At 38.7% G+C, this 72,089-nt stretch overlaps 1 protein-coding gene, 1 long non-coding RNA gene and 1 pseudogene across 3 annotated transcripts; 1 reads left to right on the top strand and 2 right to left on the bottom strand.

Moving 5' to 3' along the window:
- Nucleotides 1-12,536: 12,536 nt before the first annotated feature.
- LOC126606623 (late embryogenesis abundant protein D-34-like) lies at nt 12,537-52,658 on the top strand (annotated as a pseudogene).
- LOC126606624 (uncharacterized) lies at nt 25,791-45,778 on the bottom strand. Of its 2 annotated transcripts, XR_007617277.1 has the most exons (4): nt 45,599-45,778; nt 44,170-44,227; nt 26,536-27,101; nt 25,791-26,024 (listed from the first exon to the last, which is right to left on the bottom strand). It is a non-coding gene; the product is annotated as an uncharacterized LOC126606624 (long non-coding RNA). The 2 variants fall into 2 exon arrangements; XR_007617276.1 differs by lacking the exon at nt 25,791-26,024 and having other exon boundaries at nt 26,487-27,101.
- Nucleotides 52,659-54,810: 2,152 nt separating the features above from the next.
- Nucleotides 54,811-55,407, bottom strand: LOC126609157 (uncharacterized). Its single transcript, XM_050277153.1, has one exon. It carries the CDS (start codon nt 55,405-55,407, stop codon nt 54,811-54,813), a length of 597 nt encoding a protein of 198 aa, XP_050133110.1.
- Nucleotides 55,408-72,089: the final 16,682 nt, after the last annotated feature.

Below are 72,089 nucleotides of genomic sequence, written 5' to 3'. Positions count from 1 at the left end.
TGAAAGAGTTTTGATCGCCCACTGCCTCGCTAAAAGGAACCTAATGGATCGTACACCGTATAAGGTGGAGATGGATGAAACAAACTAAATGAGTAAGAATAATTGAATAGTTTAATTATTTATGGCAAGGATTAATTAATATGTTAATTAATCAAACGAATAAGTTCGTTAAAGACCTCGGGATAGGTTTTGGACCTTAAGGCCCAATGGGCTTCGAACGTCAAGCCCATTGACTTAAGTTGTATGACAACTTAATGAATAATGATTCACTAAGACCCAAAAGCCCAAACAACCCCCCATGGCCGGCCATATAGAGAAAGGGTAGTGAACTTGCTTTAATTACAAGTTTGCCACTCAAATGAATAAAGGTATAAATATGACTTTATAGCCTTTTATTCATTAAGGGTTTGTTTTGGGGAAAATTGGTGAGAATTGTCTCTCCATTTCTCTCTAGAAAGGCCGGCCACCATGGAAGTTGTAGCTAGCCATCTATTCTTCCATGGTCACTCATTTATCATCCATGCTCTCCTTGGTGTAGATCCATCCAAATCCATGGATCTTAGATGCAAGGAATGAAGGCCCTATCTCTTGGGTGATTAGCCTTTGTTTAAATACAAAGAGGAATCTACAAAGGTATATATTTCAACTCACTTTGTTTTGAGTTGATTAATGGTTCACCAATCTACTAGGCTTTGAATTTCTTGGTTAATGTTTTGTTTTAAGTGCATGCTAGCATGATTCCGCCTTTAATTGTTAATTGCATGCTTATTGATGTTGCTTAAAAGAACATGTTTTCACAAAATATTCCTTCACATGCTTGCTAGCCTAACCTATGAGTCTACTCCCGTGCCTCCAGAGCCTCCTGTCACCACTGAAATAAGAGGCAGCCTGCCGCAGCATGACGTTCCACCCCCAAGGATGGGACTCGCAAACAAAAGTCCTATAATTATGGCACTATTTGGTATTCTATTCCTCATGCCCTTTCCATTTCGCTTTCCACTGACGAACCAACTTATTTTACACAGGCCAATCGCTAACCCGAATGGCGTGTTGCCATGACGGAAGAGATTAATGCTCTTCTCAAAAATCAGACTTGGGTACTCGTTCCACCATCTCATTCACAAAACAAAGTTGGGTGCAAGTGGTTTTATCAAATTAAACGGAATTCTTACAGTAGCATTGAATGTTACAAAGCTCGCTTGGTCGTCAAAGGATTCCACCAACAACCGGGTATCGATTATGACGAAACCTTCAGCCCCGTTGTCAAACTGACGACTATCTGAACATTTCTCAGCTTGGCAATATCTAATGGTTGGTCTGTTCGTCAACTTGATGTGAAAAACGCTTTCCTACATGGCCACTCGCAAGAGGAGGTGTATATGTCTTAGCCCCCTGGATTCGTTGATCCTCAAAGACCTAATCATGTTTGTCGTCTTATCAAGGCTCTTTAGGGGGCGTTTGTTTGACCGGATTAGAGGGGACTGGACTAGACTAGACTGTAGTCCTGTGTTTGTTTCACGCCGGGACTACGTTTAATGGGACTCGCCTAGACTAAGTCGGACTAAAAGCTTCGTTGAAGGGTCTTCGCGAGGCCCCCCGAAATTGGCCTGATTGCTAAGCCAAATCTGCTCGCTTCACCCCTCCCTGTTTCGTTCCTCCCATCTGCTTCTATCTCGTGTCCCACAACCCTTTTCAAATCCAGACCTCGTAAAATTAAAAAAAAATACAAAAAATTTGCAGCGGGATGATCATGGTTGTTTCAATCACACATGCACCCAGAAAAATTCGAACCCAGATAACCCAGAAAATCCCAAAATTTGAACTTAGAAAACTCAAAAACCCAGGAAATCCAAAAAAAAAAAAAAATGTAGCGGGATGATCATGGTTGTTTCAATCACACATGCACCCATAAAAACCAAACTAGATCCAACCCTTATCCTCCACCCTTGAGCCAATCACACATGTAGCCCACCTCCTTCAATCTCTTTCTTGCTCTATGTTTTGATTTTAAGATCTGCAAGTGATTTTGTGAGAGGAAGTAAAGAGGCAGGAGGAAGAGGTGAAGTGTAGAGGAGGCGAAGAAGATGAAGTGAAGAGGTAGAGGATTTGCAATAAAAAAGGAGGAACAAAAATGGGAGAAAAGGGGAATGGGGAGGCAGAGGCGGAGAGAAAAAATGATGAAGAGAGATGGTTCTAGAAAATAGGGACGAAGATATAGTAATGAAAAAATATTAATTGATATATTAAATTAAAAATAAAATATTAATAAATATAGATTAAATAATATAATATTATAATCATGCTTCTTAGTCCGACACTGCACCAAACGCTTTACTAAGTCAGTCCAACTTAATCTAGTCTAAGCCAACCAGCTTAATCCTTGAAACTAGTTCAGTTCGAGACAGTCCGGTGAAACAAACGGACCCTTATGGTCTTAAACAAGCCCCTCGGGCATGGTTCCACCGCTTCAGTTCTTATTTATTTATTTACGGTTTCGTACAAAGCAAAGCCGACAACTCCTTATTCCTTTGTCGTCGTGGTTCGTCCCGTATGTGGTTGTTGTTATGCCGACAACTCCATTTTGCAGCACTTCATCGCATCCTTGGGTAAGGTTTTGACTTGAAGGATTTGGGAACTTTAAATTATTTCTTGGGGATACAAGTTCAAACCACCTCTAGCGGCATCCATCTTTCTCAAGTCAAGTATGCCTGTGATTTATTAAAAAAGGTGTGTATGCTAGAGTGCAAACCAAGTTCTACACCTATTGCTGCAAAGGTCTCCCTATCCGCTCATGATGGTCCTCTTCTGTCCTCTCCTACCGAGTTCCGTATGCTTGTGGGCTGCCTCCAATACCTAACGTTAACACGTCCCGACATTTCGTTTGCTGTTAACAGCATCGCACAGTACGTGAGTAACCCTCGATTGCCTCATCTCTTCGCTGTCAAGCGTATATTACGCTATATCAAAGGGACTATTGATCAAGGTTTGCTTCTTCGACCACAACCTCCTTCTGCCTTCATTTCAGCCTATTCTGACGCCGATTGGGTGGGGTGTGTCGATACCCGCCGCTCAACCACGGGTTATTTGATTTATCACGGCACAAATTTAGTCTCCTGGTCTTCTAAAAAGCAGCCCACGGTGTCGAAATCTAGCGCCGAATCTGAAAATCGGGCTTTATCCCATGCCTGCGCTGAAACTACGTGGATGACCTATTTGTTTTATGAACTTGGAGTCTGCACTCAGTTCCCTATTTACCCTTATTGTGATAATCTTAGCGCCACATACATGGCTGCCAACCCCGTATTCCATGCCCGCACGAGACACATCAAGTTGGACTACCATTTTGTACGCGAACGCGTGGCCTTCGGCAGCCACCAAGTTCGGTTTTTACCTTCAGTTGATCAGCCTGCAGACTTGTTGACAAAAGGCTTACTCAAGGCATGGCATTTCGTCCTTCGGTCCAAACTTGTTCATCCTCTGATGCAGTTTCCCCCGGGGGGGGGGGGGGGGGGGGGGTGGGGTGGGGTGTTAAAGTAGAGTCCTAACCAATCTTACCTTCCTTTGTTATGTGATAAACTCTAAGTATTAATGCTGCTGTATTATCAGGTTGTATTGGGAGAAATATAATCCCGTTAGGACACTTGTATAGCTGAACCATCTGTGTGTATTTATACAACAACTCAAACAACGAGTAAAAGAACTTTCACAAATATTCTAGACTTTTGTTATTGGTTTTATTCTTTACCGTGCCTCGCAGCTGTGTTTCTACAGAACTGCTACCAAGGCAACACAGCATATTTAAGATAAAAAAATTTTCTTTCACCACCTTCATGCAGTAAAACGGTGGTTTATAAAAGTCTTATAAACCAACATGCTAATGCTATGGTGGGAGCTGCATGCAGAAGGGGCTTGTGCCTATCCTGGTCCTTATGTGAATCTGCAACTGCTCAGCGGTGGCGGATCTAAAGCGCACACATAAATTTGGTTGTTTATCTTGCATGTTTCAAAGCTAGCATGCTTGTTTGTTCTCGTTTTATTTACTTATATTTTTCTTCCTCTATTTGACACGATCGCGATTTGTCTGAACAAATTTGGACTTGCAGGAGAAGGGAATTCAGACTTCTGAGAGGTGCCTCGATGATGGTACGCTTCTGCAGCAAGTCTTCCTCTTTGATATAGATGGTAAGATTTTTGTATCACAACTATTTTATATACACATACACAGAGTTTTATGATTATGAATTTCAATAAGTTTCCCCATTAATGATGAGTCGATATTATACTATATATTTTACCCTAATTTTAGTAATAATTTATTGGTTATTATGTGTGAATTTTGATACTTTGAATTATATTTCTAATGTAGGACATTCGACTTCCTCTGGAACAAAAAGTGATCAAATGGATGAATTTTGGAGTAATTCCAATGGAAGGATGTTCGTGAGTCTTTCAAGATGATTGTATCAAAGTTTCAGATTTTTCTACTTAGCCGTATGACCGTGGTGATGAAATAAAGGCCTAGTGCGCAGCTTTCTCATATTGACGTTTCTAGACGTTTTGGGTATTTTAGAGGTTAAGAGGGTATATTTTGAGGAAGATTTCTGCTAAGGATTTGTAGGGGACGACTTCAGCTTTCAAAAGAGATCTTTTGGGACCAAATCGGAGTTGATTTGGTCGGTCAAAAGTCTGATTTTATGAGAAGTTCGAATTTTAGTTCAAATAGGAAACCTTTTTATTTTCTGTGTTATTATTTAATTATGTTTCCTAGTTTTACTCTAAAACTTTTTAGGGTTTTATTTTGTATTAGTATAAATAAAATATTTAGCCATTAGGGTTAAGTAGGAGAAAATGGGGAGAAAACGCACGCACACTTTAGAGAGCTTTTGGATTCAAGGTGTTTTCTATCATTGTTTTTAATAATATTTCGTTGTATGATTGTTAGTAACTAAATTCCGTTTGCTAGGTCGAGGCCACGAGCCTTAGCAAGAATATGTAGTTTCTTTTCAATTTGCTTATGATATTATGCATGCAGGTTGAATTATAAATCATCAGTTTTTATTGTCTAATTGTCTTAATGCTTAGCTACCATTAGGATCTTTAGAAAAGTAATTTGATGCAATTTTGGTCGAAGGTTGGTCCTTGAAATTGACGAAGGCTTCTTGTGATTAATATGTGCAAGTTCACTTAGGATGGATACCACGTCTTAAGGGTTGTATGGGTTTTCAAAAGGTTTCACAAAGCTTAATGAGTCATGCATGTTTAGATTTGATCTGAATACCATAACGCTCTATGTTGGGGGTCCAAGTAGGCATATATTAGGAAAACCCAACTTTCAAAATATGCATGTGTAATTCATAAGTAATTGGAAGAATTACATATGATTGTTAAGGTGATGGCAGAACACTACTACAATACTAGCTTTAGGTGTCGGACGATCCTGGCGGTTAATAATTCATTCTAACAGATAAAAGATATCCGACACATAATTTATTTACTGTCGGATTATAGTTATTTTCTGTCGGATATATCCGACATAAATTCCTAGCGGATTTAATAGCCATAAAATTATTATAACCCTCAGTATTTTTGAATTCTTTTTTTTTTTTAAATATTTTTAACATATTCTGGCGGTTTCTAAGTTAATGGTGGCAGTTATAACCGACATAAATTGACTATTTTATTATTTTAAAATGTTACATTGATTATAAATAAATAAATAAATAAACAAATGGTTAAATTTTTTTTTTCACTCACGGTCCTGTTACCTAATCTCTGAATATTTTTTTTTTTGTAATTTTTTACACATGCTATCTCGGAGTATATACAAACATATTTGACAGTTGGATTGTTGAAACTAGTTTCGTAGAATGCATATCCTATCAAATTGATAGATTTATCAAACACTTAAGAGTTAATGTTATACTTCCATTAAGTATAAAAAATTATCCACTAGTGTAAATATTTTAAATTGAAGATTGAATTCGTTCAATGCTTTCTTATAGGGTCGAGGAGTGTAGTTGTAAAAAGTCATCAAAATTGGAGCTAAAACAACCGTTAAATTGTGATTTTTTATTTATAACCATTGAAATTTTTTGTTTCGTTACCTAATCTCTGAATGCTTATTTTTTACGATTTTTTACATATGCAATCTCGGAGTGTGTACAAATATGTTTGATGGTTGGATCGTTGAAAAAAGTTTAATAGAATGCATATTGCATCAAAACTGTAGATTAAACAAACACTTAGAGTTAATATTATACTTCTATTAAGTATAAAATAAGATTTTGTGGTATCCACTAGTGTAAATATTTTAAATTAAAGATCAAATTTATTCATTACATTCTTATAGGGTTGAGGAGTGTAGTTGTAAAAAATCATCAAAATCGGAGCTAAAATAACCGTTAAATTGTGATTTTTCTTTTATAACCATCGAAAACTTTTGTTCCATTACCTAATCTCTGAATGTTTGTTTTTTTACGATTTTTTACATATGCAATCTCAGAGTGTGTACAAATATGTTTGACGGTTGGATCGTTGAAAAAAGTTTCGTAGAATGCATATTGCGTCAAAACGGTAGATTAAACAAACGCTTAGAGTTAATATTATACTTCTATTAAGTATAAAATAAGATTTTGTGGTATGCACTAGTGTAAATATTTTAAATTAAAGATCGACTTTATTCATTACATTCTTATAGGATTGAGGAGTGTAGCTGTAAAAAAATCATCAAAATCGGAGCTAAAATAACCGTTAAATTGTGATTTTTTGTTTATAATCGTCGAAAACTTTTGTTCCGTTACGAAATCTCTGAATGTTTGTTTTTTACGATTTTTTACGTATGCAATCTCGGAGTGTGTATAAATAAATTTGACGGTTGGATCGTTGAAAAAAGTTTCGTAGAATGCATGTTGCGTCAAAACGGTAGATTAAACAAACACTTGAGTTAATATTATACTTCAATTAAGTATAAAATAAGATTTTGTGGTATCCACTAGTGTAAATATTTTAATTGAATATCAAATTTATTCATTACATTCTTATAGGGTTGAGGAGTGTAGCTGTAAAAAATCATCAAAATCAGAGCTAAAATAACCGTTAAATTGTGATTTTTCTTTTATTACCGTCGAAAACTTTTGTTCCGTTACCTAATCTCTAAATGTTTGTTTTTTACGATTTTTTACGTATGCAATCTCGGAGTGTGTACGAATAAGTTTGACGGTTGGATCGTTGAAAAAAGTTTCGTAGAATGCATATTGCGTCAAAACGGTAGATTATTCAAACACTTAGAATTAATATTATACTTCTATTAAGTATAAAATAAGATTTTGTGGTATCTACTAGTGTAAATATTTTAAACTAGTTTCGTAGAATGCATAAATTTGCCAAAATTTTGAAGTGGGAAAAATAACTTGTGCTAAATTTTTATTTATGTTTTTCAAGTATTGATTAGACAATATTTAGTTTGTGTGAAGACATTTTCATTGTACAATTCTCTTTTTGTTTCTTTATCGCATATTTTACATGGATTATTATCTATTAAACAAAAAATGTAAAAATTATCTATTAAACCATACAATTATTTATTTAATTTTTAAAAACATATTCTATTTAAATACATATTATTTATTTATTTATTAAACCAAACAATTATTATTTTTTAAAATCGTAACAAAATTTGGGGGAAAGTTTAAAATTTTTAGAGGGAATTTTGGGGGGATTTTTGCCGCCATTTTGTTTCTATCGGTTATAACCGACATTAATGAGAAGTTTCTATCGGTTTTTATTCTAAAAAAATATTTCTGTCGATTTTAACCGACAGTAATAAAACATTTCCACAATGTCATCCCTCCATCTCTTCCTTGTACCGGTGCTTCTCCCTTGCCCCTTTTCTCCTCTCCTCATTTCCTTTTCCTTCTTTTCTCTCCTCATTTACCTCAAATACGGGGCAGTCGGTGTACGTGCCCAAAACGAAGAACCTCATCACGCTCGCGGGTCTGGCTTCAGAGCTCACTGTGCTCACCTGGAACAACACCGCCACCAAAACTCGACGCCGAATGCTGCCATTGAGAAGCTGAGGACGGTTCTGAAAGAAAAAGGAGCTGACATTTCCAAGTGTGAACCTGTTTGTGAAGGGTTCGGGCCCGCACGCCATTGATTATGGCTGTGCTGCAGATGAGAAGCCTCCGAAAGAGGTTTTTGTAAGCCGGAAATGTGCCGAGGCAGTTCTTCGAGGTGCCCAGGTTAGCATTTTTCAATTTTCTTTCGAGAAATTATTTGCTTTGGTTACTCAGTGGTGGATGAAGGAGGTTGTTTTGGGGGGCGGGGGGGGGGGGGGTGGGTGGGTTTGATATGTAGGTGTATGTTCCTGGTGTACTGGGTTGCATTGCTCATGTCGAGAAAGGGGATATTGTGGCAGTTTCAGTTGCGGTTGAGCAGCCCGATGCTGATGGTGGATGGGTCGTTGGGATCACCCAAGGGACTGTGCTGCAACGTTCAGAGACAGGTGAGTAGTGTATTTGTTCATGTGTGTGGGATTGAAGACTGGATCACAAAGATTGTGACTTTGCTTAAACGACTGTAGGTGAGTAGTGTATTTGTTCATGTTGCATATAATATAATTTTACGTTGAAAATTTAGTGTAGATTTTTACTTTATAGAGTGGAAGATATTATCTTTAGTAGCTGACATGGGTCGTTAATAAGGGAACTTTGATTTTCTTTTGTCTGATGTCTATCTTTTTGTTTGTTACCTAATTGATGAATAGTTGCTTGTTCTTTCATGGTTTTTTTATTGTTTTTTTGTACATTGAGCATGGTGAAACTTGTAGTTTGAAGTTGAAATTTTGAACTTGTTGGTTTGTGTTGGTTTGGTTTGGTTTGGTTTTTTTCTATGGAGTGTTATGAATGTTGGACTTTCCTTTCACTCTTTGAACTTCATTCACTCTGAACATTGTGTCTAACTTTTTCTTCCCTTTGTTTTGTTGGTAGGGTTCAGGTCAAGCAATGGCAATTAGAGTAACAGCTGATTGATGTGCCTTCTATAACTGCAGGTTCCTTGGATGGCAGGTATACCCATTGCCCCAATTGGTGTCATTTTCTTAAATTTCTTGTTGGGTTCAAACTTTTACTGTTTTTACCGGGTAATCACGAGCTATTTGAGGATAAATGAGAGCAGTTATCAGTCTAATTGGTGGGTTCCTTCGAATATTAATGCAGGATACCTTGTACTTACATTATGGAAAACAGTATCTCAAAGATTGTTATGTTGAAGGAAGTGTGGACTTCATTTTTGGCAATAGCACGGCGCTTTTGGAGCATTGTCATATCCACTGCAAGTTAGCAAGTTTCATAAATAACTGCCCAAAGCAGGAAATCTCCCCAGGAGACAACAGGATATGGAAAATGCAGAATTTTTTTTTTATTATTAATATATTTGCTATCGGTTTTATCCGACAAGAATGATTTTATTTATTTTTACAATAAATTCTCTGTCGGCTATAACCGACAGAAATCCTGGCGGTTTTTGTACTTTCTGTCGGTTTTATCCGACATAAATTCTCTTATTTATTTATTATAAATATATATCCTGTTGGATATAACCAACAATATTTTTGTCTGTTTTAGAGTATTTTCTGTCGGAAAATTCATTTTCTGACATAGGCAATTCTGTCACTTATTATATCCGTCATTGCATCCATTTTTTGTCGGATTTTGCTTAAAATCCAACAGTAATATATGTTTTCTGTTGGTTTTTGAACCGCCAGTTATAGATAATTTTATAGTAGTGGAATCCTAGGCTTTTACAATTTAATTTTCAAAAATTATTTTCTTTTATCACTTTACTTAATTATTTTCTATTAAATTCCTTTTTATTATTTGAAATAAAAAAAATTAACTTTTTCTCTAACTTTGTTTTAAGTAATTAATTAAGATTTGATTTAACATAAATTATTCATTCAATCATTGTGGAGAACAACCTTGCTAGAGCCGTCTTTACTACAATTATCTTGTACTCTTGCAAGTATTTTAGTGTTTTTATTAGTGTTTTTATCTCTATTTTTGCAGGTGGTAAAAATACCTATCAATTATCATACTATGAGTCTTTGTAATTTCTTTCAGTCAAGATTTTTATTTTTTATTTTTCAACTGTTGGTTGTGGGATTCATGTATTCTTCGACGCTTTCCCTTCGTTTTCTGAATCAGTCTTTACTCGTGCAGGGAATGGGCTGGAGGTTGCAGCACCTCAATGAATTCCACAGCACCACCGAAGGCAGCTTTCGAATTGTCGAGTGGGATAGATATGAAGACGATCAATAAATTTTAATTACATATATATAATAAGTTGCAAACTTGCAACGTATGCAGTGTTAATGTTGAATAGCTAATTTCAGCTTTTGGTCTTTGTATTTCCAGAAATGTAAAGGAACAAAATGGAGACGATGAAAGCTTCAAAAGAACTATTTCATTTCTGTGTAAAATGATGATTTGATTCCAAACGGCTACATTCCTTGGAATTTGACAATGATGCAAAGATCCAAACCTAATGTAGAATTCCATGAGATTGTGACACATGGTAATCTAATGGCAGCATGTAAACCATAAGCTAGGAAAGAATCTAAGAGGTACACTTGTTATATGAGCTCAAGGAACTATCCAACACACTACCCCACTACTACAAAAAATACATTTTATGATACGAAAAAAGATTTGTCGCGCAAAGCATGATTACGTCGCTCAAAACCTTGCGTGACGAAATTTTTGTTGCGCAGGATTCGTCGCGCAAAGCTCATGAAGATAGAGTTTGCGCAACAAAAATTAGTCTTCATCATGCGAAGGTACTTTGCGCAATGAAATATTTCGTCGCGCAAAGTTTTTGGTTTTTTAATTTTAATTTGATTGTTTAATTTAATATTTTGCTTGACGAAATTAATTGTTTGTGCAACGAAATATTTTGTCGCGCAAGTCTTTGACTTTCTGTTTTATTATTTCTCTTATTTTAATTTAATTATATTAATTGTTTGAGCGACAAAATATTTGATAGAGCAAGATTTTTGGAATTTTTATTTTTTACTTTAATTTAATTATATGGCTTTATTTTTTAATTACTTTAATTTAAATTGACATATTCAAAACAAAATTACAAGTGAAAAATAATGATCAAATTATCCATAATATATATTATATTAAATTCCTATACAAGTCTATTGTGGTGGTGATGGGGGGGGGGGATATGGTCCAATAGCGTCTTAATCCTCAACTCCTTAACTTCCACCGTCAAAGTCCCAACGATTTGAAAAAACAAATATGGTCAAATAATGAAAAAACAACATAAAATTATACCAAAAAAATTGCTCCTCCCCAAAATCGGCATGCCCCAAATCCGACCCAAAACTCCACCCCTCACCCTATCCCTTACCCCAAACCCAAAATTAACTCCAAAAACACATATTTATGAAAAAAATAAAAAATTTAGGGAGAAAATATATTTTGGCAAGATTGAGAGTGAGTGAAAGATAAAGAGTGAGAAATGAGTATGAGAGAGTGAAAGGAGAGAACTCGGATTTAGATTATTTGAGTAAATGCTCTTAATAATTTGAACTGTAATTTATTTACTTTAAAATGGTAGCTTCATAGGGTAGGTAATCGGACACCCGTTCTTGGTTATATCAGGAACTAATAAAAACTTGAACTACAATCCTCTTAGATGTGAGAGGATACTAGGATAGGATAATTTAGTGTCCAATCCCGATTCCAAGCAACTTGAGCTACAATAAAATTAACTAATTTCTTTCATTGTTCAATGAACTGATGAGTGTCCTAAGCTGATAGATGAGAAATTTTTAGTTGTAACGAGAACATAAGTGGTATACTACGTGTTTTAATAGGAGTGGTGAAAATTTTTATTTTTTAAGTTATTAACTTTTTAGCACACATATCTCACCATTTGTATAGTGATACGTGATATACCATTCTATGTATCGATCATACTGAAAAATCTCGCTAAGGGCTGGCAATCTACCAAATTGCAAACGCAAGCACTACTGATTAATGTAGCGTTACAAGTCGAACTGTCCTGGCCTTTCTCTCGACACGTCTCCAAAAAACTCCACGTGTCAATAACAGTCCACAACTATATATCACCGATATAAAAATCTCATGTTGTTGTGCGTTTGGTACGTGGGACGGGACGGGACGGAACGGGACGAGACGTTCCGTCCCGCGTTTGGTGCGCCAAAAATGGGTGGAACGGGCTGTTCCACGAGACAGATTTTGGGTGTTTTTGCGTTCCACCTCCCCCCTGGAACGGGTTTGTTCCACGTCTGTGGAACACAATGTTTTACCATTTTAAGACAAATATACCCCATGTCTTTTTCAAAAATTACACATTCGTTCCGTCCCGTCCTGTCCCGTCCCGTCCCGTTCCGTTCCGTCCCGTCCCGTCTGCGTACCAAACGCACCCTTCACGTATGTATAGAACTAGTCAGAACCACCAAAACTGTTGAAAAAACGTTGTTTTATCACAAAATACTGATAAAAATGAGCCAGGAATAGCCACGGAGGCATCAGGAGGACAAGCCGGAACAGATCAAATACGGCGGTGTTTTCTCCATCTCAGGGCAACTAGCTGACAAGCCCGTTACACCGCAAGATGCTAACATGATGCAGACCGCCGAGACCATGATTTTCGGGCAGACCCAGAAGGGCGGTCCAGCTGCTGTCATGCCGTCAGCCGCCACCCGAAATGAAAAAGCCCGTCTCGTCCCCCATGACAAGGCTACTGATGTTGCTGGAAGTGAAGGTGTCACTGTTAGCAAAACTATGTCCTCGGCAGCGTTGTCGTCCCTGAATTAGTTGGTGGACAGGTTCCCAATCTGATCTCAATTTAACAATACTAATAAATATGTTAATTATAAAACTCACTTAGATACTAAAGCTTGATTCAATTAACAATAAAACTCACTTTTAACATGTTAATTATGTCTAATTAATATATACTTTTTGTTTCTTCATACATGTTACGTCTAATACTAACTTGCATATTTGTTTGGGCCTGAATAGAGGGTTTAGGCTGAGAAGGGATAACTCGAGTTGAAAAGTTATGGTTCTCGACCCAGTAATTATTCTTCAGGTCAGTTCGCGAAAACGTGGACTTGACCGAGTTTTAATAGGAATGAGAGTGTTAGAACTGCCAAGGATCATGATGAGTTTTAATAAGATTTGCATTATTCTAAGGATTATAACTTATGCTTGATCAGAAAAGAATGAATTAAGTACTAAAGGAATTAGGTTCAGAATTCTAGTTCAGGTCAAAAAAGTCGAATCCAGATAGGTTTGAGTTTCAGCCAAAGAAGGCAAGAGAAAGGATAGAGAGGATATCCAGGAAACTGTCAAGAAGGCAGAGTCCTATCATGACTTTACCTTGAGATACCTGTGGAGCTAAAAATAATTAAGAAAATTATGGAGGTGACACATGCACTTTTGGGTAAAAATGACAAAATTACATTCGAGGCATACCGGAATTCTCACGCGCATGCAATGGACAATAACGGTTCAATCAAGCAGGAGTCAAGGGTGATCAAAATTGTATTTATTCAAAATCCTGTCATCACTCCTCATCAAATCCTCACTAAAAAATGTAACTCTCATTTTTTCTATTCAATTTGTGATTAATTGCCAAGTTAATTGCAAGATATTATTTAACATAATATCTTGCAATTACACTCACAATTTGACCATATGTGGCCGACCCATATTCTCCAAATATGACTGATCACTCCCCTATAAATAGCCATGTTTTCCCACTAAAAGGCTAAGCCATTCTCTACCCAAAAATTCCCAAACACATTCTCTTTCAAATTCTAACTTTCGCATTGGAGATTCTTTGGTCAAAACCCTCCCCCCATTCATCGTGGCTCGTGAGGCTTTTGACCTTAATCGTAGGTGTTATTATTTTGCATGCAGGTGCATTTTCGTCAAAGGAGAAGATAGCGGAAATTTGCATCCACAAATTGGTGTTTTCATTGAGAGTCTTGATTCACATGCTAGAAGAAGACTTTCATATTCAAAGTTTCTCATTTCTTGCTCATTCGTAGATTTTTTTATGCGTTCTTATTCCTAGAATTTTTTATAAAGTTTTTTGAATAAATGTAAAAGAAAAGTATAATGACTAGAAATTCAGAAACCACTATGTTCAAAGATTTGGACAATGTGATGGAGATCGTGACGTAGCCCTACCACAACGATCCACGAGACTTAACACGACGGTTAGTGGAGCGGCACCACCGTGGCAGCCACCACATCAGCAACCATTGTAGCAGCCCTTGGCGAGCCCATGGCCCATGGTGAGCAGGGAACAACGAGGTAGCCATAAGGCCACGCCAATGTGTAGTAGTAAACCCAGGTGCCAAAGGCAGCCTAAGCCGCTGCCTTGGTAGCGTAGGCCTAAGCTTAACGCACTGCCTAAGTTGTCCAAGGCCAGCGCGAGCCCAAGCTTAGCGCCTAAGCGCGCCGCACTTAAGGTAGCATGTACACATGGCCCAACCTATTCTGTAGCCCTCCTAGCAGCTCAAATTGGTCCAAGATTGGTTCAACTGTCCCAACTTTAAATTTCTAGACTGACAATTGAACAAGGGGGTATTTTCACCCCATTTCTCCGTAGATTTGACATTTTCCAACTTAAATCTAGCACCTAAAGTCCATTACACTTCCACTACTCAGGTAGACGCATACCGTCCAAGCTCTTCCAACCCAAATGGCGAACAACACTTATCCCGAAGTGTAATAGAGTTGACAAGCACCCTCGTACAGCAGACGACCTTATTGAATCAGCTATTGCAGCATATCGAGATGCAGCACGCCCCAAACGAGGTGTCTCGAAGTAGGACAAGGGCAGGCGAACCTCTCCAACAATGTCCTGGCAAGCAGCCATTCGAACGTTTAGGCAATGTACACTCCTGACTAGGCCCCCAAGATAACATATATTCTAGTCTTAGTGCGCGAAGGAGCGTGCACTATTGGATAGGCCCATGGACGAGCATACACTCACAATTGGGGCCATATTCTGATAATCAACGTGAGCAACCTTCCAGGTGAAGTGTACATTCGCGAATAGGTTGGCAAGGAGCATCCTCCACCGCATATCGGAGTAGGCAACATAACGGATGGAGAGAAATAGTCACTCAATATGGCTTAAGTTAAACTAGCAGCTTAAGAGAAATTTGCTCAAATGCTAGGAACGTACCACATGCACCGCAACCGTGACATAGACAAGTCGAACACATGGAAGAGCAGATTAGACTAGCAGGTTAAGACCAGGGGCAGCCGAGAGCTCCGTTACCCCAACAAAAGAAAATTCAGGAAGAAGTAGAGAGGCTCTTGATGGGACGAGGTCACTGATGAGGCACTACAATGGGACATGTCCAACATAAGCAGGTCACCCTTCACAGACGAGATCAAGCAGGTAGAGCCTCCACACAAATTCAGCATGCAATATTTCACATCCTTCAAAAGAGATGGAGACCTAGAGGCACCTAAAGCATGATCGAAGCCCAATGATCTTCCATCGGAACAACGACGCTCTCATGTACAAAATATTTGCCACCACTTTATAAGGCAAGACGCAAGATTGGTTCCATACCTTGCCATCATAATCCATTTAGAGTTTTTATGAGCTTTCTTTGGTTTTCACCAAGGAGTATTCATCATATCGCTCGATTAAGAAGAAGTCCGACCACTTGTTCAACATGAAAAAGAACCCAAATGAGTCTCTCCGCGATTATGTGAAGAGGTTCAAAGTAGAGAAGGCAAAGACAGTTGGATGCAATGACTCGATAGCTAGTGCAGCTTTCCAAAAAGAACTTTCAGCAGATCTCTCACTGTTCAGAGAATTGATCATGAAAGAAGATCTAACTCTGACAGACTCTTTCGCTTTGGCAGAGAAACATGCACTTTGGGACAAGGCATTGCAACCAGACAAGGCACCCGAGCAGCCTAAAAAAGAATCAAAAGTAACTCAAAAGAAAGAGGACGAGAAACAGTACAACAACAAAAACAGGTAGGAGGCCAAACGCAGAGACCGATCCTCAATCAAATGGGTCCCGAAACCGAATAACTACTTTAAGTTCTTGATCCTGATCCCCCAAATCCTCCACGACATCAATAGCGAACCTTGGTTCAAGCTGCCGAAGCAATCAAAAGGAGCTACCTCAAAGTTAGACCATACTAAGTACTAGGCATTCCATTGAGGTCCCGATCTCACAACTGACGACTGCTATACTTGGAAGAACTACTTAGAGAAGCTAGTGAAAGAAGGTAAGGTCGACAGATACTTAGACAAGCCATCTGCGCATTGTAGAAGAAACACAGACGTCGACAAAGAACCACCAACCAAGGCAATATGGATCAATGACATCTTCGTCGAATTCGAGCATTTGGGAGCCACTAACAACTCTAAGAAGAGAAAGATCCAGCAAGCTCTACTAGTCTCATAGGTCCAAGCAGTCAACGCCCAACTTGGACCCATCGTTGGCTTTATCAAATAGGATGTCGATGGCGTCAACTTCCCACATAACCGTACTAGTGGTATATGTCCAACTAGCCCACGCTATAGTCGACAAAATGATGGTTGACAATGGAAGTGTAGTCAACCTACTTCAGCTCTCAATAATTCAGAAGATAGGCCTGGAAAACATAATCATACGCCGAATAGAGGTATTCACAGAATTCAACGAACATCTTGATTGCCATCGGCAACATTACACTTGAAGTGAGAACACTGCCAGTTGTCTCAAAGTAGATGTTCACGTTAATAAGTGACTCGTCTCCTTACAGTAGGATTCTAAGGCGACCTTGGCTGATAAAGCTGAATGCCATAACCTCCGTTAAGTGTCAAAAAATCTGATTCTGCATCCCCGAAGGAGGAGTCGAAAAAATCAAGTCTGACTAGGCCATATCTCGACAATGCACTGTGCAAGTACTGAAGAAGTAAAAAAAAGAAGACCTTTACCTCTAAAGAGGCTACCGAGGTCCAAAGGGACGACAAAGCTATCAAATAGCAATTACGGCAGACAGATCAAGAAGATGGTGTCTAAATCAACGTGCCAACAGACAAAATGGGATGGAAACCCAAAGAGAATGCCAAACACATCATTCTTAATCCTCAGCAGCTGGGGAAGACTGCTAGAATCGGCTCATGTCTGAGCCCTAAGGAAAAGGAGGAACTCATGGCTTTTATTAGGGAAAATCGTGATGTCTTTGCATGATCACTTTCTGACATGCTCGACATTGACCACAAGATAGCTTGCCACAAGCTGCACGTCGACCTCCCTGCTAAACCGATGAAACAAAAGAGGAGACATTTTGCACCCGAACGATGGCGATCATCGAAGCGGTAATTGACAAGCTATTTGAGGCTGGATTTATAGAACAGGTAGCACACTCAACATGGCTTGCCAACGTCGTGCTAGTAATGAAGAAATAGAAGGTCAAATGGAGGGTTTACGTAGACTACACTAACCTCAACAAAGCATGCCCAAATGATCCTTATCCAGTTCCTCAAATTGATCTACTAGTAGATTTAACTTCTGGGAACTAGCTGCTCAGTTTCTTGGACATATACTCTGGTTACAACAAAATAACCATGCACGAGCCCAACAAGGAGAAAAACGCGTTTATGATCGGGTGAGGCACCTATTACTACAAGGTCATGCCCTTTGGCCTCAAGAATGTGGGAGCCACTTACAAACGACTGGTAAACATAATGTTCAAGAAGAAAATTAGACTAATCATGGAGGTCTATGCGACGATATCATGATGAAGGGCAAGCAGCGATCATACTATATCGGTAACTTAACGGAAACTTTCAACATCCTTAGAAAGTACAAGATGAGGCTCAATCTCGCCAAATGCACATTTGAAGTATCTTCAGGTAGATTCTTAGGGTACCTAGTAACCCAAGGAGGAATCGAAGCACATCTTAAGAAGATCTGAGCAATCTTAGAGATGAAGTCTCCAACTTCTTTGAAAGAGATCCAAAGCTTAACCGGACGAGCAGCCAGCTCAACCGCTTTTTCTCATGGTCCACCGATTGATGTAAGCCTTTTTTTTTAAAGCTATCAAGAAGGCACAACGAGACAAATGGGATGAAGAGTGTGAAAGAGCTTTCCAATACCTGAAGAAGTATTTCACATCACCTCCCTTACTATCTAAGCCAGAAGCAGTGGAGGACTTATACATTTACTTGGCAGTCTCAGGAGTAGCAGTGAACTCTGCCCTCATACGAGAAGAGCTGGGGGCACAACTACCAATATTCTACACTTTTAAAGCTTTTCTCGATGTGGAAACTAGATATCTGAAGATCAAGAAATTAATTTTGTCACTAGTTGTTGTGGCTTGGAAGCTCAGACCATATTTTCAAGCTTATACAGTCATCGTCATGACTCAATATCCTCTACGATAAATCCTACATGGTACAGGTGCTTCTTAATGAGTAATGAAATAGGCGTTGGAACTTAGCCCATACGGTTTAGTTTTTTGACCCTGCACTATGATAAAGGCCTAAGCCTTAGAGGACTTAATAGGAGAATTCATGCCTAGCCTAGGCAACTCAACAAAGCTGCCCAACGGCCCTCGGAGGCAACCGAGCATGCCATAACAACGTCTGCTTCACTCGATGGAGACTTTTAGCATTTGCATGTTAATGGCGCATCTAACTACAAGGGTTCGGCAGCAGGCATGGTCCTTGTTACCCTAGACGGTTATATGGTCGAGTAGGCAATCACTCTAAGATTCAAGCATCTAACAACGAAGCAGAGTAAGAAGCCCTACAAGAAGGCCTTCAAATGGCAAAAGACTTGGCGGTGAACAAGCTTGCAATTCATTTTGATTCCCAGCTAATCACCAGCCAGACTACTAGGGAGTACACGGCAAAACATCCGAAGATGACGCAATACCTAGAGAAGATGCGAAAACAACTTGAGGTGTTTCAGACTTACATCCTCACTTAAGTTCAGCGGCCAAACAATGCCCACGTTGACGCGTTAGCCAGCCTAGGCTCCACCTTCGACCACCAACTCAAACGCTATTTTCCAGTAGAATATCTAGACAAGCCAAGCATAGAGGTGGAGCTAGTAGCCAAGATGTCACAGGTTAGTAAAACTCTAAACTGGCAAGTACGTAGTCAATGGCACACTCTCCATAGAATGATTGGAGTCTAGAAAGCTCCAAACGAAAACAGCACGCTACTACATGTGGAATGACATTCTTGTTTGAAAATCCTATAGTGGACCACATCTCTGTTACCTAGCACCTCCCGACGACCTAAATGTTTTAAGCTAAATCCATGAAGGCGTTCGTGGAAATCACTCTGAAGGCTGATCCTTAACACATAAGGCTCTTAACATAAGCTATTATTGGCCTATTATGCATTAAAATGCTGAAAAGTTAGTACAAAAGTGCGCTCGCTACCAACGCTACAAGCTTGTACTAGCATTGCCTACCAATGAACTACACCCACAGACGAGTCATTGGCCGTTCATGTAGTGGGCAATAGTTTTGGTAAGGCCAATGTCGCCCGTTATTAGGGGCAAAGGCATGATGATGAGACATAGAGCGCTTCATATGGAGGAACATCATTTGCCAATTTTGGAATCTCTTAATCTATCGCCATAAACAACGGCCCGCAATTTGTAGGCAAAGATTTGGCGAAGTTTTTCCAGAATTATGGCATCAAGTAGTACATGTCCATGCCAAGGTATTCCAAAGCCAATGGGTAGGCCGAAGCATCAAACAAGATGATTCTCAATTGCCTTAAGAAATCATTCTCCGACAAGAAAGGAAAATGGCCAGATGAACTTCCCGAATGTTTATAAGCGTATTGCACAACTAGTGAGACATTTTCTCTTTGGCATTTGGTTCAAAAGCAATCATTCATCCCTATGTTATCGTGCTAAGTATTAGCACTCTGGTGCTAAGTATCGAGCAAAACGGAAAGGAGATGGCCACAAATTTAGATTTGGTAGAGGAGGAATGTGAGAAGGTCATCACCTACATCGCAGCCTACCAGCAGCAGCTTCTCTCTAGCTACAACAAAAGGGCCAAGATCAGGCAGTTCCAACATGGAGATCTAGTCCTGAGAAAAGCCTTCATCATAGCCTGTAGAGAAGGCTTCAAAAAGATGGATCTCATTTGGGAAGGTTCGTACAAGATCAGCAGAGTGGGCGGCAAAGGTAGTTACGCCATCGCCACCATGAACGATAAAGAGATTGAAAAACAGTGGAATGCCTACAATTTGAGGAAGGACCATACGTGACCTCCAGCTGTATCAAAGCCCGAAGGCTCAAGCAGCTCGACGGGCACCATCTTGCAAGCCAAAGACTATCCAGTTATTATGCAGTTCCTACCTTACGGCTAAGTTTTCATTCATTTCACTCATTATTCAATGAGGAATTCAGAAGTAATTTACAACTTGGCTCAGCTGCATGTTTACAACAACTGATCACTCATGCACTTTAAAAGAAGACCGCGCCTTTGTTAAAGACTTATCGTAGGAATTGCACCCTCATGGGGACCAACCATGCTCTCTAGTGCGAAAGGGTAAACCAATTCCTTGACACCTACATGGGTTTACTCTCCAATGTGAGAGGATAAACTATACACTTCGAATATCCAGACATGGATGAGTCGGGTTACCCTGTTGTACACGATGGCTTGCGATAAGATTCCTAGAAGTAGCCATAATGATCTTTTTCAAGGATTAGCTAATTGAAGGATTTTGGGTCTCTTAGCCTAATCCATGAAGAACCGGGCATTTGAGACGGAGGAGGCACATTACTTAGTATGCCCTATGGACGGCTGCCCTGGAACCCTAAAGTTGCTACCGAGTGCACTAAGGTACCCTATGGTTTCCAGAAAACTGCCTACGGTGCAACCGCACATTTTTGTGAAAGGTTAAACAAGTTAACGTGCATATACAAAGCCTTATCCATTGTTGACATGCTACGCAGTCAATAAGCTTCACCTCTGCCAAATGAGGAATGATCGTTTAGATTTACACTAATTTCTAAAGTGTTGTCATACTGGCTATGCAACCCACAAAATTGGTAACATAAAAAAGCAAGGAGTTCTCTCGGACATTTGCTTATGAAATTCCATACAACCGCTTACTTTTGATACGAAAGGTTAGTGAATTTCATGACCCAAAAATCTTTAGTGTGTTGTGATGCAGGCCACACAGCTCAACAACTTTGCAAAAGTTCTACACAAACACCTACGGTTGCATAGGCTATGCGGGCCTGTCTGCTTATAGAAAGGTAGCACGTTTGTGACTAGTTTAAAGGTCAAAGGTTGGGCATAAACAAAAGAAGTGAATATGAAGAAAATCGAAGGAAGCAAGTTTATTAAATTTTTTAGAAAAATTGATAAACAAATAGCAAAGGTCAAAGGAGTTCAAGCAAAGTAAAAAGCAACAAGAAAAACAAAGAAAATCCTAAAGGCTACCTTGAAGACTACTCTTCAGCAGCTTGGATATCCCACGACTACTCGGTTACCACATCTTCAGCAGCTATGACGCTCTTAGCAGCGATATCATCCAGCTTCACCCTTCTTTAGCCTGGGCACTAACTTCTTTGACTACGTCACCAATGAAAGCCTCAAAAGTAAAGGCAAGCAAGTCTTCAGGAGAAATAGAGAAGGTCTCCAAGTCTTTCCTAGGAAACTCAAAGTGAAATAGCCTACCAAAGAAATGATCTACATAACCCAGGTTGTAGAAATCAGCCTGACTTTGAACGAGCCTAGCCTTTTTACCTTTTCTGCTTGTTCCCCTCAAGCAGACCAATGCGGACGTGCTGCAGCTCATCCACTTCTTTTTTTTCAGACTTTCGTTGATCTTCAATGCATATTGAAGTTCCAACACTTGAGGTTCCTATCGACGATCTTTTTGAATTGGATCACTTAATTATAAGCAACAATTAACTCTTTATCCATTGCGTAAGCAGCGAAATGAAGCTCCAAAACAGTACGCTCAAGATCCTGAATCTGAGATATGTAACATCTTATCTCTTTCTCTACACTTTCATACTTAACTTGGATTGCGTCAAGCCTAGTCTTCAAGTCAATGATCTCTTGGCAAGCAGTTTCAAGCTGCAAAAACGTGAGGGCATAGACTCTAACCTCTTAATCTTTTTGGCATAAGAATAAGCTTTGACTGCCATAGTCTTTACCACTTCCTTGGCAGCCTTGGTATCCTTTTGGTTAAGAAGCATAGACTCAGCTGCCAGAATGGTGATTTCTGCATCATAACAAGCAGAGCAGTCCTCATATATTCGATTGTATGCTTCACAAATGAACTTGGGCAAACAACCCCTTTAACACAATCGACAAGCTTGGCACACTTGTCCATGTCTTCAAGCAGATATGGTTTCAAGAGTGTATAAATCTCAGCAGCTTCCCTAGAAACAAGCTTGGTAGATTTCTCACAACTGCTCATGCGAGCAGTCTCCTATTTCTCAGCAGGAAGATGAGTGGGTGATGACACCACTTTACCAGCAAAATCTACTTTATCACAGTTTATAGTAGTAAGCCTCTCCAAAGGTGAACCAGACTTAGCTCCCAACGGGTGTTTTGGCACAAATTTTGGCACTAGGGGCACGACATAACCTCTATGCTGATCAATCCTATTAACAATCGTAATAGCCAGCTTTGGCATAGCAGGTGCCACCAGCTAGGCTCTAGCATCCATATCTTTCTTCTCCTTGGAAGAAGTCAAGTCAATCACAATCCTATTAGCAGTAGGCAGACCCTTACGAGCAGTGGATGAAGTTTTTGGCTTTTTCTCTGCCGGCAACTTTTGAGCAGGCGGGGAAGATCTCTTCTTTCCACCTTTATTCATAACAGGCTCCATAACAGCGATCAGATGAGCTAATGCCTCCACCTTGATATGTTTTATCTCATTTCTCGAAGGCAGCCCACATTTCTCTTAGCGAAGATGACTAAGTAGCCAACGCCATTCACAGTACTCAGCGGGGATACCTAAAGCAACATGCACCTTTTTCATATTTGGAGAAGTTTGAGGAGTTAAGCCGAATTCTGAATCTACATAAGTAAAGGAAGACAATCAACAAATCAGAGAGCAACTTAGCAAAAGCATAAAGCTGCCTAGAGACTAAGCAGTCTATTTATTGGTGATGACAATCGTTGGAATGTACAACTCAGGGGAAAAATTAGACTCGCACTCTCCATTTATCTTCAAAGTCTTATTGGCCTAGTCATGATCTCCCTTGCTTTAATGATCGAAGAGCCTATAACGGGATCGCAGCTGCCCAACTCCTTCAATGTGGCTATGTTAAAGAAGTATCGAAATTCGTTGACGGTCAAATCCAAGTCAAAGAATTGGCTTAGATTGAGGAATCCCACCATCACACAGACTGCATTGGGAAAACATTGAGCAGGGGCTTATTTTATGGAGTAAAGCACTTATTCGAAGAAACGCGGCATAGGAAAAGTAAATCCCAACATAAAGCAGTAAGGGTGAAACTTGATGGCTATTTGAGCCTAACTACATGGCTCGGGACTGTTACTTTCTTTTGCACCCTTCACACACACCCTCGACGAAATTGCATGCCTATACGCTTTGAGGAAGTTTTTGAACGAGTCATCAGAATTAGTTTTGAAGTAAGCAGCCTTGAAGTAGCCCACCTTACCCAAAGACCTTCCTTGACGATACAATGGCGGACACCAACATCACTCTTGTAGCTTGAAAAAGACATGCTCGAAGAAATTCTACAAGAACATGAGGAAGAATCATTAAAAAAAATAAGTCAGCGCATCAAGCCCCACGACCCAAGACCACAGGAGCCCAACAACTTCGCCAGGTAGCAAGGCCTGGTCTAACTCCCTCTCGTCCCATAGGCCTCATGGCCCAAATCAATAGGAAGGGGGTTGACGCCTTCGCGCTTGCATGGGCCGAAGCTCACCCATCCACAAAACTAGCCTTGGAATGAGGCTCGAGCCTTCTTTCCTCTTTCCAACATGGGCCCAGGCATAAGAGCCTAGACCTAGCGCTCTTTGCGCTTCAATCAGCTCGGCACAAGCTAAGCCGTACCTGGCCCAGCCAGCCGCAGCCGTACCAAGTCGACAATAGTAAGCCACCCACAATAGCAATGCCGTGGCCCTTTCCAACCATTTTTTCACACATCCTCAACCCTCTTAGAGTGAAATTTCAAGCCCCAAGGCTCCAAAAAATTAAGAAAACAAGGAAAATTAATTTTTTTCTTACTTTGGTACGGCATGAAGATGAAGAAAGCAACGAAAGATGGTCCTTTGCCCGAGAAAGTGTAGAAGAATGCTAGGGGGAACAAATATCCTCTAGCTTTCTCTCTCTTGAAGGGTAGAATAAATTGCTCTCTGAAGTTGATTTAATCATCTACTTAAGGTAGACTTAAATAGACTTTGGAAGTGACTTATTTCCCTTTCTTAGAAGGATCTAATTTCCAATTAATGTGGGAATCTACATTAAAATAGGAAACAATATTATGTTTTTTAAAGCAAGGGAAGATCTCTACACCTGTTTTCATTTCCTGCAAGCAGCCCAAATGGTGTGGGGGCATTTGTGGAGCAAAAAATAATCAAAAAAAATTATGGAGGTGACACGTGGACTTTTGAAAAGGACAAAATTACCCTCGAGGCCACCAGGTTTCCCATACGTATGCAACAGACAATAACAACTCAATCAATCCATTAGTCAAAGGTCATCAAAATGGTTTTTATTCAAAACCCTTTCATCACTCCTCATCAAATCCTCACTCAAAAGCTAACTCCCATTTTTCCTATTCAATTTGGGATTAATTGCCAAGTTAATTGCAAGATATTATGTAATATCTTGCAATTGCACTCACAATTTGATCATATGTGGCCGGCCCCTATTCTCTAAATAGGGCCGGTCACTCCCCTATAAATAGCCATGTTTTCCCACTAAAGGGCTAAGCCATTCTCTACCCAAAAATTCCCAAACATATTCTCTTTCAAATTCTAACTTTGGCATTGAAGATTCTTTGGCCAAAGCCCCCCCCCCCCAATTTCATCGTGGGCGTGTGAGACTTTTGGCCATAATCTTAGGTGTTATTATTTTGCAGGTGCATTTTCGTCAAAGGAGAAAATGGCGGAAATTTGCATCCACAATACCCATTTATCAAGAAGTCCACCTTTGTAAGTAGAGGAGATTAGCAACGTGAGAAACCCTTTCAACTCAACAAACAACTCTAAATGCTCTATGTGGAGAAACGTCGCTCTATGCGGAACTTTCTCACAACTCTGAGAAAAATATTAACTATTATAACCCTCTCGTCAACACATCTTCAGTTTGGATAAATAAACAACACTATGTTGACACTACAAGAAAACAGGGCTTATGTGACCACAAATATTCATGACAAAAAATAAAAATGTGTCACATTTGATAATATGTGACGCGTTTACAGCATCAATGCGAGTGTCACCTATGATGCGTCACGGAAAGTATAAGTGACGAATTTTAAAAGTGCCACATATTTTTAGTATATGTGACACTGCTTTCATCACTTAATATTGGTTTAAATTTGCGAAAATAGGAGATTGTGACGGATAAGGCGTCACAAAAGAATAAATTATGTGACCTATATAATTTGTCACGTATGAAATAGATAAGTGATGCCGAAAGTGTCACATTTTTCTTCCATTTGTGGATAGCCTGGGTCACTTATGTCAAAATAAAATATCTATTTTGGAAATATATGTGATAAACCAATACATATTCCCTGTTTATAATTTGATATGACAATTCGTTATGTATAAAAAAGAATAAATTATGTGACCTTTATAATTCGTCACGTATGAAATAGATAAGTGACACTGAAAGCGTCACATTTTTCTTCCATTTATGGCATAGCCTGGGTCCCTTATGTCAATCCTAGCATGTTGGATGAATGTCCTTGCCCCTCCCTTGTGATGATAGTTTTGTCTCTTTCGATTATCAACATTTTTCTTGGAAACATCCTACATTAGAATGCCATTATGAGGACTACTTGTAGCAACATTATACATAAGAAGAAAATGAAACACCTTGAATCCATGAGTGGTTCTAAAGTATTTATCATCACATCACACTTTTGGTCAGGTTCACGAATATATGGCATGATTTGCAATGTGTAAAATATTGATCTCAAATTGACATGGAGTTGAAAAGTCATTGAAATTACTGAAAAGGCTCATAATATTCATGGGTCACTTTCTAAGTACGTTAAAAGAATTTAATTACCACAGTGTGAATTTGAGGTAGTGGATTTCTTTTGTTTTTATTATTTTGTTTACATTTCTAAGAAGCTCATGTGTTGATCTTTTTTAATATAGTAAGAAATCATATTGTAGACTATGGTTTGTAGGAAAACAAATTAACAAAAAATAAAGAAAATGTTCTACATAAACATTCCAAAACGCATAAATAAGAAACATGGCAAAGTGCTACAGCAAGATAGCATAAATAAGAAAATGTTCTACAGAAACATACCAAAAATACTTCACTAGTGTAAATATTATCACACAGCCAGTGCCAATGACTCACTGGTCTCTCATTCCATAGTGACTTCTCAGGCAGCTTAGCTCGTCTTCTCGCAAGTGTTTCACATGATAAGTAGTGCTCATGCAACTGAAACCTAAACTGGGGGTACAACTTCCTCATCTTCTTATTCACATAAGAAAGAATCTTCAAATTGCACAAGTCTACCTTAAACAGTATTTAAAATCAAAATAAAATATATATAGATGAGTGGTTGAAATTATTGTGACTAAGTTGAAGTAAAGTCAAACTCTCTAGCAATGACTCCTGCAATTTTTCCTTAACCATAGTTGGAACCTTCATCAATCTCTTGTAATACACCGGTGCATCACTTCGAACAAGAATCCCTATTTCAGAAGTGAAAAAAGCTAACAGACCTGCATCAATTGGTACTTGCTGCTTCAAATCAAAGATGACAGGCATCTTCTTCCTGTTATTGGCCTCTAAAATATCAGGGAGACATTTCCCAGATGACTTTCCACGTGTCTTTTTTTTAGCAAAAAAATCAAACTCTGTTTCTGGAAACGAAAAACAAATATTTATAAAGTGTTGTCATGAAAAGTGTAGATTTTATGGTTTAAAGTTTCAATGTATATATCATGTATGTATTGTACAAGAGTGAGACCGGGTATATATGAGAAGAGAGAGGGAAAAGAGATGGGAAGGATGGCTACAACAAGCAGCTGACAAGAAAGAAGAAGACATGTTGCCTACCTAATCTAAACGTTACACAAAGACATTACCCCAATCAGTCTTCTCCCTTAAATCAAGGGAAAGGTGATTTACATACCCTTGCCCTAAAGATTACAATGAGCCTTACCCTAGAGATTTACCCTAGGGATCACCTTGGTAGAAGACTTGAAAGTCATGAGTGGGTATTCCATATGCAGCATCAGTCATATATGCAGTATCACAACAAAAAGACATAAGAATCATTGTACAGTTGTATATATCACGTACAACTGTACAATCAAATATAACTCATCTTGACTATTTTTCGCATATATAACTCATCTTGAGAAATAAAATTGGCCTTAATGCATTACGTATGCCTTACAACATTTGACCTATTCCTTTCTCTGAGACAGGTTAGAGTCTATATGGAGAAGGCAACTGGTCACGTATATGCAATGAAGAAGCTTAAGAAATCAGAGATGTTTCGGAGAGCCCAAGTATACATTTTTTCATACCTTTTTTTAATCTAATTTAATTTTTCTTCCCTAAGCTTCATACAATTGGTGTTTTTTCTGTTTAGGTGGAACATGTGAAAGCTGAGAGGAATCTACTTGTTGAGGTTGACAATAATTGTATCGACAAGCTCTATTGTTTATTCCAGGATGAAGAGTACTTGTATCTAATTACGGAATATCTTCTTGGTGGGGATATGATGACTTTATTAATGCACAAGGATACATTGACAGAAGATGAAGCTAGATTTTATATTGGGGAAACCGTCCTAGCTATTGAGTCCATTCATAAATATAATTACATCCATAGGTACAGTGATGTTAGTTTGATTATTTGATTGTATACTTGTGCATGATATATACATATGTAGATGCCCTGTTATCTAATTCTTATGTCTTATCATGATGAATAATTGTACAGTTGTACATGATATATACATATGTGGATGCCCTGTTATCTAATTCAAAGGAACATTACTTTGACCAGATTTACAACATTATTACTATAATAAATATTTATAAAGTGTTGTCATTTAGAATTTTAATACCTGGATTATTGTTTGCTAGTTCTTCAGGTGATTGTGATGGTGATGAGGGTCGTGGTGGTGGTGGTGGAGCTGGTGGTACATGTGTATTATTTGGAGGAGGAGGTGTACGATCCCTTACCATTTTACCCTCTTTCCTCACTGCATTGGAGCTGATAATGCAGATAGTCGAACAACAAATACATTACTTTGGCAAGTTTTGTGACAACTTTACTAAGATAAGTATTTATAAAGAGTTTTCATTTAGTATTTTTATACCTGGGTTATTGTTTACTAGTTCTTCAGGTGATGGTGATGGTAGTAGTGGTGGTGGAGCTGGTGGTACAGGTGCATCATTTGGAGGAGGTGGTGTGCGATCCTTCACCATTTTCACCCTCTTTCCTCACTGCATTGGAGCTGATAATGTAGATAGTCGAACAAAAAATACATTACTTTGGCAAGATTTGTGACAACTTTACTAAGATAAATATTTACAAAGAGTTGTCATTTAGTATTTTTATACTTGGGTTATTGTTTGCTAGTTCTTTAGGTGACTGTGACATGGTGGTGGTGGAACTGGTTGTTTCACCATCTTCATTGTTTCCAAATAACAAGTCCTCATCATCCTCTTCCTCATCTTCCTCATCTTTCTCCCATTCCTCCTCCTTATCTGTCTCTGCCTTCACCTTATCCATTTGTTGCCCCATTACACCAAGCATTCTTTGAATTTCTTCGTCAACATCAATTGATTTTGGATCAATGTCTTCTCTACATAATGATATAGTACCTTCTTCATTGTCATCTTGAAATGGCCGTATTGAATTATCACTTTCATGCTCATACTCATCATCATCTTCGTCATTTTCATCATCATTATCATCATCTTTCTCAAGAACATCCCAAACATGCCTATGTTGAATCTTCTGCACAACTTTCCAAGGATGACCCAACTTTAAATCGTCAATATAAAATACTTGTTGTGCTTGTGTAGCTAACACATATGGGTCACTATCATACCACCGATTATTTACATTCACTGATGTAAAATGAAAATCTTGAATGATATTTTTTCCTTTGGTATCCGTATTGTACCAATGACATTTGAAAAGAATTACCTTAAAACCTCTTGTAAATTGAACTTTAATGACATTAACTATGCTGCCATAAAAGTTACACGGTTCACCATTATATGATCCATACGTCATTACCCCACTATTTTGTGTTGTGCGGTTTTGATCAACAAGTACGACCAAATATTGAATGTTGTTCACAATACACCCTGTGTATTGGATAGTGCGTCGATCAGGACATTGGCCTAATGAAATTTTTTTTTTACTTACCAATCTAGGTTCTTGAAAATATAATGACCTGACTTGCTGCCTAAATCATTCAGGAAACAACTGTCTATGCCTATGTTCTACATTAGCATGATTCCGTCTTTCCAAAAGTTGGATATGCTCACTACATGAATATAAAAAATATTAGTGATAAGCTCATATTTATATATATTTTACATAAAATTCACTTGTCTTTTCGTAGTTAGTTCCTTATATTTTTGAGCTATTTACTATGTTTTTGTGTTTTGTGTGATTTATCAAGCAAAGAAAAGAAAAGTAGCACAAGTGAGATATTAAGTAACAAATTCGTCAAAACTGCCAGTGCAGATTAGCTGACTTTGGAAGCATGTTACGAACAGCTCAGAATGAATAAGAAAATGAGCCTTATATGCTTGGAAAGCTACAGATGTCTATTTTCTGGAGCAATTCACGGATTGGTAATATCATGTTTCTAGAAGACGTTATGGGCATTGTAACACTGAAAGGTTCAAAAAAGGGCTAAGCAAATTTGGCTAATAAAATGAGAAAGTAAAGGCACTTGTTTGGTGTTTTGCTTTGTCATCAACACTCAACAGCAAATGGGGTTATGATTGCACTCATTTGGATTTGGAGCAAGTGGAAATGCACAGCTAGAAAGAGAAGGCATGGTACATGCAAAAGAGAGGCATGGTACATGCAAAAGAGAAACATGGACAGCTACACACATGCAAACTGCACAGTATGGATGGCTTGGCATGGGCAGAAAGTGGGTGGATTGTTGGCTGAAATAATGAAGAACATGTGTGTGCAAATGCAAAGGGAAAACACACACACATGGGCAAAGGAAAGACACACACATGGGCAGAAAATGGGTTGATTTGTGGCTGAAATGATGAAGAACATGTGTGTAAATGTAAAGGAGAAACATGGCAGAAAATGTGTTTGTTTTGTGGCTGAAATTATGGAGGTCATGTGTGCGCAAATGTAAAGGGAAACATGGACATCACACACCCATACAAACTGCACATGCAAGGAATTGAAGTGGTCCTCTCCTTAGCCTATAAATACATCCACCATTCCCCTTCCTAAGAACAATCTTGATCCATCAAAAGAGCTCAATTCCATTCCATCCATACATCCATAAATCCCACATTTCACAAACACAAATACATTTTCCTTCCCTTGGCCGAGACATTCACCAATCCTAAATATATTCCTAACCTTTCCATATATCCATACACATCCTAGACACTTGTGCCGCAACAAAGAGAAGAAGGAGGACACTTGGACGTGCTTGCCATTCAAGTTGGATTGTTGGAGCGTTTTTAGGTGTTTTCATTCTTTTATTTGCAATGTCTAAATTTGTTTATCTTTGCTTTATGAGTATGAGGAACTAAACCCCCCTTAGCTAGGGGGAATTCGAAACCATGTTCATGCTTGCAATATGATTTGATTACTTTCAGTTGTGATTCATAAGTTGTGAATTCAATTTACTTATCCATTTGAATTAAAACTGATTTGTGTATGTTGGTTGAGAGTGCACGCTTAATTTTCATGCATAAATCTGATGCTAGGATATAAGGGAGTTTCACCTAATCGTTATGAACTTATATTCACAAGTAGTGAAGGTTGCTCGTCACAACCGTGTTAAGTAAATTCTTGGCATAAGTTTCATGCAATTCATAGTTACAAGTGTTTCGTCAATGCTTATGATTTTCATAGAACTTAATGATTCTTGCCTGTATCTTTATTATGCAATTCATGTAGGGAACTTGTGGGGAATGCTTTGGGTTGTTGTATGCAATCATCCAATTCAATGAAATTAGGAAAATCTGAGGGTTAATTAGTGCAATTCACAGTTAATCTGGGGCATTGAGAATTCGTAGTTTATTGAAAAGCAACCGGAAATCGTTTTGTTTGCAAGTGTGTCATGTGTGGAGAAGAACCTCCTAGCTAGCCTTCCATCCATTTAATTTACTCAAATTCGTGCAGATTTCATTAGTTCTTTAATTTACTTGTTTTGTTTTCAAATTCATCAAAACCAAAACCCCTTTTACCTTGTTGAGTCATATTAGTTAGAAACTGATTTAGTTTGTGCTTTTAAGTATTTCGAACCAAGTGGAAACCAAAATTCTTCCAAAAGTGTGTTTAGAGTCCAAATCTGCCCAATTTGTGTTTTTAGGTAGATTTGAGTGTTTTTAGCTTGTTTTGAGTTCTTTGAGTTTGTTTTGAATTCTTTGAGTCTAGTTTAGTGTTTTAAACTTAATTTTACGTTTTTAAGTCAGTTTCAAGTGTTTTAGCAATCCCTCATAATCCCCGGCCTAGAACGATCCTTACTTACATTCTTTACTACAATTGACAACAAGAGGGTTTAATTTGTGTGTTAAGAAAATTTTCGCATCAAATTTTTGGCGCCGTTGCTAGAGATTAGCAATTTTGCTAATCCCTTGTTATTTCTTTTTGTTTATTTTCATGTGTTTTTGTTCCTAGTTGATGACTTTACTTGTTTTCTTGTTTTAGGTGGTTTATGACTCGAAGTTCTCAACCTATTCATTAGTACATTCGTGACTTTGACGACGATTTTGAACGAACTTTGAGACGAGCAAGGAATCAACAAGAACCCTAACCATATCAACCTACACCAGATCTTGGAGAAGACAAAGTAGAAGAGTAAGAGGAGCCCACGACACAGGTTGTAGAGGAAGATCCCAACATGGTAGCAGACAATCGAACAATCAAGGAGCTTTCCGCTTCAGGATTGGACAATGCCGCTCCCCTATGCATCCAATACCCCATGGCTGCCCTGGGGAAGACGGACGAGTCGAATTAAAATCAAGTTTGTTGCATCACATTCCAAAGTTCCACGGGATATCCATGGAAGATCCTAATAAACACTTGAAGGAGTTTGAGGTTGTTTGCTCGAGCATGACCCCTGTGAACATTGATGGGAGCATTCTAAAAATGAAGGCTTTTCCCTTTTCTCTCTTAGAAAAGGCTAAAGATTGGTTGTATGAGCTAGCTCTCGGAACTGTCACATCATGGGAGAGTATGAAACGGGCATTTTTGGAGAAGTTTTTCCCAACCTCTCGAGTCATTTTACTACGCAAAAGGATTAGTGGCATTCAGCAAAACCAAGGTGAATCTTTTCCCACTTACTATGAGCGTTTTAAAACCCTTGTTGCTTCATGTCCACAACACCAGAAGAAAGAGAAGCTCATTCTTCAATATTTCTACGAAGGGTTTCTACCAATTGAACGCCAAATGCTAGACGCCTCAGCGGAAGGAGCTTTGGTGGACAAAACACCCATGGCTGCCAAGACTTTAATTGCTAACCGAGCATTGAATGCTCAACAATATAAAGGCGTTGGTCAAAGGGACACCCTACAGCAGCAAGTGAATGAGGTAAGTTTCACATCCAACATTCAATCGCAATTAGCTAATCTTACTTCCATTGTGTCTCAGATGGCCGAAGGAATGAGGATGAAAGAACCAAGTGTATGTGGTGTGTGTTCTATCCAAGGACATGCCTTTGAAAAGTGCCCGTAATTGATTGAAAATGGTGGATGGGAAAGTGCCAATGAAATTGGATTTCAAGGCCAAAACCAGCCAATGAACGATCCATATTCTAATATGTACAATCCAGGTTGGAGAGACCATCCAAATTTCAGGTGGAGGAAGCCCCAACAACCCCAACAACAAGGAGGCTTTAGGCAGCAACCTCCGGGCTTCTATACCAAGCAATACACACCAACACAAGCCCCACAACAACCTGCCCAAAATACCTCAGGTACATCTTTAGATAATGAGACACTTCTTAAGTTACTCACCAATTTGTCTCAGGGGCAAGAAAATCAAGCCAAAGCAATGCAAAACTATGAAAAAAGGGTGGACCAAATGGAGAAGCAAATTGGGCAAATTGCGGAGTTTGTAGGACAGTTCAAAGAGCAAGGTAAGTTGCCTAGTTCAACCGTTGTCAACCCGAAGGGAGGATTTGAATCTGCAAACGCCATAAGTTTGCGAAATGGAAAATAAGTTGGATCTGATCCTCAACCGTCTAATTCACGTTCCAATGAGGTTGAAGAGTTGATAATTGAAGAGGAGGAGCAAAGCACCCCCACGAAAAGGGTGGAAACACCTTTGCCGCAGGCTCCAAAAGCTCATAAACCATCCAATTCGGCCAACAAAGGTAAGGAAGTTCCAATTTTGATTAATTCTAATGTTGTTCCTCCAAATGTACCCTTTCCTCGTAGGTTCATGCAATCAAAGAAGGAACAGGCTGAAAAGGATATATTGGAAACGTTTAGAAAAGTTCAAGTTAATAGACCACTTTTGGATGCAATTAAGCAAGTTCCAAAGTATGCCAAGTTTTTAAAAGAACTTTGCACAACTAAGAAGAGAATTTCGAGCAAGGAGGTTGTCAAGGTAAGTGAATATGTCTCAGCTATTGTACAACGTAAACTGCCCACTAAATGCAAGGATCCGGGAAGTTTTACCATTCCTTGTGTAATTGGTAATACTCGTTTTGAATCGGCCATGTTAGACTTAGGTGCATCTATAAATATCATGTCTTATTCAATCTATGCATCTATGCACTTAGGCGAATTGAAAAATGATGGTGTGATTATACAATTGGCCGATCGTTCTAATGCCTATCCAAATGGAGTTTTGGAAGATGTTTTAGTGCAGGTCAATCACTTAATCTTTCCGGCAGATTTCTACGTGCTTGAAATGGACGAGTCGGACCACTCCCCTACATTGCCCATCCTCCTTGAACGACCATTCATGAAAACAGCTCAAACCAAGATTGATGTAGCCAAAGGATCAGTAACTATGGCATTTGGTGGTGATATGATTAGCTTTAATATTCCTGAATCTGTTGAGAATACTAACGATGTTCGTTTTTGTTGTGCCATTGATGTGATTGAAAATATAGGGCAGAAACGTTCAACACTAATAAAAAAGAAAGTACCTCGAACCACCATCGAAGAGGAAATTGGAGTGAACAATAAGGAATGCACGACCACACCTCTCAAAACCCCAATTCTGACCGAGAGCAATCCTTTTGCATTTGTTGATAGTGCTGCCACTTCATTGCAGCACATTGGTATGTCACCTAACCCAATTTTAATTCCCATTTCAACTAATAGGTTGTTACCTTCTATGGTGCAGGTACCTAATCGAATGCAAGGTAGTAAGAAAGGTTACATCGATTGTTGGAAGCAACACACCAAAATCAGGAAGGACTACTATCCCGTTCCGTTCAAGGATTCAATGTGTGAGCACTTTGAGGAACATGTCGTGGAGAATGTACCCCTCCATGCCTTGGGCCCTGTACAAGCTTAAATTCAGGTATCGTCCGGCTGGAAGATGTTAAAGTAAGCGCTTCTTGGGAGGCAACCCATGTATTCAAATAAGGAAGATTTTTGAACGCTCCATAATCAGTTTTGCATTTCTAAAAACCTTCCCTTTTCTGTAGTTTTATTTTTCCATGATTGTCATTTTTATTTTTTGCTTGTTTAATTGTTTTTGGTGTGGGTTTATTTTTGAAACACTGACAGTTATGCAAGGTATTTTTACATTCATAAAAAAGAAAGGAACATTAAGCAAATAAATACAAGAGGGAGCATTCACAAAGGCTGCTTAGGAGAAGTCTCAGTAGTCGGCGGAGCCTCAGCGGTTGGCGGAGCCCCAGAAGGAAGAGGCATCAGAGGTTGATCATTTGGAGCTTCATTATGCGGTACAGCCCCAGAAGACGAAGGCAAATGTTGTTGGAACAAACCCATAAACCTCTGATGATCAAGTAAAATTTGACCATCAGATTCCTGCATCTGGTCAATCTTCCTCTTCATGTTTGTAGCATAGTTATGTGCGAGCCTATGCAACTGTTTATTCTCATGTTGAAGCCCTCTAATCTCCTATTTGAGACTCATCACTTCAGCCGCCAATGATTCAACTTGACGGGTTCGAGCAAATAGGCATTGGGCCATATTGGACACAGAACCGGCACACTGCACACTGAAAGCCAGAGAATCCTTAACAACCAGCTCATTAGACCATTTTGAAAGTAGTCTGTTATCTTTAGGAGTGACAAGGTTCCGGGCCACCACCGCAGCAGTCATGTCATTCTTCATCATCAAATCCCCAACGATAAGAGGACCAGTAGGGGATATGAAGGATGAGCGTCATATGTTGTTTGGAGAAGGCATGGCAGCCTCTTCACCAAGGTTCAAGTCAAAACAACGGTCGAAAGGGCCAGACATTTTCAAAGGTGTTGAAGAAAGAAGAGGTTGGACAAGTCAAGATATTAGAAGTGCAAGAAGGGAGTTTATACAAGCGCAAATTCAAGTGTGCTTTGAAATGAACTACGTACCTCTATAAAAATCAATACTCGACGGGATTTTAGATATCGAAGAGGCGAGCTCAGAATGCAAAGAGGCCAATTCAAAAATCGAAGAGGCGCTAGCTTTTTCAAAAGTTGGGCTTGCTCAGAAACCACGGGCCATCCGCTATTCCAGATTTGTCCGCACTCGTCACATGCAACCTCTGCACTTGACGGAGCTCAGAACTCGAAGAAGCAAGCTCAGAAATCGGAGAGCCATCTGATTTTCCAGACGTGTCAGCATCTCTCACATGCATGCTCAGCTTTGCGGAAATCACAGGCAGTTTGTTGAAGCGCCGATTCCAGATATCGAAGAGGCATCTGCTTTATTCGGAAATCACATGCACGCTCAACTTTGCGAAAATCACGGGCAATCTGTCAAATATTTTTGGTGAAGTAGAAAGCCGTGAACTTTACTGTTCAATCATCCAACGGTTGCCGACAAGAGTGAAAGAATAGTACCGGTTATTATTTCCTATAAATGTTGACCTTTACCCTCCATAGCAAGGCAGGCATACATAACCTTCCGTCATCTCCGAGAATGCCTTCCCAACGAAGCCTCTCGAGTCACTCAGTGTTCCTTATTCCTTGGGGTACCTCTGCAAACAACTCATCTAAAGCAAAAGTATTTCATATCATGAAGGTTGAAAGCAAGAGTATCTCATATCATGCTTTCTCCCTGTCCTTCTCCTTGTCGTTGTTTTCATCTATGGGACAAGGAAAAAGAGAGCAATCAACCAGCACTTGGTGTCAATCTTCCGATCTGGAACCGACTGCCTGGAATCCCTTCCTGATTACTTACCTAGCCCTGCTCTCGAGTACTCATCTTCAACATCTTATGCTTCCTCTTCATCTACCACATCTGCCTGGGGAATAGATAAGGGAAGTGAAAATGATACCTCAAAGCATGTGGAGACAAGGTACTAATTCATCTTCAGCTAGGGACAAGGAGAAAGAAAGCAAGAGGTGGGCACTTGGAAAGATTGAAGAAAGAAACAGACCAACACCTCTACCTCGTGCCTGCCCGTCGTGCAGAAGAAACAAGCAGAGAAGAATGCAGACTGCACAATCAAATCAACCCAGCAGAAGGAGTTTGATTTGAAGCCAAGGAACTCTCATATTCCTCGCTCAGAATTCCAAACTAGTTCGAGATCAAAGCTGTGGAAAGATAACAAGATCATCTATCTCCAAAACCAAATTTGCGTTCTTAAACTCTACTTTGTCTAATTTTTACTTTGCCATACTTGTCATGTTTATTCGTTATTTGTTTGTGTGAGTTTATGCTTGAAACATTGAGGATACTGTTTGATTTAAGTGTGGGGGGGTAACCATTGTTTTGCATGAAATTGGTAGGAGTTTATCACCCATTACTTCTAGTGTTGTTCCTTGCTGTTTTAAGTGTTTTTATGCTGTTTTGGAGTGTTTCAGTGTGTTTTGACATAAAAATCCAAAAATCTCATAAAAATTTGAAAAATTGTTTTGAAAAACCCAAAAATAATTGTTTTTGTATGTTTATTTGTGTCTTAGGGTACCTTCCAACACAATGATGAGGATTTGGTTTTTAATTGCATGACTGTTAAAGAGAGTTATAAACATGGATGAAAATTTGATTTACTCTTTGGTGTATGTTTGGTTGTGGTTATAATTTATGAATTCATATGCAATCATAAAGGAAAAATCAGTTTTGTAACATGGTTGAAAGAAGGAACTCAAATGTACGCTACAACCTTGTGAGACTTTAGCCTAAACGTTTATTTGGAGAGTTAATAATCTGTGCATCATTGTTTTCTAAAGTCGTTGCATGATCTCATTATTCTTTGCTTGGTTGCTACTTAGAAGACGTTTCATCAGTTAGTTCCAAATGCTAGAACTCATGCTATTTCATTCAAAGCATGTTATTGATTTGCATAATACATATTCAAGATGAAGTTGTGTAGTGACCACCACAGCCAAATTGCCATGCCCTATTTCATTATGTGTTTAAGTTTAACCCCGTTAAGCCTTGTGTAGCCTATGTTCTTTGTTAACCCACAATATCCTCACCTAGCCTAGATTAGGACCATCCATACCCTTGTTCTTGAAGCATAGTAAATCATAATTTAGAAGGAATTCCTTTTGTTGAACTTTTGCAGAAAAACAAGTGTGGGGGAAGTGATTCTTGTGTGTGTGTGTGTGTGCGCGCCAAAGTCCTTAATAAGGCACGGGTAGAAAAGAAAAAGAAAAAAAAACATTTGTGGAAAATAGAATGAAAAGAAGAAAAATTGTGAAAAAGAGCCCTAAGTGTTGCATGAATCTTTCCTTTGTATTTAAAAGTTGATTCTGCATTCTAAAGTGAATTCCAAAGTGTCTATTTCATTGCTTTGCTTGCTATCGCTTTAAGAACATTTGTTATTCCTATCCTTTCTTTATTAGCCAATACCCCAAGCCCCGTTACAACCCTTGACTTCTATCTTGAGTGTTATGTGTTTCAATTTGTGGAGTTTGAAATTGGTATGAGCATATGGTGTCACTGATTCTCGCATCTAAGTAGTAGCGTTCCATTCATGAGATCATATCTAAACATGCTGAATAACTCCAGAAAATTGCCCTCTTTGTTATACATATATGTGAGTGTTCGTTTTCATGTTTACATCAATCTTCTCACATATAACTAGTGTAGGGTGTGTAGTCAGAAAATGTGTGTGAAAATAGAGAATATCTTGTAAGGAATTGAGTAAATTCTCTAAGGCATGTTACTACATTCAAAACATCGTTTTAATTGGTTAAATGTGAACTAGTAAGTGGTGACTGTGATTAAGTATGTGCTTAAGTGTTAAGTTGACTAAAATCTGTGGGAATGATGATTTTTAACTTGTCATGTGCGTTGGAAATCCCTGAGGCAAACGTTGGAAGGTTTAGGTTGCGTTTTGTTTTCTTTATTTTGCTCGAGGACTAGCAAAAGCTAAGTGTGGGGGTATTTGATAAGCTCATATTTATATTTATTTTACATAAAATTCACTTGTCTTTTCTTAGTTTCTTATATTTTTGAGCTATTTACTATGTTTTTGTGTTTTGTGTGATTTATCAAGCAAAGAAAAGAAAAGTAGCACAAGTGAGATATTAAGTAACAAATTCGTCAAAACTACCTGTGCAGATTAGCTGACTTTGGAAGCATGTTACGAACAGCTCAGAATGAATGCGAAAATGAGCCTTATATGCTTGGAAAGCTACGGATGTCTATTTTCTGGAGCAATTCAGGGATTGTTAATATCATTTTTCTAGAAGAAGTTATGGGCATTGTACCACTGAAAGGTTTAGAAAAGGGCTAAGCAGATTTGGCTAATAAAATGAGAAAGTAAAGGCACTTGTTTGGTGTTTTGCTTTGTCATCAACACTTAGCAGCAAATGGGGTTATGATTGCACTCATTTGGCTTTGGAGCAAGTGGAAATGTACAGCTAGAAAGAGAAGGCATGGCACATGCAAAAGAGAAACATGGACAGCTACACACAAGCAAACTGCACAGCATGGAGGGCTTGGCATGGGCAGAAAATGGGTGGATTGTTGGCTGAAATAATGAAGAACATGTGTGTGTAAATGCAAAGGGAAAACACACACACATGGGCAAAGGAAACACACACACATGGGCAAAGGAAAGACACACACATGGGCAGAAAATGGGTTGATTTGTGGCTGAAATGATGAAGAACATGTGTGTAAATGTAAAGGAGAAACATGGCAGAAAATGTGTTTGTTTTGTGGCTGAAATGATGGAGGTCATGTGTGTGCAAATGTAAAAGGAAACATGGACATCACACACCCATACAAACTGCACATGCAAGGAATTGAAGTGGTCCTCTCCTTAGCTTATAAATACATCCACCATTCCCCTTCCTAAGAACAATCTTGATCCATCAAAAGAGCTCAATTCCATTCCATCCATACATCCATAAATCCCACATTTCACAAACATAAATACATTTTCCTTCCCTTGGCCGAGACATTCACCAATCCTAAATACATTCCTAACCTTTCCATATATCCATACACATCCTAGACACTTGTGCCGCAACAAAGAGAAGAAGGAGGACACTTGGACGTGCTTGCCATTCAAGTTGGATTGTTGGAGCGTTTTTAGGTGTTTTCATTCTTTTATTTGCAATGTCTAAATTTGTTTATCTTTGCTTTGTGAGTATGAGGAACTAAACCCCTCCTTAGCTAGGGGGAATTCGAAACCATGTTCATGCTTGCAATATGATTTGATTACTTTCAGTTGTGATTCATAAGTTGAGAATTCAATTTACTTATCCATTTGAATTAAAACTGATTTGTGTATGTTGGTTGAGAGTGCACGCTTAATTTTCATGCATAAATATGATGCTAGGATATAAGGGAGTTTCACCTAATCGTTATGAACTTATATTTACAAGTAGTGAAGGTTGCTCGTCATAACCGTGTTAAGTAAATTCTTGGCATAAGTTTCATGCAATTCATAGTTACAAGTGTTTCGTCAATGCTTATGTTTTTCATAGAACTTAATGATTCTTGCTTGTATCTCTATTATGCTATTCATGTAGGGAACTTGTGGAGAATGCTTTGGGTTGTTGTATGCAATCATCCAATTCAATGAAATTAAGAAAATCTGAGGGTTAATTAGTGCAATTCACAGTTAATCTAAGGCGTTTAGAATTCGTAGTTTATTGAAAAGCAACTGCAAATCATTTTGTTTGCAAGTGTGTCATGTGTGGAGAAGAACCTCCTAGCTAGCCTTCCATCCATTCAATTTACTCAAATTCATGCAGATTTCATTAGTTCTTTAATTTACTTGTTTTGTTTTCAAATTCATCAAACCCAAAACCCCTTTACCTTGTTGAGTCATAGTAGTTAGAAACTGATTTAGTTTGTGCTTTTAAGTATTTTGAACCAAGTTGAAACCAAAATTCTTCGAAAAGTGTGTTTAGAGTCCAAATCTGCCCAGTTTGTGTTTTTAAGCAGATTTGAGTGTTTTTAGCTTGTTTTGAGTTCTTTGAGTTTGTTTTGAATTCTTTGAGTCTAGTTTAGTGTTTTAAACTTAATTTTACGTTTTTAAGTCAGTTTCAAGTGTTTTAGCAATCCCTCCTAATCCTCGGCCTAGAACGATCCCTACTTACATTCTTTACTACAATTGACAACAAGAGGGTTTAATTTGTGTGTTAAGATAATTTTCGCATCAATTAGTTAAAATAATCGAATTACAAATTTCATAAGTGAATCTTAAACTATTAAAATCACATACTTTTTGAAGTCTTCAATTTCGTCACAACTGTCTAAGATATACCAATAAGCCATTTCTATATCTTTCCTTGAAAGTTCAACCATTACATGACCTCTAATTGGATGTGCTTTTGGAGCAAAAACTGAAAGGAGTGCATTGGTATCATCACCATCATTGTTTTTTTCTAGTCGGGTGAATTCTGTCTCAACATCACATAGATACATGGAGCAAAATGTTGAAGATTCGTATACCATGTGTGCTTCCACAATAGAGCCTTCAGGTCGAGCTTTGTTACGGACAGATTTCTTGTACGTGCCTAACAATCTAAAAGTTAAAGTATTGTTACTATGCAGAAAAACAAACTAAATTAAACTAAAGCAAACATGATGACACATTACCTTTCTACAGGATACACCCATCGACATCCAACTGATCCTGCTAATTTAGCTTCTCGTGGAAAATGCACAGTTAAATGAACCATGGGAACGAAGAAGTAGGTGGGAAGATTTTTTCTAGTTTGCACAATATGAGCACAATGTTTTCTTCCAACTTTTCAAGATCAGTAACAAAAACTGTCTTTGTACATATTTGTTGGAAGAAATTTGACAACTTAACAATTGGTTCATATATCTGCCTTTTCAAATGTTTTCAAATACCCATGGGAAATACACGTTGCATCAACACATGACAATCATGGCTTTTCAAACCCAGAACTTTTCCTTCATTTACACGCACATTTCGTGAAATACTAGATGCATAACCATCTGGAAATTTAATTGATTGCAACCATTGCAAAAAGTCTTTATGCTCGGAAGGCTTGAATACATACTGAGCTGATGGCTTATCCAATTTATTATTTTCATTCAATTCCAATTGCAAACTTTCCTTGATATTCATGTCTTTTAAATCTATCCTCGCCTTGAGTGTGTCCTTTGATTTCTCCGTATTCAACAATGTCCCAATCAAAATATCAAATATGTTCTTCTCAATGTGCATGACATCAAGATTATGCATAATCTTCAATTTCGACCAATATTCCAACTCGAAAAAAATACACTTCCTTGTCCAGTTTAATTCTTCAGCATTCTGCTTCCTCTTCTTGTCTTTATTATCATAATTCTTACCAAACATGCGAGGAACAATATAATCTAATTGATCAAGTATGTCCTCGCCTGAGAAATCTCTCGGACGATTTATCATCTCGATGACCATTAAAGAGTGCAGTATTCTTCCGCCATGAATGATTCATTGGTAAATAGCGTCGGTGTCCAATATGACAATACTTACTTCTCAGCTTGGTGTATGACCCATCCTCATTACATACTGGACATGCCAACTTACCATTTGTGCTCTAACCTGATAAATTTCCATAAGCAGGAAAATCATTGATGGTCCATATCACTGCTGCACGCAAATTAAAAGTACATGTAGCCATCTTATCATAAGTTTGAATGCCACTTTCCCATCATTCCTTAAGCTCATCTATTAATGGACTCAAATATACATCAATCTCATTTTCGGGTGCATTAGGTCCAGGAATTAACAAGGTGAGAAAAGAGAATGGCTTTTTCATACATTTCCATGGGGGCAAATTATACGAAAACAAAACAACTGGCCACATACTATATGGCTTGCTCATATCCAAAAAAGGATTAAACCCATCAGATGCAAGGCCCAATTTAACATTTCGTGGGTTTCGAGCAAAATCAAGGTACATTTTGTCAAACTTTTTCCAAGCAATAGAGTCTGCTGGATGCCTCATTGTGTTCACATCATTGACTCTTTTATCCTTGTGCCACCTCATGTCTTTGCTCATATGTCTTGACATGAACAACCTTTGCAACCTAGGTTTAAGTGGGAAATACCGCAATACTTTTCTCGGAACTTTCTTTCTTTCTTTGCTCACAAGCACTAGCCTTATACCTTGGCTCATTACACACTGGACATCTACCTTTCTTTTCATGTTCTTTATAAAACAATGCACAGTCGTAGTAACAAGCATGTATATTTTCATACCCCAATCCAAGACTTCTCAATATGTTTTGCAATCATAGAATGATTTAGGAACGTGGTTGGGTTGGGGATACATCTTCTTCATCATTACTAACATCTTATCAATTGCCCTGTCAGTCATATGGTTGTCAACTTTGTTGTGAATTAATTCCACAACGTAGGTCAAAACTGTAGATTCATTGCATCCAGGGTATAGTTCCATTTGAGCTTCATGAAGCAACTTCTCATAATTATTAAAATCTACCCTATGAGCATTAGTCACTTCACCACTCCACAATGTATCTTGATAACCCATTGTATCTTCATTATCATCATTATCATCCAATATTTGAAATGCATCATCAATCATATTGACCATGTTGCCATTAAGATTACTAGTCTGCTCGTCATTCGTAAATTCTGAAGTTTGTCCTTGCACTTGATGGATTCTCTACCCATGATATATCCATGTATCATAATTCATATCTATACCAGAATTCAACAAATGAAGATGAACATCTTCAACAGAATGAAAAAATCTGTTATGGAAAACTTTACAAGGACATGATATCTGATTATTCTGGTTCACATGGTGATAAGCAACGTCAATGAATGACTTGACCCCTTCTCTATATTCCAAACTAAGGAGATTCCAATTACAAATCCATTGTCTGTCCATGATGTCCAATTGCAATATTAACTTACTAAGACTTATTTTTTAAACACCATATGTTGTAGATTAAAATAATTTCGAGTAGCTAGATATGGAATTTACATAAATGAGGAAAATATATATTAATTTCAACAAGATAGGATACATGTCTTTCATAGGATGTGTGTGTGTATACATAAAAGCCATATGATATTATTAAAGGGACATAATTAATAAAATTTGTATCCTAAAACTCCAAATATTGTATGCATTAATAAATAAATAAAAAGTATATAGATTGGTACCTAATCGTTCTATTCTCCAAAGTATTGTAAAATGTATCTTCTCCTCCGTGCTGATTCCCTGAAAACACATAGCAAAACACACCACATATAGGTCAAGGGTTTGTTTTGTTGCTAATGAGAGAGTGAGAATTAAAATACTCTGATGGTAAAAAACAAATATGCAAAACTACACTCCTGCACTCGTGCAATCCCATGCAATCCAAGCAAATCACCAAGTACAAGAATACTCCTTACCTACCATAACTATATCATGTTATTAACCACCATTTTCCAATTTCATAGTGACCATATATCATTACAAACTGACTTTTTCTCAATTCATTGTGCCTGCTTCACAAATCAAATAAGAATCAAATTATCACTATTTATTCTTTTTTTTTCTGCTTCTTCTTCCAAGTGCAAGATAACCCCAAAGGGTTATGGGTTTGTTTTTTTTTTTTTTCTTCTACCAATTGAGGCCCTCCTTTCACCACCCCCAATGGTGGATCATCTGTTTGAACTTGAAGCCTAAATCTTCTTCATCACTTTTATTCACTCTCCTTCCGGAAGGAAGAAAGAAAAGGCATTGAGCTAATAGGCCAAATTATACTCGCTATCTTAAGAAATTTATGACATTCACATATGCCAAGTTATTGTACTTGCTTTATAAGAAAGTCTGCTAGCACTAATGAAGCATACAAGCAAATATCAAGCCTACAAGTTTGCAATGTCAAACATATAAAGCTAATGTGAAACCTACTATATTAAGCCTACAAGCCAAAACCAAGCTACAAGCAATGCATAAGATATTCCAAACGCCTGGTCCAAACAAGCCTATCATTTAGACGACGACTAAAATAAGTTGCTAGAAAAGCTACAAATGCAAGTTTGTGATGCTGTAAATGTTAAAGTCATGCGTATGCTTAAATGATAATAGTGTTCTTTTTGTTTTATATATATATATATATATATATATATATATTTCAGTTGATTATTTGAGCCATTTTCTTGTCATTGTCATAGCTTTGAGAATCAAAGCTACAGCAGCTGCAATAGTTTTGCAGCTTTCATGAAAATGTTCTGAACAAACACCATTAAGAAAATAAGGAAAATCTTCTACAATTATAGCAATCACGAGCACTACATGGAACCAACACCATCGTGAAATTTTAAGGCCCGTTACTAGACAAGATAGTGATCAAAACTATAAATATTGAAACTGATAAGGATTCGATCAAATAAGTAAAATAATAAAACTTTACAATAATCAAAGGCTAGCACTATCTTTCAACCAAAAAAGGCCAACGATATCTGATTTATGATTTGGAATTTGGGAGAATAAAATCTTGGATTTTAGGGTTACAAGTTTAGAAATTGCCATAGTTCATTCAAACAAAAGTTTAATTATGTGCATAACCTAAAACAAAATTAAGATGAGGTAAGACCTTACCCAATTGTAGCCACCAAGTTAGATGCAAGTATCTGGGTGTTGAGGAGAGTGACTCAGGGCTGTGATGCAAATTGGAGTGCAATGGGGAAAACAAGGGTGCGATTTGTGGGAGATGAAATGGAGATGGGTGGCCACCGATGATGGCAACCACCAGAGCGCAAAAGAGGGAGATGAAAGGGTGGGGCGAAAAGTGACAAAGTGAGAGTGGGTACTCTCTTTGTTTAGAAAACCAAAGGAAGGTGGACTTTGTGGAAGATTAAAAGAAGAGTAAATTGTACAAATGGTCCCTCAACTTTAATCAAATTGGAGCAATGGTCCCTCAACTAAAAATCCATTACCTTTGGTCCCTCAACTTATCAAAACGTGCAGCTATGGTCCCTCAACTAAAAATCCATTACCATTGGTCCCTGAACTTTAATTCAAGTGGAGAAATGGTCCTTTAACTTTAACCCACTTGTAGCAATGATCCTTCCAATATAACTCGTTTTGACAAATTTTTTGACATAGTTGACAAAAAGAACCATAATTATACACTTTGATGAGTTAATGAACCCTAATTATATAAATGGTCATTCCAACATAGCTTATTTTGACAAAATTTTGACAAAATTGATAAAAAGGACTATAGCTACACATTTTGATAAGTTGAGGGACCAATGGTAATGGATTTTTAGTTGAGGGACCATTGCTCCAATTTGATTAAAGTTGAGGGACCATTTGTACAATTTACTCTTAAAAGAAAGATTCAATTATTTTATTTTAAGTTAATATTTGGCTTTTATGAATAATTATATATATATATATATAATCAGTGAGGCATCATTAGCCTCACAATTGCGTATGTCATATTATTTAACATTATGTGATGCATTCTACAATTCGTCACAAATAAACTTTCATATGGGCAGTAAAATTTCCCGCCCATTTACATGTGGCGAATCTGAAAGTTATATGTGACGCATACAATCTAAAAAATCATCCTGGTCCTGCGAAAGTTTTTATGTGACGCTTTCTAAAATCTCCTCACTTATTCTCGTAATATATGACGAATTTTTGGGCGCCACTGTAAATTCCGTCACATATTCCCTGTTTTATTGTAGTGTGACAATCGGAGACATCTTCATTTTGGATAAGCAAAAACACTAGAGATGTAGAATCAGGCAATTTAGGAGCATGTTCAGTTTAGACAAGTAAACATCATTGCTTCTGGTTGGATGGTTATTGTTTTGAGTACAAAATGTCACGGGTTCAAGTCCTGTCATCCCTACCTATTATGTATCTTATGAGCAGTAACGAGGGATCAATTGATATCAATTAATAAAATTGGTGTACATAGTTAAATATATTTTTTATTTACTAATATATATATTCAAGATAAATTGGGGTTACAAAATATTTATTGTAATAATAAAGCGTTCTTAGTTCAATTAAGTAAAACATGACTCTCTAAAATCCGATGTCGATCATAGGTTCAAATCCTACAGGGCGTGATTCTATATTCTTGTTTCAGGTTTTGGCCGACGAAGAGTTTTCAATTTTTTTGCCTAAAAAGGTCACTTCATTAGCCCCAACGAAGTGAGGTGTTTTATGATTGGTTACTCTCAGGTGCATTTCATAGTTAGGCATCCAGACAGTCGAACTGCATTCACCATAAAGACCTTAACTCCTTTGAGTACCTTTGCTTAAACAGCCTGATACTGATTCGACGCCTATATATTCTCATGAATATAGTTGAAGCAGCCAAACCCGATGCAAAAGATCAAGAACTTCACAGTGAATTAATCAACCTTGTCTATACATTCCGGAACCCTAGGATGAAAGGTGTTCCTTCATTAGCCACTCAAGTGTAGAAGTCATCAGTGCATTCGTCGACACCATCACTACATCTATTCTACTCGCCCAACTGAGCTCGACCACGAGTTGACATGCGCCCATTCACTAAGGGACATAGTTAGCTCATAGTTACTTGACTTGCGCGCCATGTAGGCTTTGTATCTTTTAAGGTCAACATTATTATGTTCATATTTTAAAATATCAGTATTAATTTAACATGTGTGTTGTAAGTTGAATTGATCGTTCTGCTATTTTTCATAGTAGTATAGTTTGACATCGTAAAAAACATAACTTATGATGGCTCTCAATGTGGCCATTGTGTTATCCGTCCAACCTGTATATGTTGTTATGGATATAAAGGTGGTGACCCTTTTCCTTTATGTGTTTGGATGTGGTTTGGTGGTTGGGCAGTACGTGTAGCCTAACCGGTTGGCGCAGCAGAACTCAATCACCATAGGTGAAGCACGGGAAGCCTTGGCCCAAACAGCAGGCGACAGGCCAATTGATCAAAGCGATGCTGCGGTCATTCATATAGAATTTGAGATTGGAAAGAAAAAGAATAAACGCAAAAGAGCAGAGAAAAGGTGAGAATAATTTGTGATTGATTTTCTTGATTATTTGCGTTATCACAGATTGTATATATATACATATTACATTAGTTGACTTTGTAAAGCCATAGAAGGCAAGTATTAGAATACAATAAAACAGTAAAGACAGAGACTGAGTGAATCGTGTAGTGCAACAAATCCCATCCTAATGGCAGATTTGTCTGCTTGATTTGCTGGACCTGTAGTAATCTCTTTATCACCCTCAAGCGAAACGGAACAAAGTGAAGATTGAGCTTGGAAATAAGGAAAGAGAATCATTCGCGAGATAGTCCTTTGGTGAAGACATTGACAATTTGATGTTGTGAAGGAATATGTTGAGAGAGATAGGTGGCTACCATTGCGGATGACCTCCATGCCAAGAAAATAATTAAGATCCCCCAACTTCCGACTAGCAAAGGTGGCACATAATGTATCAATAAACTGATGAACAGCAGCAGAATTAAAACCTGTAACAATCAGATCGTCAACATATACAAGCACATATAGAGAATATGTGGAAGAGTGATAAATAAACAAAGATGCATCTGATTGGCTGTGGAAGAACCCTTGGCTATGCAAAAAGGAGTTTAAGCGTTGAAACCATGCACATGGAGCTTGTTTAAGACCATAGAATGCCTTGTGAAGACGACAAACATGCTGAGGGTGTTGGGAATCGACAAAACTAGGTGGTTGTTTCATATAGACCTATTCAAGCAAGATTCCATTCAAGAAGTCATTACGAATATCGAGTTGCTGTAAAGTCCAATTTTTGCAAATAGCCAAGGCAAGGATTGTACGAATAGTCCCTGGTTTGACAATGGAACTAAAAGTTTCTTCGTAATCAAGACTTGCTTGTTGGTTGTAACCCTTAGCGACAAGACATGCTTTGTGTCGATTAATAGAACCATCCACTTTACGTTTCACCCGAAAGACCCATTTGCATCTGACAATATTCATATGAGGAGTAGCGAGAACAAGAGACCATGTTTGGTTTTAACAAAGGTCTTCATACTCTTCTGTCATAGCTTTTTGCCAATGAGGATACTTGGCTGCTTGAGTGTAGCTAGATGGTTCGAATGACATTTGATCATTAAGGGCAACAGTTAATACTTGTGGAAACGGATGTGGGGTCGACCTATAGATTATACTGTTGACACTTTTAAACTTTTGATGGTCAGGAGAGTGTGCCTGATCAAGCACAGCAGCATCATTGGTTGGGGTAAGCGCCGTGGATGGGGAGGGCTCATCAGTGGACATATGGGTCCGTAGGTGCGGAGAAACACCATCAGAATGATCTGGTAATGGAGAAGTGGGTGCCATGCCAAGGGGTGTGGAAGAGGCATCTAGGTCCTTGGCCTCATGGTGGGAAGAAAAAGTTGTAGCTTGTGGGGGCTGCTGTGCTTGGTTGTGGGGAACAGACTAGGCATGGTAGTGGGTTCCATAATAAATTGTTGTTGCAGCGACATGCTAGGAGAAGTTGCAAATTTGATGGCCTGATATGGAAAAGTGGATTCATTAAATTGAACATGCCGGGAAATATAAACCTTACCAAAGCCAATGTCTAAACACCGATAGCCCTTGTAATAGTTATCGTAGCCAATAAAAACACATTTGATGGATTTTGGCATTAACTTATGAGAAAGCAAGGAACCATATGAGGAAAGCATGTGCAACCAAATGTCTTCAAGAATCGATAATCTGGTGTCCTATCAAATAACTTTTCATAAGGTGAGACATCCCCAATATTGTACAGAGGTAATTGATTAATTAGAAAGGCAGCCGTGGTGAAATCTTCTACCCAAAATGAGGACGGAAGATGAGATTAGGCAAGTAAACAAAGACCCATTTCAACAATATGACGGTGCTTTCTTTCAACAATGCCATTTTGTTGGGGAGTATAGGGATAAGAAAGTTGTTGAGTAATGCCATGTTGACGTAGAAAAGTGCGTAAAGCATTGCTAGTGAATTCACCACCACCATCAATTTGTACAATTTTAATTGTTCGAGTCAACCGATTTTCAACCATTCTTTTAAATGTAACGAAGGTAGACATAACATCAGATTTTCTTGCAAGGGGAAAAAACCACACAAATCTGGAGCATTCATCCACTATTGATTAATAAAATTTGTAGCCAAAATTAGAGAGAGTTGGAGCAGGTCCCCATACATCAAGATGCAAAAGATCAAGTGGATGTTGAGTTATTGATGTGCGAGAATTGAAAGGTAAGCGACATGTTTTGCCTAATGGACAAATGTGACATTTGTTATTGGAGGATCCACCACTAATAGGTAAGTGGTATTTATTGGCAAGAACTTGAAAAATAGCGGTTGATGGATGTCCAAGATGAGCGTGCCACATATCATAAGTCGTCCATTCTCCATACAAAACAAACTTTGGTCTGATTTGTGAAGTAGCCCGAATGTAATAAAAATCACCATAGTTATGCCCAATAAGAAGTACCTGGCCTGTTATCTTGTCCTTCACACGAAAAGAACGATCATCCACCTCAAAGAAACAATGATTATCATAGCAAAATCGACGAAGTGATAGTAAGTTCTTTTTAATGGCAGGAACATATAGCACATCATCCAGTATGAGGGAGCCATGTAAACCAGTTACGGAGGATTTACCAACATGAGAGATACGTAATTGATTACCGTTGCCAACAATAATAGAATCAGTACCTTCGTATGGTTGAATCTGTGTGAGGGTGGAAGGATCATTGGTCATGTGATTTGTTGCGCCAGAATCAACAATCCAAGGTGTTGTTGATGGAAAATGGGCAGTAGCAATGTATGCAAAGTTTCCACGTGTCTTACATTGTTTAGCTTTGAGACCATATTCCTCGCATAGTTGGCAGGGTTCGTCAGCCTCAAAAGTGGGTGGCAGCAATGGTGAAGGAAGAAGAGGAGGTCGATGGTCATTAGATGGACCACGATTGAGTCGAGGAGCATTCCAATTGGTCTGGTTGTAGGAATTAGAAGAACGCCAAGCACCACCACGACGACTGCGATCACGACCTTGTTCGTGGCTAAAAGAACAATTGGAGGAGGATAACCAGTTTCCGTTGGAGATGGATTTGGACGGGCCATTAGAGCGAGGATGAGCGGTGAAGACAACACAGTTGGACAAGGAAAGAGATGACATCTTTTTTATGAGATTTTCTTCCTGAATGAGCAGGTCGTAACAATTATCATATGAGAGAGAAGGGCGAAGATGAACAACGGTGGTAAACTCCTTGTATTCAGGACCAAGGCCATCTAAAAGGCATTCAATGAGGTCATCTTCACTGATACTGGAACCATTAGTATTAAGGGAATCTGCAAGGCTTTTGGCATGCATCAGATAGTCAGACATGGGCTTCTCTGAATCTTTCTTAAGAGTGCAAAGTTGGTCACGAAGAGTGAGGATGTGAGTCTTGGAGAGAGGTGACATACGCTTTTCCAAGAGAGTCCAAGCATCATAAGCATAGGTGCAAGGGATTAGAATAGTTCGGATAAAGGATATGCAGGTAGCCTTGATCCAACTGAGAACGAGTTTGTCCCTAGAATAATGGGGATTGACAGAGCCATCATTGAGATTCTTCAGTGCTTTAGAATTGATAGTTACGACATCTTCCATGCCATGAATTTCAAGAATATCCTGAAATTGAGATCGCCAACTAAGATAATTGTTGCGGTCCATCGAAGTGTTGATCATATGAGAGATATTGAAGGTGGTGGAAAGGGAGATGGTAGGGGTAGTCATGGTAGAGGAAGATGAATCATAGAAGGTAGAGGAGATTGGGGTAGCATAAGCCATAGAGGATCGAATAAAGCATTAGCTTGTGGAGAAGGCTGATACCATATAGAATTTGAGATTGGAAAGAAAAAGTATGAACGCAAAAGAGCAGAGAAAAGGTGAGAATAATTTGTGATTGATTTTCTTGATTATTTGCATTATCACAGATTGTATATATATACATATTACATCAGTTAACTTTGTAAAGCCATAGAAGGCAAGTATTAGAATACAATACAACAGTAAAGACAGAGACTGAGTGAATCGTGCAGTGCAGCAAATCATGTCCTAATGGTAGATTTGTCTGCTTGATTTGCTGGACCTGTAGTAATCTCTTTAATTCAGGCAGCTGAAGTGAGAGTTACAGGTACAATGTGATAAGCCCGGGTTGGCTGGTCACAATGGCTCAAGGCGCTGCAGCGTACAATGCTGGGACTGAGAGGGAGCAGGATAAGATCAAGCTCACTGATATATTGTCGGCAAGTCTATCATTAGGCATATTGATTGTGGGGTTTTATGTATTTTGCTTTATATAATTTGTAAGGTGTTTGATGAGGTGTTTTTTGGTTCGTGGCTGAAGGGTGCAGCTGCGAAGCTGCCCTCGGACAAGGCTGCGACAAGACAGGATGGTGAAGTAATTGTGAGCGCTGAGCTGCGAAAGAATATGGGAACACGTCCTGGTGGAGCAGTAGCGTCAGTGATGGCAGCTGCTAAGCTAAATGAGAATATAAACATGTGACATGTGGCTGTTCATGCTTTCTGGTATACTGAATAGGTCTTGTAACGAACAATATGTAAATTAGTTATCAGTTTTAAGCCACAATGTAGCTAGCTACATAGTTTCAAAGTTTTCAATTACTAGTCTTGGATGGGTTCAACTCTTTGAGTTTTGGTTTTGTTTTCCCGGTAAAATACCAAGCTGTGATGTACTTTCTATCAAGGTGTTTTTTATCTGATATATGCAAATGTATATCCAAAATTCGTTTGAGTTTTCTTAAACCCTGCTCAGTTTCTACATCTATATGAAGGTTACATTTTACTCTTCCTACAAAGCTATTGGAAAGGTCGACATAAGTTCGCATTATTACCTTGTTGCCTGCCAAGTCTTAATATATGCTGTTTCTAAAATATTATTTGGACTTGACTACAGCCCACGTGTAGTCCTTACGATGGAAGGGCTATTTTGATAGAGTTGAGTTATTTTGACAGAGTTGATGAGATTATGAGTGCATAGGATTGTGACAAGTGTTTGTGTATTATTGGTTGTGTCATTAGTTGGTTAGTAGAGAGGTGTATCACTAATGTATATATACGAACAATCGTAATTATTCTACACAAGTTGAATGAAAGAGAATATTCAATTTTAACAAACATTCCCTCTCTTCTTTCTCTCTCTTAATTACTTAGTTCTTAAGCTTTTACATTGTGGACATGGTATCAGAGCCGGGAGTGGCTCACGCCTTCGGTTGACAATCCTTCTTGCTTCTGCTACTTTTCTCCGATTGTGCTCGGTGTTCGGTGACATCTCCGGTCATCAGTTTCTGTCTTCTCCGATCACGTGTTGGTTTGTTGAGATCTTCGCACTCTATTGGTGGTGATCTGTTGATCTCTTTCAGTCGGTCGAATTGATGGGTTCTTGATTGTATTCCTGCATCAAGTTCTGTTGATTCTTTCGTATCTTTCAGTCCAGAGTGCTTGATTTGTGCATTATTTACGAATTTTTGATAATCTGTAACCCTGGAATTTAGGGGTTTTCTTGTTCTGTATTCCCAAATATTGTTGATTCTTGCAATTAATTACTTGTCGTTGTTGCTGGTTGTTCAATTGTGTTTGTGAGTTGTTCTTAAGTATCAAAACTATCTCAAGATTGTTGAAGTATTACATACAATTGCTAAAAGCTATTGTGAATTCTGTTCAATTTGATCTTACATAATCTCTTATTTCGTCTTTAATTCTGAGTGTTGGGAATATACTGTCACGGTGAAACTAGATGATTCCAACTATGTTATATAGAACTTTCAAATGGATCTACTATTAGAAGGAAATGGAATTGTTGGATTTGTGAATGGTTCTATTCCATGACCTGATAAGTTTGTAGATTCTGACTCTAAGGAAGAAACTGTTGATAACAACCAACATGTCATTGATGCATACAAAGTATGAAAGATTCATGTGTAAACAGGAAAATTCTGTAACAAATGATGGATTGTTTTTTTTTATGGTTTTGACGGTTTTGATGGTGATTTTGATGGTGATTTTTCCTTACATAGTTTATGCTTTTGCAGGTCAGGAGCGTTAGGTGTCACCTTTTAAGCTCGTGCTAACAAGGAGCATTCAGTGTTGCCTTTTAAGCTTGTGCGAACAAAGAGCATTGTGTCGTGCATTTTAGGCTCATGTAGGCGAGGAGCTTTGTGCCTTGTGCAGTTTAGGCTCATGCGGGTGAGGAGCATTGTGTGGTGTGCAATTTAGGCTCGTGCATGCGAGGAGCATTAAATGTCGCCTTTTAAGCTCGTGCGAACAAAGAGCATTGTTGCCATATGCAATTTAGGCTTATGTAGGTGAGGAGCATTGAGTGTCGCCTTTTAAGCTCGTGCGAACAAGGAGCATTGTTGTCATGTGGAGTGTAGGCTCGTGCAGGCGGGGAACTTTGGTTTAGGGGTAATAGTCCTTTAAGAACCTGCCGTTGATGTGGTCGATCTTTAAGCCATCTTCTGCCATGATTAGGTAGGCGTCGTTGGTGTATACCACTTGTATTACGTAAGGTTCATCCCACTTTGATGTGAACTTGCTTTTTGTCTTGTGAGTTGTGATGATAGGCATTCGTAATGCCAAGACAAGATATCTATTTTGGAAAGACCTTAGGCGGACCTTCTTGTTGAATGCCTTGGAGCCTCCTTTCATCGAGTGCTTCCAACTCTTAAAGTCGTAGCTTTGCATTTTCCTCTTCAGTCAAGCCTTCTTGTATAGCCATCTTTAGTGAGGGGATTTGACTTTTGAGTAGCAGAACAACTTCACACCATAAGCGAGAGAATAAGGCGTAGCTTGGGCAGAAGTTCTATGTGTATTCCTATATGCCCAAAGTGCTTCGTTATTCTTTCATGCCAGTTTCTCTTTATTCGGCCGATCACCTTCTTCAAGAGGTTGTACAGTGTTTTGTTGAATGCTTTTGAAAGACCGTTGGCCAGAGCATGATATATGCAAGATTTGTGTTGCTTGAACTTGTATTTCCCGCAGAGCTCATCCATGAGTCGGTTGGAGAACTGTTTTCCGTTCTCGGTGATGATGTAGTGAGGCACACCATATCGATAAATGATATGTTCATTAATGAAGCAAACGACAGTTTCCTTCTTGACTTCCCTTAAGGGTACGGCTTTAACCCACTTGGAGAAGTAATTTGCTGCGGCTAGGATGTAGGCCTCCCCGACAAATAATTTTGTTGCGATTAGTCCCACAATGTCCAATCCCCATGTATCAAATGGCCATGAAGCAACCATAGGGTGTAATGCCTCAGGTTGTTGATGTATGAAGTTGGCATGGAACTGACAGGCTTGGCACCTTTTGGCGTGCTCCAAGCATTCCTTAACCATGCTTGGTGAGTAATAGCCCATTCTCTTAAGCTGAAGTGTAGCTTTAGTCCAGCCTGATGTGCTCTGCATACGCCTGAATATGCTTCTTCCATGGCTTGATTGGCTTCTTCCTCACCTAGGCATCTTAAAAGTACTCATTCAAAAGAGCATCGGTAGAGTGTTCATTTGTAGTAAAGGAAGCAGGGTGCTCATTGACGTACTTCAGAGCGGTGTCTAGGATCATTCGGAAGCTTTCCATGCTCCAAGTAGTCGATCCGTAGTTGTCTCCATTCTTCAGCGTCGATTGGAAATACTGAGACGACGTTTGTATCATCTAGTAGTGTTTTAGTGACAAGTAGGATCACCCATCTTTGGAAAACTGGTACGTGTGCAGCTTCATCTTCTTCTAGCGCCATACTTGAGGCTAAGTTAATGAGAACGTCTGTCATTCGATTTTCTTTTGTTGGCACATGTTCTAGCGTCACAGACTCAAATTTTTGTTGCAGTTGAGTTGCTAGCCCGAAGTATAGGATGAGATCATCTTTCCGCACTTCATATTCAGTCAACAGTTGATTGATTATGAGTTTAGCATTGTGATTTCCATGTTGATCACCGTTTGGAGTCCAATGATTAATGCTTGGTATTCAGTGACGTTGGAGCACAACTTGCTTAATCGGAAGGAATAGGGCAGTACTTGTCTTTCTGGTGACATGAATACTACTTCTGCCTCTGCTCCATCTGCTTGTGCAGATCCATTAAAGAACATCGTCCATGTTGGAAATGTGTCAACATAGAATACTTCCTTGTCAGGCAGGTCGTCTGAGATTTTCCAATCGCCTAGGATTGGATTATCGGCAAAGAAATCTGCTAGCGTTTGTCCCTTGACGGCTTTAGCTAGAATGTAGATGATCTCGTATTGATTGAAAAGCAAAGCCCATTTCGCTAGTCGCTTTGTCAAAATTGGCTTGGACATGACGTATTTGACTGGGCCAACTTTGGCAACCAAGTGGATGGTGTAATCATTCATGTAGTGTGTAAGCTTTTGGACGGCAAAGACTAAGGCAAGGCACATCTTCTCGATTGGTGAGTTGTTGAGTTCGGCACCAATGAGGGTTCTACTTAGGTAGTAGAGTGCTCTTTCCTTTTGGTCTTCATTTTCTTGTGTCAACAGTGCTCCAATGGAACCTTCTTATACAACAATGTATAAGATGAATGGGTTTCCAAGCACGGGTGCTCCTAAGATAGGTGGGCTTGCCAGGTACCATTTTATGCTCTCGAAGGCATTGTGGCAGACATCATTCCATATGAATGAAGCATCATTCTTTATGAGTCGACTGAAGGGTTGACAACGTCCAGCGAGGTTGGAGATGAAGCGTCTGATAAAAGCCAGCTGTCCTTGTAGGCTTTTTAGCTCGTGTAGGTTTCTTGGCTCAGGCAAGCTTTGAATGGCCTTGATTTTTTATTGGTCCACTTCAATGCCACGATGCTTGACAATGAAGCCAAAGCACTTCCCAGAAGTAATGCCAAATGCACACTTCAACGAGTTCATTTTGAGGCTGTAATGTCGTAGTTTATCAAACACCATTCGTAAGTCCTTCAAGTGATCGGATATCTTCTTAGTCTTGACAACCACTTAGTCTACGTAACATTCTACATTTTTATGTAGCATGTCATTGAAGATTTTCTGCATTGCGCATTGATATGTAGCTCCAGAGTTTTTCAGACCAAAGGGCATTACCTTGTATCAGTAGGTACCTTTTGGAGTGCAGAAGGCTTTTAATTCCTGATCTTTAAGAGCCATGCGAATTTGATTGTATCTGGATGAGCCATCCATGGATGACAACGCCTCATGGCCAGTGGTTGCGTCCACCATGATTTTGATGAATGGCAAGGGAAAGTCATTATTCGGGTAAGCATCATTGAGGTCTTGAAAGTCTATGCAAACACATAGTCCAGATTTTTTTAAGGACAATGACGATGTTGGAGATCCATTTAGGGTATTACACCTCTCGGATAAAGCCTTCTTCGATTAGCTTGTCAATCTAGGCCTCAATTTGAGCTCGGATCGAAAGCGTCTTTAAGTTTGCTTTATCGGTCGTGTTACGGGCTTGACTGCTAGACAATGCACGACGATGGTAGGGTCAAGGTCGGGCATTTCCTTATAGGTCCAAGCAAATATGTATTTGTACTCCAAGAGCAGTTAGTAGTACTTTTCGACCTTGGTCGTACTTAACACTACACTTATGAAGATGGGCTTTGGTTCTTTGCTTGTGCCTATGTTGAGCTCCTTGAGATCATCAACCGTGGCTTGCCCCATGTCTTCGAGTTGAGGTAACGCAGCGGTGACATCTTCCTTAGGGATTTCGTCTTCTTCATCTTCTTGAATTGTGAAGTGGAAGACGTCTTGGACTTTTTCTTCAGTGTCGTCCCCTTAGGCTTGTTAGCATGAAGATTGGCTGGTGTGGATAATGGTGCGTCTCCTTACCATCAGTGGTCCTTTTTTGTCCACCTCCAAGGTTGATGTGAAAATTAAGTTGACACACAAATTAAACCCTATTGATGACAATTGTAGTATTTAAGCAAGTATGGATCATTCTAGACTGGGATTAACTAGGGATGCTAATCAACACAAATAAGACTAAAAAACACTAAACTAGACTCTATAGACTCAAAACTAACTCAAAACACTCAAAACAGCAAGAAACAATAAAAAATACTCAATTCTAGACCTAATAAGTGATTTGGACGAAAATAGAACTTAAAAGACTCAAACAACTAAAAGAAAACAGGTTATGATTCTAAAAACAAGACTTAATGAATGGGGATTTTGTTTTGACGAAATTGAAAGTTAAAACAGAAATTTTGAAAACAACTTAACAAAAACGATTTTGGATGAAAAAGAATGGTGAAAGGCTAGTTAGAGGGATCCTTCTCCACACATGAACATATGCATACGAATCAATTTCCAATTATTCTTTCGACAAACCATGAATGATAATGCCCCAAATTAATTGTATTGAACTAATTAATTCTCAGATTTCCCTAGATTCATTGAATTGAATGGATAACGCATCACAACCAAGTTATTCTTTATCAAGTTCCCTAACTATGGAATACGCATGATAGAATCACTCAACAAAGATCATTAAGTTCAATGGAAATCATAAGCATTAACAAGGCATTCCTAACTATGAAAAGCATGTTACTCTTGCCTAGGATTTACTTAACATAATCGTGACTAACGACTTTTACTACTCATAAATATAAGTTCATAACGATTAGGTGAAATTCCCTTATACTCTAGCATCAAATTCATGCATGCAAACTAAGTATGCATCCTTAATTAACACACAAGAACAAGTTCTTAATAAAATAGATAAGTAAACCACATCCACAATTCATGAAACAATAATTGGAGGAAATCAATTCATATAAAACATATAATCATGGCTTCAAATTCACCTCTAAATATAAAGAAATTAGCTCCTCATGTTCGCAAATAAACAAAGATAACTTGAATTAAACATTGAAACAAAAGAGGGAAAACACCTAGAAACGCTCCAACACTCCCAAGGCTTGGGCATAGGCACGGCACCAAGTGGCTCCTCCTTTCTCCTTCCTTGCAATCTGCGGCATAATGAGGGTGAATGTGTTTAAGGGATGTATGAATGTAGAATTGTATGGTAGAGAGTGGTGAATGATTTGTGCGGCAAGGGTTGGAATTTATAGGCTGGAATTCATGTCAAAATCCCTAAGGATTTGGATAGGTTTCTGAAATTAAAATGGGATAAGGATTGTGAAACCAAAACCCAAGTGGAATGGGTTAAATCAATCAGAAAACCAAAGGGAATTAGGTCAATAAGGTGCAGCACTAATTCCTACAAGGAAAGGGATACATTTGGCCTAAATCAAGAGGGAAAAGGATTAAGATTTCAGGTTCTAGAGCTTCTAGAAAAGGGGAAAAACGCCAGACTTTTAGATGCTTCTAGAAAAGATGTTTTAGCACCAATTTAGGGGTTACGGGTTATAGAATCTGAAATATATAGTTTAAATACATAATTATCCCTTAGAAATAGCTAGAATCAAGGCACAAATTGATTTGGATAAGATAGGATAAGATAAGGTTAGGTTAGGCAAGGATAAGATAAGATAAGGTTGGATAAGGTTTTGGATAATGTTCCTTCTTTTGAGCTAATTTCTTATCTTCCTTGGCTTGGATTTATTTCTTCACTCTTTTCAACTCATTCCTAGCCTCTTGAACTTCAAATCCGTCCATCCATCTTGCTCCATTCATAAGCTATCCATTTGGTGCCCAAAACTGCCTCAAAATGCTCCAAATTGCACTTTCTTTCCAACTTTGTCATATGGACCTACAAACACACGAAAATAGCTTAAAACACATTAATAAACATAAACAAACAATGAAAATGCAAGAAAACAAGCTAACTAAGTCGCATAAATATGCTCCTATCAAATTCCCCCACACTTAGCTTTTGCTAGTCCCCGAGCAAAACAAAACAAACAAAACATAACATAACCTAAACCTTCCAACGTTCGTCTCAGGGATTTCCAATGAAACATGACACATTAAAAATCACTACTTACATAGATTTTAGTTATCCTCACCCTTGAGCACATACTTAATTATAGTCACCATTCACTATCTCACATTTAATCAATTAAAACAACATTTTGAATGTAGTAACATGCCTTAGAGAAGTCCCTCAATTCCTTACTAGATATGCACTCAATTTTCACTCAGTTTTTTTTACTACACACCCTATACTAGGTATATGTGAGAAGATTGATGTAATCATGAAAAACTAGCACTCACATATATGTATAACAAAGAAAGCATTTTCTGGAGTTATTAAGCATGCTAGATATGATCTCATGAATGGAATGCTACTACTTAGACGCGAGAACTAGGGATACTATATGCTCATACCAATCCCAAACTCCACATATTGAAATAAACAACAACCAAGATTAAAGTCTAAGGGTTGTAATGGGGCTAAGGGTATTAGCTAACAAAGAAAGGTTAAGGATAAACAAACGTTCTTAAAACAATAGTAAGCAGCGCAATGAAATCAACTTAGAATTCACTTTAGAATGCAGAAAATCAACTTTTAAACACAAGGAAAGATTCATGCATATTTAGGGCCAAATTCAACTTTTTGGACCCTTTCTTCAACAACCAACACTTTAGAGCTCTTTTTCACATATTTTTCAGCTCTTTTTTATTCTTTTCACAACTTTTCTTTTTTTCTTTATATTTTCCACGAATTTTTTTTTCTTTTCTACCCGTGCCTCTTTTAAGACTTTGGCACACATACACAAAAAACCCTTCCCCCACTCTTGTGTTTCTGCAAATGTTTGATCTAAAGGAATTCCCTCTAAGTCATGCTCCACTATACTTTAAGAACAAGGGTATGGATAGTCCTATTCTAGGCTAGGTTAGGATAATGTGGCTAACAACGAAAATAGGCTAAACAAGGCTCAAAAGGGGTTAACCTACAAAACAAATGCATGGGATGAAGGCTTTTTGGCTCTGGTGGTAACTACTAAACAACTTCATCTTGTTATATGTTATGCACTCAATTTCAAGTTTTGAATGAAACGGGCATAAGTTCTAGTATTTGGAACTAAAATGATGAAACGCATTCTAAGTAGCAACCAAGCAAAGAATAATGAGATCATGTAACGACTTTAGAAAACAACAAATCACAAATGATTAACTCTCCAAATAAACGTTTAGGCTCAAGTCTCTCAAGGTTGTAGCGTTAGTTTAAGTTCCTTCCTTCAAGCATGTTACAAAAAACTGATTTTTTTCCTTTTGTGATTACATGTGAATTTGTAAACTATAACTATAACCAAGCATAAACCAAAGAGTATATCAATCTTCCATCCATGTTTGTAACTTTCTTTAACAGTCATGCAATTAAAAACCAAATCCTCATCATTGTGTTGGAAGGTACCCTAAGACACAAACACACAAAAACAATTGTAAAACGACTCTTTTTTTGGATTTTTTTCAAAACTTTTTCGAATTTTTTCTTGAATTTTCGTATTTCCTTTAAAAGACACATCAAAACATACTAAAAACACTCAAAACAATGAAAAACAACCTTTGAAATGTTAGGTGGTAAAATCCTACGAATTTTGCAACAAAAAACACTTTGTTTACCCCCCCCCATACTTAAACCAAACATTGTCCTCAATGTTTTAAACATAGACGCACACAAAAGCAAGCAAATAACACAACTAGCAAACATGAAAAATATGGCAAAGTAAAAGCAATAAAGAGTAGGGTTTAGGAACGCAAATCTGATTATGATGCCGGAGCTTCCTAGGTCTTCCTTATTTGCATGGGTTGCTCCCAAGAAGCGCTTGCTTTAACGTCTTCCAGCCGGACGATACCTCCATTTAAGCTGCAATAGGGCCAACGGCATGGAGGGGAACATTCTCCACGACATGCTCCTCAAACGCTTCATAATAGGGCTTCAAACGATGCCCATTCACCTTGAATTCTTGTTGTGTCTTCAAACTTTGTATTTGGACTGCACCATGAGAAAAAACATTAGTAACAACAAAATGACCAATCCATTTGGAACGCAACTTACCCTGAAATAAACGAAGACGGGAATTGAAAAGTAACACTTTCTGCCCTATAAAGAACGTCTTGCTACGAATCATCTTGTCATGGAACGCCTTCGTCCTCTCCTTGTAAATACGAGCATTCTCATAAGCTTCATTCCTAATTTCCTTAAGCTCATTCAATTGAAGCTTTCTATGAAGACCTGCGGCATCAATGTCCATATTGAAAGTTTTGACGGCCCAATGGGCACGATGCTCTAACTCAACGGGAAGATGACATGGTTTCCCATAGATAAGCCGAAATGGTGACATCCCAATTGGTGTTTTGTAGGCGGTACGATATGCCCACAATGCATCATTCAAACGCAAGCTCCAATCCTTCCTCGTTGGCCCTATGGTCTTCTCCAAAATCTGCTTGATTTCCCGATTCGAAACCTTGGCTTGCCCACTTGTTTGAGGATGATAAGGAGTTGAAACCTTATGCGTGACATTATACTTCTTGAGCAATACCTCAATGGTTCAATTGCAGAAATGAGACCGTCCATCACTAATGAGTACTCTTGGCATTCCAAACCTTGCAAATATGTTAGTTCTAATAAAATCTGCAACCACTTTAGAATCATTAGTACGGGTGGCTTTTGCTTCCACCCATTTCGACGCATAATCAATCGCAAGTAAAATATAATTGAAACCATGAGAAGAAGGAAAAGGTCCCATAAAATCAATGCCCCAAACATAAAAAATTTCGACACTAAAGATGGGAGTTTGCGGCATTTGTTCTTTGGGACCTATATTGCCCAATCTTTGACATCTATCACAAGTCATGCAAAACGTTCTAGCATCTTTAAAGATTGTAGGCCAATAAAAACCACATTCTAACACCTTGAGTGTTGTCCTTTGGGTGCCAAAATGTCCCCCACATGCATAAGTGTGACAAAAGGTTAAAATTGAATTAAACTCAGAATGATGTACACACCTACGTAGAATCTGATCAGGGCACTATTTCCACAAATAAGGATCATCCCAAACATAAAAACGTGCATCCTTTTTCAATTTATCACCTTGGTGCTTGTTTAGGGTGCTTGGAACTTGTTTAGTAACCAAATAATTAACTAAATCGGCATACCATGGCACACTTACCTCAATGGTCAACAACTGCTCATCCGGGAATGTCTCTGGGATAGGCACGCCATCCTCTTCATGCACCAAATGGCTCAAGTGGTCAGCCACCACATTTTCACTTCCTTTCTTGTCCCGGATTTCCACGTCAAACTCTTGGAGAAGTAACATCCACCGAATAAGCCTTGGCTTGGCCTCCTTTTTTGTGAGCAAATACTCCAAAGCTGCATGGTCAGTGTAAATAATAACTTTGGTACCAAGTAAATATGAACGAAACTTATCTAAAGCAAATACAACAGCAAGAAGTTCTTTTTCAGTGGTGGAATAATTCAATTGTGCATCATTCAAGGTCCGGGATGCATAGTAGATAACGTGTGGCTGCTTGTCCTTTCTTTGTCCCAAAACAGCTCCTAATGCATAATCAGACGCATCACACATAAGCTCGAAAGGTTGGCTCCAATCTGGTGGCATTATGATGGGGCCGAATTAGCATCTCTTTGAGGTGTTTGAATGCCTTCTCACACTCCTCATTGAACTCAAAGGGCACATCCTTTTAGAGAAGTCGGCATAGGGGTGTGGAAATTTTTGAAAAATCCTTGATAAATCGCATATAGAATCCTGCATGTCCAAGAAAAGAACGAACCTCTCTAACCGAAGTAGGAGAGGGTAAGTAGCGTACAAGATCTATTTTTGATTTATCAACTTCAATTCCCCTTTCAAAAATAATATGCCCTAAAACTATGCATTGTTTTACCATAAAGTGACACTTTTCCCAATTTAAAACAAGGTTAGTTTCAACGCATCGTTTTAAGATTAATGTGAGATTTTCCAAACAACCATCAAACGAATCACCAAATACGCTAAAATCATCCATGAATATCTCAATAATCTTCTCAACAAAATCTGAAAAGATACTTACCATGCATCTTTGAAAAGTGGCAGGGGCATTGCATAAACCAAATGGCATGCGACGATAAGCAAAAGTACCAAAGGGGCACGTGAAAGTGGTCTTTTTTTGATCTTCCGAAGCTATGACAATCTGATTATATCCTGAATAACCATCAAGAAAACAATAAAAAGCATGACCGGCTAACCTTTCAAGCATTTTATCAATGAACGGCAACGGGAAGTGGTCCTTGCTTGTGGTGTTGTTTAGCTTCCTATAATCGATGCATACTCTCCAACCTGTTTGGATACGGGTTGGCACAAGCTCATTCTCGACATTCTTCACCACAGTGACTCCAGACTTCTTTGGAACAAATTGAACCGGTGAAACCCAACGGCTATCCGAAATTGGATAAATCACTCCATAATCGAGAAGTTTGATAATCTCCTTCTTCACTACTTCCATCATTGGAGGGTTGAGTCGGCGCTGAGCCTCTCGAGTTGGTTCAGCCCCCTCCTCAAGAAATATGCGATGCATGCACGTTGTAGGACTAATCCCCTTAATATCGGCTAATGTCCATCCAATGGCTGTTTTGTGCTCTTTCAACACCCGGATCAATTTTTCCTCCTCTATTGCCGTGAGTGATGAAGAGATAATGACGGGCAACGTTTCTTCATCTCCCAAAAATACGTACTTTAAATGATCCGACAACGACTTAAGCTCAAGAACGAGGGCCTGAATCACAGAAGGTAACAAAGTATTAGTTGAAACGAAAATTGGAATTGGGTTAGAAAGCTTACCACGATGTTGTGGCAATGATTCAAAGGCTTCCACAATCTCTGCTTGTGCTACATTGGGTACGGCCAGATTGGGTTTCAACCCAATTCCTTGTACAATTGTTGTTTCAAGGGGATCGTCTTCCAACGAGTCAAGAAATTCCTGCGCCAATGCATCAAATGCATCAATAGAAAAACAAGAATGATCATCTTTAGGAAATTTAATAGCTTCAGAAATTTTAAAATTAATAATCTCCCTATCAAATTCCATTGTTAAAGTCCCTTTGAACACATCGATCTTGGTGCGTGCTGTTTTCATGAAGGGCCTCCCAAGTAGGATCGGCAATGGAATGACATTGGGTGAATCCTCCATCTCTAACACATAGAAATCTGAAGTTATCCACCTGCACCAAGACATCTTCCAAAACACCTTTCGGATATGCATTAGAACGATCGGCTAATTGAATTATAACACCATCGTTTTTAAGCTCGCCTAAGTTCATAGATGCATAAATTGAATAAGGCATGACATTAATTGATGCTCCTAAGTCTAACATAGCATGTTCAAACTTAGTATTGCCAATAACACAAGGAATTGTAAAACTACCCGGATCTTTGCATTTAGGGGGTAATTTCCTTTGCAAAACAGCGGATACATTCTCACTTACTTGGACAACCTCTTTGTTTGAAATTCTTCTCCTTGTGGTACAAAGTTCTTTAAAAAACTTAGCATACCTTGGAACTTGCTTAATTGCATCAAGAAGAGGTATATTGACTTGCACTTTTCGAAACGTCTCCAGAATGTCTTTCTCGTTCTCTTCCTTCTTTGATTGCTTAAACCTGCTAGGAAAGGGTGCATTTAATGGAATAGAACTAGAAAATTTTGAATTAGGACTTACCTTGGCCGAATTTGATGGTTTAGGGGTGGAAGATGGCTACGGCAAGGGTTGTTCCACCCTTGCCGTGAGTATGGCTTGTGTTTCCTCTTCAAACAGCAACCTTTCATCCTCTGTTTGAATTGATTTGGATGCTTGGGGGTTGGCTCCAACTTGCTTGCCACTCCTTAACATGATTGCCTTGGCAATTTCGAATCCTCCCTTCGGATTTGCGATGGTTGAACTAGGGAGTCTACCTTGGTCTCGAAACTGTCCTACAAACTCCGCAATCTGCTCAATTTGCTTCTCCAAGTGATCCACCCTTTTGTCTTGGTTTTGCATTGCTTTGGTTTGATTCTCTTGCCCCTGAGACAAAGTGGTGAGTAATTTTAGAATTGTATCATTCTCTAAGGACATACCTGAACTTGTTTGGGCAGGTTGTGTTTGGTAGTGATTTGGTATGAATGGCTTTTGAGGTGCTGTTTGCCTAAATCGCCCTTGTTGGGCATGTTGTTGTGACTTTCTCCATTTGAAATTTGGATGATCTCTCCAACCCGGATTGTAATTGTTAGAGTATGGATCGTTGCGTGGCTGATTTTGTCTCCCAAAACCCACAGCATTTGCAGATTCCCACCCTCCATTCTCAATCAATTGGGGGCATTGGTCATTGAGATGTCCTTGCATAGAACACACACCACAAACACTTGGTCCTTGTAGCTTCATCCCTTCGGCCATCTGAGACACAATGGAAGTGAGGTTAGTTAATTGTGATTGAATGTCGGACATAGAACTTACCTCATTAACTTGCTGCCGTGGAAGGTCTCTTTGTCCAAGGCCTTCGTATTGTTGTGCATTCAATGCTCGATTGGCAATTAGGGTCTTTGCGGCAATTGGTGTTTTGTCAACCAATGCACCTCCCACCGAAGCATTAAGCATTTGTCGCTCAATTGGAAGAAGTCCTTCGTAAAAGTATTGAAGTAGAAGTTCTTCTTTCATTTGATGTTAAGGGCACGAGGCGACAAGAGCCTTAAAACGCTCATAGTATGTGGGAAAGGATTCTCCTTGGCTTTGTTGAATGCCACTAATCTTCTTCCTCAAGAGAATGACTCTCGAAGTGGGGAAGAACTTCTCTAAAAATGCCATCTTCATGCTTTCCCAAGGCGTGATCGTTCCCGGTGCCAATTCATATAGCCAATCCTTAGCCTTTTCCAAGAGTGAGAATGGAAAGGCTTTCATCTTTAGAATGTTCCCATCGACATTAATGGGTGTCATGCTCAAACAAACCACCTCAAACTCCTTAAGATGCTTGTTTGGATCTTCCATGGATAGCCCATGGTATTTAGGAATGTGATGCAACAAGCTTGACTTCAATTCAAACTCATTGGTCTTGCCTTGGGCAGCCCCGAGATATTGAATGCAAAGGGCTGTGGCATTGGCTAACCCCGAGGCTAAAAGCTCATTTGTTGTACGGTTGTCCGCTGCCATGACTTCTTCTTCTTCTTCTTCTTCAAATTCAGATTCGGCCTCTGAACTTGAACTAGGTTCACTAAGTGTTGGGTGCCTCCTATTTCTTCTTCTCAAATCTCGTTCAAAATCGTCGTTAAAGTCCAAAATATGTTCACAAACCGGTTGAAAACTCCAAGTCATAAACTAGTACCTAAATAAAGAAAAAAAAACACAATTAGAAAACTAGTAAAACACAAATAAAACACAGGGCAAACACAAGGGATTAGCAAACTTGCTAATCCCCGGCAACGGCGCCAAAATTTGATGTGAAAATTAAGTTGACAAACAAATTAAACCCTATTGATGACAATTGTAGTATTTCAGCAAGTAGGGATCGTTCTAGACCGGGGATTAACTAGGGATGCTAATTAACACAAATAAGACTCAAAAACACTAAACTACACTCTATAGACTCAAAACTAACTCAAAACACTCAAAACAGCAAGAAACAATCAAAAAGACTCAATTCTAGACCTAATAAGTGATTTGGACGAAAATAGAACTTAAAAGACTCAAACAACTAAAAGAAAATAGGTTTTGACTCTAAAAACAAGACTTAATGAATGGGGATTTGGTTTGACGAAATTGAAAGTTAAAACAGAAACTTTGAAAACAACTTAACAAAAACGATTTTGGATGAAAAAGAATGGTGAAAGGCTAGTTAGAGGGATCCTTCTCCACACATGAACATATGCATACGAATCAATTTCCAATTATTCTTTCGACAACCCATGAATGACAATGCCCCAAATTAATTGTATTGAACTAATTAATTCTCAAATTTCCCTAGATTCATTGAATTGAATGGATAACGCATCACAACCAAGTTATTCTTTATCAAGTTCCCTAACTATGGAATACGCATGATAGAAACACTCAACAAAGATCATTAAGTTCAATGGAAATCATAAGCATTGACGAGGCATTCATAACTATGAAAAGCATGTTACTCTTGCCTAGGATTTACTTAACACAATCGTGACTAACGACTTTTACTACTCATAAATATAAGTTCATAACAATTAGGTGAAATTCCCTTATACTCTAGCATCAAATTCATGTATGCAAACTAAGTATGCATCCTTAATTAACACACAAGAACAAGTTCTTAATAAAATAGATAAGTAAACCACATCCATAATTCATGAAACAATAATTGGATGAAATCAATTCATATAAAACATATAATCATGGCTTCGAATTCACCTCTAACTATAAAGAAATTAGTTCCTCATGTTCGCAAATAAACAAAGATAACTTGAATTAAACATTGAAACAAAAGAGGGAAAACACCTAGAAACACTCCAACACTCCCAAGGCTTGGGCATGGGCACAACACCAAGTAGCTCCTCCTTTCTCCTTCCTTGCAATCTGCGGCACAATGAGGGTGAATGTGTTTAAGGGATGTATGAATGTAGAATTGTATGGTAGAGAGTGGTGAATGATTTGTGCGGCAAGGGTTGGTATTTATAGGCTGGAATTCATGTCAAAATCCCTAAGGATTTGGATAGGTTTCTAAAATTAAAATAGGATAAGGATTGTGAAACCAAAACCCAAGTGGAATGGGTTAAATCAATCAGAAAACCAAAGGGAATTAGGTCAATAAGGTGCGGCACTAATTCCTATAAGGAAAGGGATACATTTGGCCTAAATCAAGAGGGAAAAGGATTAAGATTTCAGGTTCTAAAGCTTCTAGAAAAGGGGGAAAACGCCAGATTTTTAGATTCTTCTAGAAAAGATGTTTTAGCACCAATTTAGGGGTTAAGGGTTCTAGAATATGAAATATATAGTTTAAATACATAATTATCCCTTAGAAATAGCTAGAATCAAGGCACAAATTGATTTGGATAAGATAGGATAAGATAAGGTTAGGTTAGGCAAGGATAAGATAAGATAAGGTTGGATAAGGTTTTGGATAATGTTCCTCATTTTGAGCTGATTTCTTATCTTCCTTGACTTGGATTTATTTCTTCACTCTTTTCAACTCATTCCTAGCCTCTTGAACTTCAAATTAGTCCATCCATCTTGCTCCATTCATAAGCTATCCATTTGGTGCCCAAAACTGCCTCAAAATGCTCCAAATTGCACTTTCTTTTCAACTTTGTCATATGGACCAACAAACACACGAAAATAGCTTAAAACACAATAATAAACATAAACAAACTATGAAAATGCAAGAAAACAAGCTAACTAAGTCGCATAAATATGCTCCTATCAAAGGTTGCTTGGCGTTTCATCCTTGAAGAAATCGATCCTCGAACGTCGTCTTTTTCTGCTACATTGTCGAGCTTTTTTTCTTTTGGCATTGTCTTCTTCTTTCTAGAAGGCTTCTTAGTTTCTTTGAGTTTTTCTAAGGTCGATCATCACAAAGGAAAGCTAGCCGTGTTGCTTTGTTTCTTGGGTTTTAACAACCTTTCGAAAATAGAGCTTTGGGGTGTTGGTGTGTTAGTGTGTTAAGCCTTTTAAAGATGAAGGTTCGGTCTTAACCACTACTGCGATCAAGTGCCGAAATTCTAGGTTTTGAACGATTCAACCTATTGAAGATTGACTTTTGAAGGGCTGGTTTAGGCTTCTCTTGATCTGGTTTAATGCTTACACTGATGTGTTGAATGCTAATATTTTTCGCTTTTCTTGAAATCTTTACTGGTGTATTTGGTGTAAAGTCAAGTCCAAGTTTGTTGTTGTCGACTCCGTAACCAAGCTCGTTCGACTTCTTTTGAGTCTTAGTAAGGTCACGTTCTTTGTCTTTAATGGCATTTGCATTCTTCTTTCCAAGATTTGAAGAGGAGGCGAAATTGTACCTAACCTTTAACATGAGTTTGTAGGCGTTTGGGTATAACCCTTTTTCAGTCTTCTTGGTTGGAAGATAGCCTGGTTCTGCCCCCTTTAGCAGGGGTTTTACAAAACCTTGTGGTGGTTTTGAAACTTTAGCATCATCTGGCTTTGTCAAGGGTAAAACGACATTCGTCTTGAGCAGATTTACATTGTCCATGTGCAGCTGTGTGTCGGCTTTGCTTGTTCCAGTTTCGAATAGGGATTGCCATTTCCTTCTTCTTGACATGGGGATGTATCGGAAGATTGGTGTGTTTGATCATTTTACGGATGTCACACTTCCTTTGGTTGTTAATAGTTTAGTAGGCTCATCATCGTCTTTGCTTGTAGATGGCACAACTTTCCCTTCTTACTTCTTGGGCACGGCTTGCCAATCCTACTTTTTGGGTACGGCTTTGCCAGTGGATTTGATCTCATTTGGAAGTGCTTCGGGCACCTTTCTTCATCCATGTAGGATTTGGCATCTGCAGAGTGTAACTCGGCTTCAGTGGATGGCTTGGTGTCACCTTGTATCACTTTCACCCTTTCTTAGTAAAAATTTAGGCATTGGTATAGGGTGGACAACACTACTCCATTCTCGTGGATCTAAGGCCTTCCAAAGAGTAAGTTGTAGGAAGTTCTCACATCAATCACATGGAATAACATGCTTGAGTTGAGTTCGCTAATGGTCATCTTCACACGGACCATGGCCATCATTCTTTGTCTTCCTTGGTTAAATCCTTGGATTAGGAGGTGGCTTTGGGATAGTTCATCCACCTTGATGCCGATTGTAGTCAATGTTTACTTTGACATGATGTTTATGGCCGATCCACCATCCATAAACATGTGGTTGACTTTGTGCTCCCTTACGCACCTAGAGACGAAGAGATGATGGTTGTAAGGCTTTGATCCTAGCAGCAAGTCTTCGTCAGTGAAGTTGATTGCATCATGGGTAGTACAGCATGTGGCATATTCATGTGACCGAAGCTTCAAGCCTTCATCCTTGCTTTCTTTCTCTTCGTGGGCATCGGGGCTCGCCAAGACCGCTACTAGTGCTTTTCGCATCTCCTTGGGCAATCACAGCGCCTCCTCGATGCTAAAGTATGACGCCATGCTTTCTTCAGGTGTGGGAGTTTTCTCTTCCTCGATTTGAGGGCTCTTCTATCTCCACTTCAACCATATGATAGGCAACGGTAGCACACTATTGGAAGAAGTCCTTTGGGAAGTACTCATGCAAGGAGACGGGAATACGTGGCTCTTGCTCCATATGTTCCCCAGTATACGTCAGCTTAGCAGCTCTTACATTTCTTTTAGGCTTCCTATTGTTGCGGCGGTGGTGCTTTAACCCTTGTTCCACTTTTGGCTTTGTGGCTTGTGGTCTTGGCTTCCTTGTCTTTTTGTAGGTTACTAGTGTCCACCCTTCTTCATCGTCGGTAGGCTCATTTGGTCACTTGGCCCAAGCGATGGTTTTGCAGAAGATGTCGTGCAGCTTAAGCATGAACGAGAGTGGTTATGCGTTACTTAAAGAAGCATGGTATCGAAAGATCCAAACACAATCGTAGTAGTGTGTGTTGTGGCTGTGTCTTTAAGGTTGAGTTCAATTCGTCCTTGTTGTGCTAGCTTTATGATGAGCTTCTTAAAGACGAAGCATCTGCCAATAAGATGGTTCACGATACGATGGTAGTTACAGTACTTAGGATCATTAACGCGATTCATCTCTTCAAGGCTCTTACATTCGAGTAGCTTGATCATTTTCTTCTCTAGCAAGTCGTCTAGAATTGCAGCCACGTCAGAGTCCGAAAAAAGGTAAGTCTTCTGCTTTAGCTCCCTCAAGAGGTTTTTGTACCTATCTTGGGTACGAGAAGGCTTACCTCATTTTATACCTTGGAGGATGTAATGTAGCCTTCAGTACATGCCTTAAACACACATCTGAATGGTGGAGGTTTTAGAAAGCTGATCTTTGCAATTCAGACTTAATGAACACCATATGTTGATGTAGTCGACAACATTTTCATCATTCTATTGCTTCGTACTCGTCAACTCCAGCATGTTTATGATGCGGTGAGTATTGTAAAAGCGGTTAAGGAATTCCCTTTCAAGCTGGTCCCAGCTATTGATAAGGTAGTCTAGTAAAAAACATTACCTTTCAGCGAG

Source organism: Malus sylvestris, chromosome 16 (assembly GCF_916048215.2).
Source record: "Malus sylvestris chromosome 16, drMalSylv7.2, whole genome shotgun sequence".
Lineage (NCBI taxonomy): Eukaryota > Viridiplantae > Streptophyta > Magnoliopsida > Rosales > Rosaceae > Malus > Malus sylvestris.
Note: the sequence above shows the minus strand (reverse complement) of the source record. Positions and strands in the feature narration are given on the sequence as shown.

Bases quoted from the DNA above. Each gene is read 5' to 3' on its own strand.
- LOC126609157 (XM_050277153.1), bottom strand. From the start codon at position 55,407: ATGGGCTATTACTCACCAAGCATGGTTAAGGAATGCTTGGAGCACGCC.